This window comes from the organism of the source record quoted next, unplaced genomic scaffold (assembly GCF_019419815.1).
Source record: "Pyrus x bretschneideri cultivar Hongxiangsu unplaced genomic scaffold, Pyrus_bretschneideri_v1 Contig23, whole genome shotgun sequence".
In the NCBI taxonomy this organism is placed as follows: domain Eukaryota; kingdom Viridiplantae; phylum Streptophyta; class Magnoliopsida; order Rosales; family Rosaceae; genus Pyrus; species Pyrus x bretschneideri.
Genome location: NW_025999535.1, coordinates 4,027,394 through 4,098,959, shown reverse-complemented (window position 1 = coordinate 4,098,959; position 71,566 = coordinate 4,027,394). Strand labels below are relative to the sequence as shown.

The following is a 71,566-nucleotide window of genomic DNA, read 5'->3' as shown; positions in this document are numbered from 1 at the left end:
TTTAATTGAAGCAATAGGTGGAAGAAGGGAGGAATTAATGATAATGTTTAGAATCTTTACATGCAACTGCAACTTTTCAATGAGAGAAATAATGAATAGAGATTTCGTGCTATGTCACCAATTGTAATTTCAGTAGTCGTCAGCGTGCATTGGATTTATGTGGTTGATTTGTGAAGTAAACCCTGCATCTTTCTCAATGGTATCTGGTCTATATATACGACTGTTTTGTACTGTGGCATATCAGCAGCATCTTGATTAATATAAATGAGTTCAGGGATTCCGTCTTATGAAGTTTTCATTTGGAAATTCGCTCATTGTTTACTCAAGGAACTGCCTGTGGTTGTAATTCTCAAATTTTGTGTCTGTTGCTATTTTAATCTGCACTCATACATAACATCCTATTTATTAGACAGGTACAATCTGGTGCCAAAAAAATCAAATGCACTTCTTGGTGTCCCTGAAAACCAATTGAAGATATAGCTGTCGCTCGGATTTAAGCTGCATTTTCGGCATCTAAGCTAAATCATTCTAATGTGTAAATAGTTTTGCGCTTCGGTTGTATTCGGTTGTATATGATAATTTTTGCATGAGTATGCGCTTAGGGTACAAGCAACAACTGCACTGAGCTATTTGCACTTAGGGGACTAGAATAAGATCAAATTTGATCTAGCGATAGTGTATGGTCAAGGGATCCACACACATTAAGCTTAAGAAACTTGAGGTAACGTTGCAGAATGTAAGAATCTCAAATCAGAAAATCGACAAATAAAATACTACAATATATAATGAAGAGCTCTACAACTATTTCACCGAGTTCCTTTTGTTTGTTGTTTTTCTGTATTAGTGTTTAGACCCGATTTTACACCATTGGTCCAAGCGATCGAGGTTGTTGAGTAAGCATGGTTCTTAATTGTCGGATAAAAAGTTAGGATAATTTGCTATTGTTAAGAGATAATATTATGGTTCTTAATCATAATAATTATCTTTTAATAAATTATCTTAATTTTCTTATGCAAAATCAATTGTACAGATTCTTAGACACTTCACGTGGCTTAACATGGATCTGCAAGTCGAAGATAATGGTGAATAGGAAACCTAATAAGGTTAGGTGATGGATGCAGCTTGATATCTAGTCAGTTGCACAGTTCCATATTTGAATGAATTTGCATTCAGAACCACGTGGAATAATAGGATAAGGGAAAATCATGGTCTTAGATAATGATGACGCAAGGAACCTAAGTAGGCTAGCCCTTTTTCTATGATGTTTTGATGATCAGATAAAGCATGGCTACTGATGGGTTTTTATGAGAAGTCTAGGTGGGCTACAAATGTGATGTGATAAGCTTAGATGGATTTTTATTAGGTTTGAAAAGTCTTGGAATAAATCCCACGACTCAGTTTGAAGGATATGCCCTGGTTTCTGATACGGATCAACTTCAGGAATAAGAGTTGCAATTAAACTCTGCAATATTATTTGACCTTGCAAAGCAAGTACTTCAGTCCTATAAATACAGATGCAATGGCAACGGAAAAAGAGAGCTTCAATTCAACACATAACTGTCCTGCGCAAAACCTCTTAAACATCTTGAGATTTTTTATTTTCTTTTTCCGCCGACACATCTTTAGTTTGGGTAAACAGCACTGTGAAGGCAATCGGCAAATACCTTCAGTTTGGATAAACAGCATTGCGCCGAGGCCGACTGGTTATCTATCCAAGTCTCGGTCGAGAAGCATTTTCGAATCCTTATTGGCAGAGGTCATCTCATTGGCATTCTCGACGAAGTGAGGTGTTACCAGGTTATTACATTCGGCACATTGAAAGCCAATATGATATTGAACTTCGTAGAACTAGTAGCTTTGTCTTTATGCTTGAGAACCCAAAGGCCGAGACTTGTTCCTTTCTCGGCCGCAATCGCAAGATCAAGAAGTCAGCATCAACGTAACATCAACAAATTTTACTCCTCGGCCGAGCTCGGCCGACGAGTTGGCACGCCCCGCATTCAACCGAATGACGTAGTTAGTTTATTAATTACTCAGCCTGCGCGCCGCGTAGGGTTTGTAATTTTTAAGGTCAACAATTAGCAATTTCATAGCATCCCCAGCACGTATGTCTAGCTTCTCCTGGTTCCCCATGGTCTTTAACTTTTCATCAACTTGTCACTTGCATCTTCTCTTTGCCTTCCTTTGCAGGTATGTTTTGCTTGTTTGCTTGTAGCATCATTTGCCTTTTTGCTTGTAGCAGTACGTGTTCCAGTAAAATCCAATGGTTGCCAATCCATATAGTTGGGGTGGTCAAGAGGCTTAGGAGCACTCAAGAAACAATGCATCAACCATGATCATTTGGCTCAGCGGCACTCAAGACTTTCATACAGCAGCCTCCCAACTCACCTTAAGCTTGCGTACCTAAGGCCACGGTGCTTATATCTCCATATACGTAGCTGTTTTTTTTCTTTTCTTGGCATTGGCAGCCAAGACCGCCTCCATGATCAGACCGGAATCACTAGAGTGCTAGTTTTGTTCCTCCTATCAGCCTTGCTTTGTTTAACCGTGCGATTTCTTTGTATTACAAGTCCCGGTGCCTCTCGATTTTAATTGGTGAGACTGGACCTGCTACATATCCTTCGCTTTTTGCAGGCAAGGACTTAGCTGGCTGTGACCGTGATTAACCTGATGCTCTTTCTTAAGGTCTATAGCCAGAGAGAGGGGTGTGGACTTCAATGAAGTATTCTCTCCTGTTGTGAAAGACAGCTCTATTTGTGTCTTGCTTGCCATGGACCATGGTTGCACTCTTTTGATGGGCAATTGCGAAAAAGAGATTGATTTTTATATTGATAAGAGATATCGTTCCTATAATTCTTCCTATGGCTATTTCCGATCCCAAGAATACGATGTTGTTTCAATACTATTATCTTCCCTTCCTCCTAGCTGCCACCTTAGTTGTTTTAGTTGCACCTTTGATTTAGCATAGGGAAGGTGGAAGCTCTATAGGACAAGTGCTTGGGGCTATTTTGAAGCTATGCTATATAGGAAGAGATAGCGGCGGCTGGCTAGTAGCTTTGCTTTTGTTATTAGCTCCTGCTAGCGCTAGTAGTTAGCTTTAGGAGCCATTTTCAAGAGGTAGAATAGCAAAATAGCGCTGCTTTAGTAGTTGTGTACAACCAAGCCGGCAACGCAAGTAAGTTGCCCTTTTTTTTTTTTTTTTTTTTTTTTTTTCCTCCTTTGGCTTATATCTCAAGCTATACATCTGCCAAAAAGGTAAGGAAAAAATACATTGTCTGGGGTTTACGGTTTAGGGAAAAATAAATGCATTGTCTGGTCCTTTGATAATTCAATGATCACTGCACGTCCTGCGGTCCATTTCCAAAGAGTAATGATAACAAAAAGCCGACAGATTCATGTATTTTCAGACATTTTTTGTTCTGGGAAATGGATCTAATCCAATTTTTGTAAGCTGATCTATAAGATTATCTGGCATTGAATGCATGGCAGCATACCTGTTGAGTTCCAGGTGAAGGACTCACAGAAAACTGTTGGAAGTTATGGTTTCACGATTAGTCTTGTGAGTTTATCCTTATTCCAAACTTTGTATTAAGCAATTTCAATTTGGAAGCGAAGAGTTCTTTTTCTTGTTTTTTAATCACCAGTGGTCATGCACGAGATTTTAACCTAATATCTCCTCTAACAAAGTTAGAAAGTGAAAATTGCGTGCCACTAAACTAAACGAATATGGATAATTGAAGAGTTAATCAGATGATAACCACACCATTTTTCTCTCATGCACACCTGTGTTTAATCATTTCATTGTTTCCGTTTAATTTATATTCAATCTAATAGCCATAAATCAAAAGAAGTGTGTATAACAAGAAAAATAGTGTGAGAAGAGAATTGATTTATGCACTCCCTTTGAACCATCTACACTTCCTTCTTGTTGCTAGCCACTAAATTGAATAATAAAAGGAAAACTAAAGGACATTATTGTTAACTCATTATGAGACTTATCTCACTCCTACACTAAATTAAATAATATCGTTTGTTAAAAAAAAAAATTGAAAACTGAAGGACGAAATTTTAAAAAAGTGCAGCAGGTGTTCTTCTCCGTAATTATTGCATAGGAATGTAATTTCTCATTGTAGTTAGTGTGGGATTCCTACCAACTCTGTATATATTGTACTAATACCACTAGACTATAGTCCTAAGGGACACTATTTTCATATGTTAATACAACGAGACATAATTTTACATGGTGTCCCTCATCTTGGTTTTCTCTTAGGTCTAGGTTTTTCTTTTCTTATGGCATCGTCTTCTTCCTCCCTACCGGCCAAAACACTGCAACCTTCCTTCAACTTTCTTTAAACTTTCTACCATCAAATACATTGTGAGGGTTCGTCAACTCAAAGCCTTTGGTCACGATCTCTTGAAATATGTAGAATGTTCTTCTCCTCTCCCCACCCATCATTGCCAATCGTAAATACCTCGACGTCTGTCCTCTCTCTCTCCCCATAAAACAACTCTTGTAGAAAAGGAAATTTTTTTTCAGTGTGTCATAAGTGGTTGGATACTTAAAATTTTTTTTTAACAATTTGAATTCTGATACTTGGTGTAGTGGGACGTGATACCGGCACATTGAAAAGTTTCTCGTAGAATAGGGTTCATTTTTCGTTGTGTGCTGCTTTTGTACATTTGTGGTTGGTGCGAGCTCATGAGCTTTGTATCTTGGATTCTTGTGGTTCTTATTTTATTGCATAAATATATTACTTGTTATTTTTAATGCCCACCCGTGCAATTAACTCTAGATCATGTGTGTGTCCTTAACCTAGGATCGCAACTGCTCAACCCAATGATTTGAATTTTTTAATCTCTAATTATTTCTTTTGTGTTTTTAATGCTGTATTAACTAATGAATTAGAAATTGTATGGATGTTGGGTGGATTATGGCCTAAAAGCTGTAGAGCAGAAAACCAGCATGCAGGGACCGACCTTACATGCGTGAACAGATAAATATATTAGATTACAGCTAATTAACATATTAGATTCACATTATCCATTCATTACCCACATGCTTTCTTTGGTTTGTTTGTCCGTCTACATCGAGACATGATACAAGGAGGACGAGTTCATTACTATCGTAGCGTTCCGAGCCGCTAAAACAATGCGACATGAAGAGAGACATCATCTTGTATTAGTGGTCGAAAACGATAAGATACAGTAAATCCGTTCCACCTATGTTTTTCTAAAAAAGACTCTTAAGCCTTCACCCTTTTATCATTTGTTAAATCTTTCCGCAGAAATCATCCTTAAAACTTCATTAAAAAAAAATAAAAAATAAAAATTTATCCTTAAACCCCGACAATTCATTCCTCGACTTAATTCCTTTTTAATCTTCTTCCGCCGGAGCTTAATTCGGAATGCTGAAGCTCCACTTCCGGGGTGGGAAAATGGGGATTTAAACAATATTTGCTCCAACGGGGAAGCTACATAGGGCTCCCCCTCTTTTAAGAAGTGAAAAAAATGTGTAAATCTACATTATATTTAGTCACTCCCTTGTTGAACACGAATATTGACAAAGTGCTAAAAGTGATGGTAACGCGAGAGGAATTCTTTTTGAATATTTTAGTGGGATTCCTTGTGAGTACATACCGTCCTATGAATAGGAACAAAGAGCGCTAAAAGCGATAGTAACATGAGGAATTCCCTTCGAGAATCGAAGTGGGATTGCATGTGAGCACAATTCCAATGCGACTCAGATCTCAACCGTCCTACGAATAGCAACAAAGAGCGCTAAAAGAGATAGTAACTCAAGAGGAATCCCTCCTGTGAGTTGAAGTGAGATTGCAAGCGAGCACAATTCCAATGCAACTCAAATTCCAACCATCCTATGAATAGTAACAAAGAGAGCTAAAAACGATGGTAACTCGGGAGGAATTCTTTTAAAAAATCGAAGTGGGATTGCATGCGATCACAACTCCAATGCAACTCAAATTCTAACCATCCATCTTTTAGGTTTCTTTTCAAATATTATCCTGCAAAAAAATAATCGAAAACTATTGATTCTTATATGGGATCAAAAAACAATAAGGGGGGCTCTCCATACTTGCATTCACTTTCTATTGCAGTGTCACCATCTCAGTAGAAGCTAGCTAGTAGGTGTTTTATCTTGAAGGAAAAAAAAATAAAAAAATAAAAAAAAAGGGAAATTTCCAGCTAGGGAGTCTCAAAAGGTTTTTGTTAGGCACTGAGATTTACAGTGGGTAGAGAGGAAAGGGGACCATTATAGACAGATGGGCAAGTACCAGAATTTTGGTGGTATCCATCTGTGTACTCTCTTTTCATAATTGAGAGTTTTTGTGATCATCCCAATACCCTCCCTTTCATGGCTCCCTCCTGCAGATGTACTCCACTTAACCCACTTGGTCTTTACCCTGCTCATTCTATATCACATAGACCATGACCCTTAGATTCCTTCAAAGCATGGACACACCCTTGTGTCAAAACTCAAATGTAATTTTGAAGGGAGACTTACCTACACCGGTTAAGTCTCCAGGGGCGTACGGCTTTGACAATGTCTCAAACTAATGATTCAGTGTTATGTGAGAAAGTTGAAATGCATAACTTTGTGTTACTGGTTTGGGATATTAACATAGGTCGTGTGCAGTGTAGGTAAGCCGTTCCAGTGATTTTAAAGGAACAACCTTTACTAAGGTGGCTATCACATCGGATGTGTCCAGTGTGAAATCCAGTGATATCAGAATACAAGGGGTCACCTGTTTTTATGAATGGTGCCCCTACAGATGATGCAGTCAGACACCCTACCCAAGTCAGTTGAACCAAACTAAGCTAGTTGAACTAAAATTCTACCAGTTGAGGTAAATAAAAAAAAAAAGGGATTCAATGTAGGTAAAAAGGTTGACAGTTATTCTTGTTGGAGTCAAAGTGCAGACAGGACCACGTTCAGCTCACACTCAATTGGGTAAATGTGGTTTCAAGATTCATCAAATTATGCTATCACTTTCACACAAACAAGAGCTGTTTTAGCCATTTCAAAATCCTAGCCTCCACATTCAAATTTTACTCCTTATATGCTGCAATGCCAAAGGAGAGCAATATGGAGCTAAAAGGGAAAACCCTGCTTAAGTTGGGAATTTACCAAATATTGCATCTTTGGGAAGAAAATGGACTTAAACAACAAGCTATTAGTCTACTCCATCCCCAACAATTTCTACTGTTTATGGAAAATGACTTCTGTTCCGTCTTCGGAAACCAGGACAGAGACTTGCATGAAGCGAAAGGAAGGGAAAGGAAAGGATAGAGATGGAAAAGCCAATACTTTCTGCTTCAATTTGTTTTTGAAGGTTTGAGGCAAGCTGCTGAGGACTATGTACCCCTTCACGCAAAAGTAGTAAAGAGCAAAAGAATGACAAAGGGAACTACAGACTCTTTCTCCCAGTGAAGTTTACTATTTCCAAATGAGATGAAGAAAAAAGACCCCAATTCCCTCTTCTGTGCTTCTCTTTCATTTCTGAAATAAAAGAGGCTAAAATCTGCCAACTTCCTATATTGGGTGATCTGGGGTTCTCTCAAACTTTCGGAAGAATTCAGAATTTGGGGGCTCGCGTTTGTGCTAATGTATCAAAACACAGAACTTCCATTTAACTCTAGGAATGAAACAAGTCAAATTTAGCAACATACTGCTAGTCTAGCAACAGAAACACAAATCCAACATAGAGCAAGCAAAAAGTTTGAGCTTTGAGAGCTCATCTCAAACATGAAAACAGAGCTTTTAAAACAAGAAGCAACAAACTGATGAAATAAAAGCTAAAACGAACCGAGGGATCAATAAAAACCCGAAATGCACTCAGATTTCTTCATCCCAAGGCGCACGCCATTGAACAAAGCGACCGAAAAATCGTCTCCTGGCCATATATGAATTGGGAACCAACAGGTAGCTCTTGTAATATCTCTGTGGAAGGCAGAGATGAGATGAGAGCTTGAGCCCTGCAATAACACAAACCAACACAACAAGCTAAAAATGTGAAAATTCATCCAAAACAAGCAAAACGGGCTCGAAAAACAGAACCAAAATTTGCAAAGGTAGCACCTTTTGAAGAGAAGCTCAGTCTATTTCTTTTGGTTCAATGGCGAGAATTGGAGGAAGCAGAGGACGGCTTGTCGGAAGTACCGTCGTGCTCCTCCTCGCCGTGAATTCGTGCAGGGATGTGGAACCCGGAGAATCCGCCTCCGGAGGCGAATCCCATGCCGGAAATGGACTGTTGATGATGAATGGATTGCGAGATTTGATGATGATGGTCGTGAGAAATGGATTGTTGGTTTTGCTGGTCCATCATCCAAGCACGAACTGACGGCGAGTTACTGGACTGAAGGGGTCCCCTCTGAGAAAAGAACTGACTTTGGCCGAACAACGACTGCTGCTGCTGTTGCAAAGGACTAGTACTACCCTGCTGTGTTGGTAGCAGCGAATTGAATATAAACCCGCCTGCCGACGATGGTCCGCCGTTACCACCGCTATCTCCGCCACCGCTGTTCCAAGCCACCATTCTCTGGTATCTGTTCATCTCTTGCTGCTGCTGGTTGTGGTGATGCTCTGCCCACGAGCCGGAGGTCCCATCAAACCCGAGCTGGTTTTGGGATCCGGAGAAAAGGGTTTGCTCGTTTTGGTGGGTCTGAGCGTGGTGGTGCTGATTTTGGGAGTCGTGGTGGTGGAGGAGAATTGGGTCTTGGAAGGACTGCAGGGAGAGGCGCAGATCTTGGCTTTGGCTGCTGGCTTTAGAGAGCAAATCAGGTGGGTAGTTCTGATGGAACTGTATCGTCGACGACGGAGCCTCGGCGGCAGCTGTGGCCTCGGAAGCACCCATTGGGAAAAAGGACTTGATGGTGTCTGCAATGGCGTCCGAGTCGAGCGACGGTGGGAGGAAAGTCGAGTTGCTATTTGGGTTCTGAGCAAATTGCTGCTCCGAAACTCCACTCCCCACCATTGTTCTTCGATTAGCAGACCCAATTGCGTCCACTGCCGCGAAGCAGTGGATGCCGGTGGCGGACGGGTTCTGGGTCTCCATGGCTGGAACCGCCGCGGTGGTCGAAATCGAATGTGGGTTCCATGAGGGAAGCTCCTCGAGCTCGTCTATGGCGGCCTTGGCCTTCTTGATTAGCCAATCGACGGCCTTGCTGGGTCGGTCGTAGCCGAGCCGGTCCTGGACGTCGTAGAATTGAATGGCGGTGTGAGCGGCGAGCCGGACGCGGCGGTCCCTCGGGCCTTTTGCCGTGCAAACCTTGCTGTGCCTGTCCTTCCGGCCCGTCGCCCGGACAATGTGGCTGCCTCGTACCACCTCCACGATGTCGGTGCCGACTCCTCCGCCGGATGACGGCGGCCTTATCCCCAGGCGAGACGACGTGGTTGCTTGGTGGTTGTTGAGGTGGTGGTGGTGGGAATCTTCCATTTTTGATCTTGCATATTCGATGCTCTGTTCCACCAAAGTTGAAGAAGAAGAAGAAGTACAGCTGCGTTTCTTTGGAGCTCTCTGCTGGGTTTGCTGCTGGGTTTCTCCAAAGAAATGCTGGTGCTCCTGCTGGGTATGTGGGTCTTGGTGGAGATACGGAAAGTTGAAAGCTTGGTGGTGATTCTGCTGGGTTTGTTGCTGGGTTTCTTCTTCTTCTTCTTGGACAAGATGGGTAAAATTGAGAATTGGGTTTTGGTGGAGATAATGGTGGTGGTGATTCCTTTGAGGATCCAGAGTCAGACCCTTGTGATTTTCCTCTTCCAGTTTTTAATGGAACAGTACAACTGCTTCTGCTTCTACAAACAAGTACTTTTGCTAATAGACTTTTTTTTTTGCTAGTGGTCTGTCTTTGCTTGTGTGATCTCCTGATGCTTGTGCTGCCACCTCCCCTCTGAGCCCTGAAACTGCTTCTGCTTTTCCTGGTTCGGCTTCTTCTGCTTCTGGCTCTCCGAAAAGGCTCTGCCATTCAATGTTTTCAGTTCCATATCACAAACTACCCCACCACCACCACCAATTTTTTCCAAAAGGGTCCTCCCGTAATTAAAACCCAAACCAGACTAAAAGAGAGAGGCTAAACCGGCTACCTTGCCAGCCTAACCCATCTCTCTCTCTCTCTCTCTCTCTCTCTCTCTCTCTCTCTACTTTTGGTATTTGTGCCTCTTAATTATGCACTTGCTTCTTCAGCTCTATTATGTGGACTGACTGACTTGACCTAATTACCAAAACTGGTTATGGGGGTTAATAATACCCAGCAGAGCAGGCAAACCCAACAACAAGAAGACCAAATCCCAAATTCTAGAGAGAGAAAGTGGAAAATTGGGGGGAATTAAAGGGAGAAGAGGAGTGAAATATACAGTTTAATTGGTATCCTCCTACAGGTATAGGGGGAGTTTATGATGGCAGTGGTAAGGGTGGCAGTGTTGGTCAGAAAGAGGATTAAAGATCTATGTGAACCCATCATTGCGTCTTCTCTCTCTACTGTAGATCTACACCTCCTCCACCACACTACTACTAGTTTCACTCTCTACATACAACTACACAAAATACAGGAAAGAAAAAGACCAAACTTTATTGTTTTGGGTTTTCTCCATTTATTTCAATCAGTCAGCTCCAAAATTTGACTCCTTCCCTTATTTACCCTTTTCTTTAACTCTCCTATGGTATATTAATATTTTTCATTCATGTGGAAGTACAATTGTCCAAATTTGACTCACATAAATAGCGTATTCGAAACCTAAGCGTTATGGTTGATGTATTATGTAGGTTAGGCAAATACCCCCATTTAGAATAGAATGTCATTGTATAAACAAAAAACACTTCTCTACGAAGGAAAACACTTTAGTTGGGGCGAATAACATAGTTTTTACAGTAATTAATTGGAATGTTCAGTTTTTAAGAGTTGGTTGAAACAATGATCAGTTTTTACACATTGTCATTATGTCATCGTTGTGTGATTGTTATGTCGTCGATATGTAGGCATAACTAAAAAATGATCATTTCTACAACCAAATGTCAAAAATTGATCATGCCAGCTAATTACCCTAATTTTTAAGACACCTCTCACAAAGATATGAGCCTTACTATGTTTTGCTTTCATCTTGATCGATAGACTTATACACACCTTGTAACACCAATAGTATAATCATGTGAGAAAATTAAAATATATAGCATTGCGTCGTGTAAGTACTTAATACACATGTCTAGTTCAAGAATTGACCTGATCAGACAAACATATCGAAGTTTCTATCCCATAACCTCTCTAGCGGTTGTTTTAATTTTCAGGTTTTACTTGGTGGACACAAGTTTTTTTTTTTATCATTTTTTTTGAACAAATGATATTATCTACATTAAGGGAGAGAGGGTGAGCTTAGCCTTATAATAAGCTAGTAATAATGTGGCTCAAACTCGTCTTTATTGAGTATCGAATCTAAGATCTCACACTTACAAATAAAGAGAAATATTACTAGACTGTAGTACTAAATGACATGGTGGACAAGTTAGAACCGTTGGTTTGAGGTCGAGGGCACTCAGTGTCTGCACGATGCTTTGGTAGATTAGATCCTTTACATGCCACCATCCACGCCTTCTGAAAGTGACCCCCTTTCCACCTTTTTATGTTCTCTCTCTCTCTTCTTTTGAAAGAAGGTTAAGCAAAAGCAACAACGTCATATTTTTCTGTTTTTTCTTTCGTTTGCTAAGTTTCCATGTCCTTTACTGATTACTTTACAATTTAGGTGGTGTTTTTGGAAACTGTCTTTTCTTTTTTTCTCATAGTACTCTTTTGACAATTTAATGTAATCTTGTATGGATCAAAAGATTTTAGTTTATAAAAATAGCATCTTTAGTGAAAAATAAAGATAGTATAAAAGTAACATAAGCAAAAAATCATGTTTATATTTCTTTCAACCTTGCAATGCTAGCAAAAATTGGATGGAGGCTTATACTTGATCCGGAGTCGTCACTCCTTGCCCAACTCTTAAAATCAAAATCTTTCCAAATTCATCTCTCTTAGAGGTTTCTCGCGGGTGATATACGTCGTGGGGTGGAAAGAGATATTTCAAGGACGGAAAATTATAACTGCTGGAGTTAGATGGAGAGTGGGTGATGAAAGACACATCAGGGTAAAACATGACCCATATGACTGCCTATGCCCCGAACTGTTAAGCCTATTTCGCGTTATGATGAGATGCCAGAAAGAGTGGTGGAGTTACTTGATAGAAGAATCGGAGGATGGAGAACAAATGTTGTTGATAGATGCTTTGAAGTGGATGAACACGCATAATCTTGAGCATGCCACTAATTAAGTTTGGTGTGTAGGTAAATTAATTTGGCACTATACGAACAATGAAACTTACTCCATCAGGTCTGGCTATAAAGTAGCACATGAACTAAGTTGCAATGGGAAATTAGGGAGGAAAGGTAGGGCGAATCGAGTGCGGGGCGGGCAGGACATAAGGTGTGGTCAGCTATGTGGCTATGTGGAAGTTTGATGTTCCCCAGAAGTTGCGCCATTTTGTTTGGCAAAGTTACATGAATGTGTAGGCAGTTAGGGTCAACCTTCGGAATTCGACTTGAGACATCTTGTCCCAACTGTGGTGTGGAGGAGGAGTCGCAGTGTCATTTGTTTTTTCAGTGCCCATATGCGAAGGTATTTTGGTTTGGGAGTCAAATTCAGCTTGATTCTAATATGGTGCAGGGAGTGGATTTTCGTGAGTGTTGAAAATGGCTCCTTAAACGCTATGAGCGGGAGAGGGAACCTGGTGAGTTTTTTTGAGAAGAAAAGTGTCGAACTCATGGTTGCAGTGATGACGTTGCAACAGCAATGGGGAGAGTAGGAAGATATGAAACAAAGGCAAGAGGTGCGGGTGGATGAAGTGAGGCTTCCAGTTCGGTAGCAGCCTCTATTCTCACCTGCTGGGAGCGACCGCCTTTTCGTGTTATTAAGGTGAACTGTGAGGAGCGTGGCGTAAGAGGAGAAGTGGTTTTGGATGGGTGGCAAGGGATTTTATAGATGAGACCGTTTTGAGTCGGAGTAGTTTTATACTTTGACCTCTAATGTAAACATTTATATTTGAATTCAATTAAATTTTCTATCCTTCGATTTTTTTTATTTTTTATATTATGCTATTGAACCCTGCAATGATTGCCATTGTAAAAAAAAGTTGAACGTGACAAGAGATTTTAGACTAAATTTTTTATAAATGATAATTTTGATGGATTGAAAAATATGGATATCTCGAAAATTTACATTGTTTCTCTCAAAAAAAAAAAAAAAGTGCAGTCCTAAGTTATAAAAGACTTGCGCATGCTTATTGCATTGTTACGTGCATACGAGTGTATAAATAAGCTCGATGAGAGTTTTCTTCTAAATTTTTTGGATGTCCACAAATAATTCATGCTTTCGTAAGGATTATTATTAATATTTTGCTTCTGTTTTCTTTTTTCACAAGAAAAATATGATATAAAATAAATGATATATATGTTTAATTTCTAGAAAGAAAATTGTTCTCTTTAAGAGAATGGTTTTCTTACTTTATTTCTTAATTTTAACACACAATTTTCCTTTAGTTATGTGAGAGGATGATATAGACAATTAGACATCAACATTTTTCTGTTTACCATTTTACCAGCAGTAGGAAACCTAATCAAGAAGTGGTGCTGATTAGGGACATAACATCATGCCAGTTCGACCACTGATCACCAACCCTAATCAAGGTTGTTACTTAGGGTACATTAAATTTATTTATTTCTGAGTCCTCATCATGCTTCATTCTTCAAACTTGTCTTAAAACTGGCTTTTCCAAGTTTGATTGGCTGCAACAATTCAAGGCAAAATGATCATGACATTTCTTTACTAAAAGTGCTTAGATTGAACCATAACATGGAGTGACCTCAGTAAACTTTTACAATGTTTTTTAATGTTATGTCAGCACGATAGAAAACGATAGTTTTGCTCGTGAGGATCAATTTTAAATGTCCAATTGATTTATTTTGTTTGGAATCTTGGCCCGCTTTCAATAAAAAATAAATTTTTGTGTTTCGAATCTTTTTCTTCATGTCCTTTAATAATTGTACTACTCTGTCCCAATCATCTAAACTATCTATATTAACAAAATGGGTAAAGTACAAAAAACTACCTCAACTATTGGGGTTACGACAGTTTCATACCTCATCTTTTTACACACTGACATTGTAATACCGCATTCTTACGATTTGTGAAAATGTCATACATCCGTCAATTTTCTCATGGTTGTTTTTCTGTTAAGTACTGACGTGACAAGAGAAAGGGACCACTCACTAATCAGCTGGATATTTAAAACACTAATTTAAACTATATTTTTAATAATTAAATATTAACAACAAATTAAGAATAAAAAACAAAACAAAAAAAATTTACTAAGGATGACGCATACCTTCCCCGCTCCTTATTTTCTCCGTATCTTCCATTCTTCTGGTTTTTTTTTTTTTTTTTGGGGGGTTTTTGCAGTTTCCATTTTTTATTATTTTTCTTTCCTACTCCTCTTACTTCCTCCTTCTTCTTCTTCGGTTCTTCCTCATTCTCCTGGGAGGGGTGTGGGCCGGGCGGGTGGGCGTTGGTTTACAAATTTCTTTTTTTTTCTTCCTCCTCCCTCTTTCCTCCTTCTCTCTTCAGTTCTTCTCCTTCTCCTGGGGGGGGGTGGGGTTGGTTTTCAATTTTTTTTTTTCCTCCTCCTCTTCTTCCTCCTTCTTCTTCTTCGGTTCTTCCTCCTTCTCCCTGGGGGGGGGTGTGGGTGGGGTTGGGTTTTCAAATTTGTTTTTTTTCGTGTTAGAGATAGCAGAAGAAGATGAAGATAGGAAGAGAGAGAGGGGAGGGAAGGGACGACTAAGGTTTTTTTTTTTTTTTTTTTTTTTTTTTTAAATTTTACTTTTATTTATTATTTTAATATTAAAAAATATTAATATTTTTTTAGTTTTTATAATATTTTATTACATTTTTAATAGAAAGTGGTCCCAGTCTCTTGCCACGTCAGCACTTAATAGAAAAATTGACGGAGGTATGACATTGTCACAAATTCGTAAGATACGGTATGACATTGTCAATTTTAAAAGATGAGGTATGAAACTGTCGTGACCCCAATAATTGAGGTAGTTTTTTGTACTTTACCCTAACAAAATCATCTTTGTTAACTAAAAGAGGGTGAAAATATCAAAGTAACCATGTAAACAAATAAAGAGAAATAACAAAAATAAAAGTTATGGGCAATATAGTGAACTAAACACAAAATAATTTTACTTTTTTTTTTTCAAAGCATCAAAGCCAATTGCCCCCATTTTCTCTTTCATGGTTTTCTCTCAATTTAAAATAAACTTTTAGTGACGAAATAGTAATTTAAAAATAATCTCTAAAGACATAAATAGCTTGTTCACGACGAAAAACCATTCGAAGATTGTTACCAAAAAAAACTTTACCAATTATTTTATATTTTCTCTTTGTTTTTTCTTTTTCAAAATTTTAATAAACACAAGCGTGTACAATCGCTAGTAAAAGATAATTACAACACTAGTAGGCAAAAAAGACTCACTCTCAACTCAAAGCCTGTTGGTCAATTCCAAATTTGGCACTATACGAACAATGAAACTTACTGTCTGGCTATAAAGTAGCACATGAACTAAGTTGCAATGGGAAATTAGCGAGGAAAGGTAGGGCGAATCGAGTGCGGGGCAGGCAGGACATAAGGTGTGGTCAGCTATGTGGCTATGTGGAAGTTTGATGTTCCCCAGAAGTTGCGCCATTTTGTTTGGCAAAGTTGCATGAATGTGTAGGCAGTTAGGGTCAACCTTCGGAATTCGACTTGAAACATCTTGTCCCAACTGTGGTGTGGAGGAGGAGTCGCAGTGTCATTTGTTTTTTCAGTGCCCATATGCGAAGGTATTTTGGTTTGGGAGTCAAATTCAGCTTGATTCTAATATGGTGCAGGGAGTGGATTTTCGTGAGTGTTGAAAATGGCTCCTTAAACGCTATGAGCGGGAGAGGGAACCTGGTGAGTTTTTTTGAGAAGAAAAGTGTCGAACTCATGGTTGCAGTGATGACGTTGCAACAGCAATGGGGAGAGTAGGAAGATATGAAACAAAGGCAAGAGGTGCGGGTGGATGAAGTGAGGCTTCCAGTTCGGTAGCAGCCTCTATTCTCACCTGCTGGGAGCGACCGCCTTTTCGTGTTATTAAGGTGAACTGTGAGGAGCGCGGCGTAAGAGGAGAAGTGGTTTTGGATGGGTGGCAAGGGATTTTATAGATGAGACCGTTTTGAGTCGGAGTAGTTTTATACTTTGACCTCTAATGTAAACATTTATATTTGAATTCAATTAAATTTTCTATCCTTCGAATTTTTTTATTTTTTATATTATGCTATTGAACCCTGCAATGATTGCCATTGTAAAAAAAAGTTGAACGTGACAAGAGATTTTAGACTAAATTTTTTATAAATGATAATTTTGATGGACTGAAAAATATGGATATCTCGAAAATTTACATTGTTTCTCTCAAAAAAAAAAAAAAAAAAGTGTAGTCCTAAGTTATAAAAGACTTGCGCATGCTTATTGCATTGTTACGTGCATACGAGTGTATAAATAAGCTCGATGAGGGTTTTCTTCTAAATTTTTTGGATGTCCACAAATAATTCATGCTTTCGTAAGGATTATTATTAATATTTTGCTTCTGTTTTCTTTTTTCACAAGAAAAATATGATATAAAATAAATGATATATATGTTTAATTTCTAGAAAGAAAATTGTTCTCTTTAAGAGAATGGTTTTCTTACTTTATTTCTTAATTTTAACACACAATTTTCCTTTAGTTATGTGAGAGGATGATATAGACAATTAGACATCAACATTTTTCTGTTTACCATTTTACCAGCAGTAGGAAACCTAATCAAGAAGTGGTGCTGATTAGGGACATAACATCATGCCAGTTCGACCACTGATCACCAACCCTAATCAAGGTTGTTACTTAGGGTACATTAAATTTATTTATTTCTGAGTCCTCATCATGCTTCATTCTTCAAACTTGTCTTAAAACTGGCTTTTCCAAGTTTGATCGGCTGCAACAATTCAAGGCAAAATGATCATGACATTTCTTTACTAAAAGTGGTTAGATTGAACCATAACATGGAGTGACCTCAGTAAACTTTTACAATGTTTTTTAATGTTATGTCAGCACGATAGAAAACGATAGTTTTGCTCGTGAGGATCAATTTTAAATGTCCAATTGATTTATTTTGTTTGGAATCTTGGCCCGCTTTCAATAAAAAATAAATTTTTGTGTTTCGAATCTTTTTCTTCATGTCCTTTAATAATTGTACTACTCTGTCCCAATCATCTAAACTATCTATATTAACAAAATGGGTAAAGTACAAAAAACTACCTCAACTATTGGGGTCACGACAGTTTCATACCTCATCTTTTAAAACTGACATTGTCATACCACATCTTACGAATTTGTGACAATGTCATACCTCCGTCAATTTTTCTTAGTTTTTCTGTTAAGTACTGACGTGACAAGAGACTAGGGACCACTCACTAATCTAGCTGGATTCAAAAATAATTAAATATTAAAAAAATTAAGAATAAAAAAACAAAACAAAAAAATTTCCTGAGGATGCGGCATCCCCTTTCCCTCTCCTTCTTCTTCTCCTTCTTCTTCCTTCTTCTGGGTTTTTTTTTTTTTTTTTTTTTTTTGGGGGGGGTTGCAGTTTCCATTTTTTTTTTTCCCTCCTCCTCTTCTTCCTCCTTCTTCTTCTGCTTCGGTTCTTCCTCTTCTCCTGGGAGGGGGCGGGTGGGGTTGGGTTTCAAATTTTTTTTTTTTTTTTCCTCCTCCTCTTCTTCCTCCTTCTTCTTCTTCTGTTCTTCCTCCTTCTCCTGGGGGGCAGGTGGGGTTGGTTTTCAATTTTTTTTTTTCCTCCTCCTCTCTTCCTCCTTCTTCTTCTTCGGTTCTTCCTCCTTCTCCTGGGGGGGGGGTGGGTGGGTTTGGGTTTTCAATTTTTTTTTTTTTTTTTTTTCGTGTTAGAGATTAAGCAGAAGAAGATGAAGATAGGGAAGAGAGAGAGGGAGGGAGGGAAGGAACGACTAAGGTTTTTTTTTTATTTTTAATTTTACTTTTATTTATTATTTTAATATTTAAAAAATATTAAATATTTTTTTTAGTTTTTAATAATATTTTATTGAATTTTTAATAGAAAGTGGTCTCAATCTCTTGCCACGTCAGCACTTAACAGAAAAACTAACAGAAAAATTGACGGAGGTATGACATTGTCAAAAATTCGTAAGATATGGTATGACATTATCAATTTTAAAAGATGAGGTATGAAACTGTCGTGACCCCAATAATTGAGGTAGTTTTTTGTACTTACCCTAACAAAATCATCTTTGTTAACTAAAAGAGGGTGAAAATATCAAAGTAACCATGTAAACAAATAAAGAGAAATAACAAAAATAAAAGTTATGGGCAATATAGTGAACTAAACACAAAATAATTTTACTTTTTTTTTTCAAAGCATCAAAGCCAATTGCCCCCATTTTCTCTTTCATGGTTTTCTCTCAATTTAAAATAAACTTTTAGTGACGAAATAGTTATTTAAAAATAATCTCTAAAGACATAAATAGCCTGTTCACGACGAAAAACCGTTCGAGGATTGTTACCAAAAAAAACTTTACCAATTATTTTATATTTTCTCTTTGTTTTTTCTTTTTCAAAATTTTAATAAACACAAGCGTGTACAATCGCTAGTAAAAGATAATTACGACACTAGTAGGCAAAAAAGACTCACTCTCAACTCAAAGCATGTTGGTCAATTCCAAATTTGGCACTATACGAACAATGAAACTTACTGTCTGGCTATAAAGTAGCACATGAACTAAGTTGCAATGGGAAATTAGCGAGGAAAGGTAGGGCGAATCGAGTGCGGGGCGGGCAGGACATAAGGTGTGGTCAGCTATGTGGCTATGTGGAAGTTTGATGTTCCCCAGAAGTTGCGCCATTTTGTTTGGCAAAGTTGCATGAATGTGTAGGCAGTTAGGGTCAACATTTATATTTGAATTCAATTAAATTTTCTATCCTTCGAATTTTTTTATTTTTTATATTATGCTATTGAACCCTGCAATGATTGCCATTGTAAAAAAAAGTTGAACGTGACAAGAGATTTTAGACTAAATTTTTATAAATGATAATTTTGATGGACTGAAAAATATGGATATCTCAAAAATTTACATTGTTTCTCCCAGAAAAAAAAAGAAAAAGTGTAGTCCTAAGTTATAAAAGACTTGCACATGCTTATTGCATTGTTACGTGCATACGAGTGTATGAATAAGCTTGATGAGGGTTTTCTTCTAATTTTTTGGGATGTCCACAAATAATTCATGCTTTCGTAAGGATTATTATTAATATTTTGCTTCTGTTTTTTTTTTTTTTTTTTTCACAAGAACAATATCATATAAAATAAATGATATATATGTTTAATTTCTAGAAAGAAAATTGTTCTCTTTGAGAGAATGGTTTTCTTACTTTCTTCTTAATTTTAACACACAATTTTCCTTTAGTTATGTGAGAGGATGGTATAGACAATTAGACATCAACATTTTTCTGTTTACCATTTTACCAACAGTAGGAAACCTAATCAAGAAGTGGTGCTGATTAGGGAGATAACATCATGCTAGTTCGACCAATGATCACCAACCCTAATCAAGGTTGTTACTTAAGGTACATTAAATTTATTTATTTCTGAGTCCTCATCATGCTCCATTCTTCAAACTTGTCTTAAAACTGGCTTTTCCAAGTTTGATTGGCTGCAACAATTCAAGGCAAAATGATCATGACATTTCTTTACTAAAAGTGGTTAGATTGAACCATAACATGGAGTGACCTCAGTAAACTTTTACAATGTTTTTTAATGTTATGTCAGCACGATAAAAAACGATAGTTTTGCTCGTAAGGATCAATTTTAAATGTCCAATTGATTTATTTTGTTTGGAATCTTGGCCTGCTTTCAACAAAAAATAAATTTTTGTGTTTCGAATCTTTTTCTTCATGTCCTTTATTAATTGTACTACTCTGTCCCAATCATTTAAACTATCTATTAACAAAATCATTTTTGTCAACTAAAAGAGAGTGAAAATATCAAATTAACCCAGTAAACAAATTAAGAGAAATAACAAAAATAAAAGTTATGGGCAATATAGTGAACTAAACACAAAATAATTTTACTTTTTTTTCAAAGCATCAAAGCCACTTGCCCCCATTTTCTCTTTCATGGTTTTCTCTCAATTTAAAATAAACTTTTAATGACGAAATAGTTATTTAAAAATAATCACTAAAGAAAACTTTAACAATTATTTTATATTTTCTATTTTTTTTTCTTTTTCAAAATTTTAATAAACACAAGCGTGTACAATCGCTAGTAAAAGATAATTACAACACAAGTAGGCAAAAAAACTCACTCTCAACTCAAAGCATGTTGGTCAATTCCAAATTGGTTGTGTGTGATGGATCTACTTGTTTTAGTATTGTCGAGACCCTGTGGTGGCTTAGAGGCTTGGGATACTCTTTACGGTGTCGAGAGGTCGTTCAACGACAATTCCCTTCCTCGTATTCTCATTTCCATTTCAGGTTACCTCTTTGTTTATTTATTGGGGCAATTTGATCCAGGTCCAATGAATTCATCAGTTTTCAGATTGGGTCCAATTTTATTTGATTTTTTATTACACCTATTTTGCCCCTCGAAATTAAAAATATTTAAATTCTTTATTTTTGAATTTAAAATTTTAAAAATTTGCAGCTTCAAATACCTTTATCTACCCGTTTTCTAATTAAAAACAGTTTAAAAACACATTACAACCAATCTTATAAGTTTATGAAAAATTAAAAGAAATGTTGTCGAGGTACATAAAAAATTTGTGATGTAGGTAGATAATATTAATTAATCTATGATATAGGTAGACTATGGATTAAAAACCTATCGTATAGATAGATAACACAAAATAATATGTGATATATAGATAGACTAATGAGCAAAAACATAAGAGCTTGAAAGAAGAAGAATGAACAAGAAGGAAGGGGATCGGAAAACACAGCACAAATTGTATAGGGAGTTATGGAAGAAGAGATATACTTTAAAACTAATTCTACAAGTAGAGGATTATTTAAAGATAAATAATCAATTATACTACTTTATACCTATAAAGCAGATATATTCTACTTACTCTATATAAAGACAAAATTATTTTCTACGTCTACCTATGTATCAGGTATATAAACAAAATAAATAAAGTGCATTTGCTATAACGTTTTTACTTATAAAAAGAGAAGTTCATATAAACAAACAAAAAACTAAGAAAGAAATTAATAGTGAGAGCCTACAATTATATATACACATCAACACCCACGGTTATGGTTTAGAAGGCTTTCTTCCTAGCCCTGTAGTTGAATGTTTCAGCATGAACACACATGGTTATGGGTTCCAAGGAGGAAGAAGATCACCACGCATAAAAAATAATACTGTTTGTAGGGGAGTTATGAGGAAGAAGAGATAATACTATTTCAAACTAATCCTACAATTATGGGATTACTTTAATGATAAATAATCAATTATAATTAATTTTATAATACAAGTAAATCTAAAATTAAAAGATAATGTTAATAGAGGGCTAATTTTGACAAAAAATGATAATAAAATGATGTGGACAATGAGTCACTGGACTTAAACCAATAATTAAATAAAATTGGACTATATCTAGTAATTGCTTACAAATTTGGACTTATTTCAAGTTTTCCCTTATTTAAATAAGAATGTTCTACATGACATTCTTAATTTATAAAAAAATTGGGATTCACCAAGGGGAGTTGGAATGTAAAGGTATGAATAAGAAACAACTTTTCGTGCCAAAACTATACTCAATATATATATATATATATATATTTTTTTTTTTTTTTTATGACGAAATGTAAACTTATTTTGTACATGCGTATCTTTAGTATCAAACTAATTTTTAAGGTAAATTACATTTTACCCCCCTTAAGTTTGAGATCGATTTCAATTCCTTACAACATCTTTAAAACATTTAAATTTCATACATTTACTTATCATTTTATTTCAATTTCATACATTAGTTAGAAAATCTGTTAAGTAGACCGTTAAGTGATAACGTGACAAATATAGGGTCCCCATTTGTGCTGACTTGACTGCTACATTTATGCCATGTGGCTAAAAACTTAATAAAAATTTTAAAATAATTATTTAAAGAAAAGTTAATATAAAAATTAAAAAAATAAAATAAAATAAAAAATAAAAAACCAAACCTAGATCCCCTTCGTCTTCCCCAGAATCCCCACCCTCCTACCCCCATCACCCACAGCCATTTCCCTCCCCACTGTGCCTCCATCTCCGACGAGAACCTCCCCGCCGAGCTCTTCCCCCAGTATACCGGCAAAACTCGCCGGCAAAGTAGCTCTATGTCGAAGCTGGTCGAATTGACGTTTAGGGTTCGTTTTTCACCAAACCTAGCAGAGCAGCGGCAAAACACTTGGTATTGACAGAGCCACGTGTCACTTTGCTCCCTTCCTCTTCTTTTCAAAAACTCATCCAAACGGCACAACAATAGTAGTTGCTCAGTCCCTCATTCTTCCTCAGAAACCTAGCAGAGCAGAAGAGTAAGTTTTTAGCTTACAGTGAAGCCCTCGTTGCGGTACAGCTCGTACGATGTGCATTCCTCGACCTCCTCGCACTTCTCCGACTCGTTGTCTTCCACAGAGCTCAAGCTCCTCATTTCCTCACTCGCAGTCGTCAAATCCAAGCCCCCAGATCCCAATATCTCCACGATGGTGAAAAAGTTCATGGAAAAGCGGTCGACTTCCAAGGACAAGCCAATTAACCCAATGGGGTTGGTGATTCCGTCGGATCTGATCGTGGGCGGATTGAAAAAGCAGGCTAAAAACGGGTTGGGTTCGAATTTAGCCGCGTTGGGTAGGAAACTGTTTAGGAAAGGAGCGGGAACGACCTCGTCGGATAAGAAATATGAGGTGAATACGTTGGCTGAGGGAGGGAAAGTGGTGCGAGAAAAAGTGTGTTGAGGGGTGGAAGAAAGGGTGGGTGATGAAGGATGGGAAGGTAGGCACGGGTGGGGATTATGGGGAAGAAGGGGATTTGGTTATTTATTATTTATTTATTTTTTTAACTTTTCTTTAAATAATTATTTTAATATTTTAAAATTTTTATTAAGTTTTTAGCCACGAGGCAGCCACGTCAACACAAATGGAGACCTTATATTTGCCACGTCATTATTTAACGGTTTATTTAACAAATTTTCTAATGGATGTATGAAATTGAAATAAATGATAAGTAAATGTATGAAATTGAAATGTTTTAAAGATGTTGTAAGGAATTGAAATCGACCTCAAACCTGAGCGGGTAAAATGTAATTTACCCTAATTTTTATTCCAATTTTTTGTAGTTATTAGCAAACAAGTTATGTGAAATCAACTTTATTTTTATTTTATTTTTTATTTGAAAGAAATTTACTATTATTAGGGGAGGAGAAGTGACATACCCCGACCTGAGTCAAGGCATGTTGGTCGTCACATGAGGGTGACGTAGCCTAGTGCGCAACAAAAGTGATAGTAACAAGAATATGTTATATATATATATATATGTGTGTGTGTGTGTGTGTGTGTGTGTGTGTGTGTGTGTGTGTGTGGGAGCAACTAAAAATGAAATACAAGTATTCAGAGTATAGGCAATCCAACATTGCAGTCAAACTAAACAAGTACTAATTATACAAATAGGGAGAAGATCCCTACATTTATTTATGGAAATGTCAAAACCACCAGATAGTCCTAGTGAGCCACAGATACGAACAGCTACCTAGGACCTGGAGAGGCTCAAAATAGAAAGGTGAGTGGGCAAAAACAAAGCTTCTGAAAACATAGTTATCTTTCTAAACATAATAACTCCTCACTGTAAAACCTGTATAATTCCCAGAAAATAATACTACGTATATATGTAAAAACAATGTACAAGGGCAGTGAAAACCAAAATAGGCCATGTCATAACGTTTCAACACTAAAACATGTAAGCCAGGTGTAGAATCAATATAAAATAACATGCCAGTTGGAGTTACCTAACGTAACTTGTACGACTGGACTTATAGCTCATCAACCTAGGCTAGCACACGAGTCGGAGTCACCTAAAGTGATCTATATGACAAGGCTGGGTGTAAATATGTACACTCAAGTGCTACGATCACATGAAGGATGTGCGATAAATTGCGGGTCACCTACGAGTCAGAACCACCTATTGTGGTCTATACGACAGGCTGGCACGAGACTTGGATCTAAGGTGAACGTGCGGTGCGAGAGGTGAACAATCAAGTGAAGGACTATACCCTGGCCCGGGACAGGAACACTAACACCAGGGTGCAGCAATGATGAGCTCTAAAGGCATTTATGCATACCAATGTAAGGCAACCAACTCAACCATATACTAACTCACTTTGAGTTTACCTGGGCCTCCACAGTGTCATTTAATGTAATTGAATTCATAACAATGTAATGTGTATAAATATCATGCATAATCGACATGGCATTTAAGGCATAATTCATTTTAAAACGTTAATAGGAAATTGTAAAGCATATACATGCGTGTGTGTGTGTGTGTATAGAAAACAAATGCCTACTTACTAATAAGTAGCAGGATCGTAGCCCCCCAATCTGGCTTGTCCACGCTCGTCCTCGGGGTACGTCTCACCTATATGCGATACAACTATTTTTACGTTAATTAATTAGCACATATACAAAATCTAGGATTAACTTCTCATAGCTTGCTCAAATGAAAGGTTTGAATTTACGAACGTGATCTACTCGACGATACGAACCCACATAAAATTTTAGAAAGATTTTTGGACACCAGACGTGCCCTCACGCGCAGGCACATGCACGGTACACTGACGGAAACGCTAACAGCGTTAGGAATATTCCGTCAAAATAGGCAAAATATTTCGTTAAATGGTAACGGCGTTACCTAATGCTGATTAGAATATTCCGTTAAAGTTAACAGAATATAACTTCTTTTTCTCTAGTCTCCACCACCGGCTGCCGTCTGCACTCGTCGGTTTCTGGAAAATTTTCAAAAGCTTATATTTACTTCAATTCTTAACAAAATTCCATGAAATTTATATGGATTTGAAGCTCTTGAAGAGTAGAACACCTTCGTACCTATTAGAAGTCCAAAATCCAATGAAAAATGATCAGGAAAATTCCTTGGAAAATCCAGCCAACTCTGCACCCTCTCGAACTTGCCTATTCCGACGTCCACTCCACTCCAAAACTACTCCAATGTGTTAGGGAAGCTGAGTGGATACCTTTCTAAGTCCTAAAACTCCTTAACCTTGCCAGGATCGCAAGGGAGTAAACTTGGCTCCTTTCTAGAGCTTCTGGTTTTCGAGTTCCCGACGTCGTTCGGTGATCAAATGGTATCAATAAGATCGTGAGGCCATGGGGAACACGATGATGTAAAGCTCACGTTCAATTTGTGAGGTTTTGATGGGTTTGGGTGTGGGTGTGTCACGGTGCAAAGGGAAGAAGAAGGGAGAAGAGTCGAGAAGGAGAGAGAATGAGAGTGCTATGTGTGTGCGCATACGTGATTGGGCAGAAGAGAAAGAGAAGGCCAGTTTTAATTGGTCCAAAAATAATAGGGCCACATATCTGATTAGGCTCAAGAACATGGGAACTAAAATAATTGGGTAAGTAATGCACATAAGGGTCAACATCCAAGGAAAAATACAATGCTATTTACCCATTTACGTATTCAAATAATCATAACTTTTTCAGTTACGACTCCGATTCGGGCTTAACTCGTGTCAACGCATTTGTGACTTCGAGTACGATTTAATTACGACGACAAAAATAATAATTCAAAACTGCTTATGTACATCCACGTCACTAAGCCAACGAGCGTATATTTGTCACTTTACAAACTTGGGGAGAAAATTATATAATAATTTGGGACGGGTCATGACAAGGAGAGTTTAAAACTGTTACACTAATTTAGAGGATGAGGAAGTTTCCAACCTATGACATATGCGTAGAAACTCAACACTTTATTCACTAAGATATTAAACCATATTTTTTTATTTTAATTTTACTAGTATTAGAGGAAGGGAGAGAGTTCAAACTTTATTTTATTTCAATTCGTAGAATTTAGTAAACATTATTACAACTTTTTGTCGAAAACGAAAAAAGTAAACCTTATAACTGAATTTTCTTTTTTCCTTTTCATGCCCACTATGATATGTTTATAACCCGATTCATGTTCATTTTAGTTCCTTCTTATTCTGATTTCAAGTATGTAAACATGCATAAATGTCACAAGGCAGTGATGTCATTGAGTCTCATGCAGCTCTGGGTTTTCAACTTTTCGGATGCTCACTACATCGGTTGGCTCAAGTCTCTGTTGAATTTGTGCAATTATTTTTCTCTCTTCCCTCTCTTCTCTATTATGTTTTTCTTATCTTATAACTATACACATCTCTTAGTTTGTGTCGCTCTTTTGCATTGTTGATGAGAGTCTTCGTGTATCTGGCCACTTTTTAGCGCTGTCGAGTAGAACATTTTATGTTTCTTATAGTTTTTACACTTGATAAATGACTATGAAAAAGAAGCTCGATCTTAATTAAAGGTGACTCATAACATAATTTCTTTGCCGATTGTAAAATCATTAGATGTTGGTGTAGTATTACTCATGATGCATTTTCTCCTTTCAAATAAAACAAAAAATAGGAAGGTGGCGGCAAAGTGGCAAAGTGCTCAATCTCCCCATGCTGCTTATGTAAATATTCTTCTTCATCAACTCTAATTATCAAAATCAGATAGAAGGACATTAAAACAAGGAGAACAAATTAAGAAGGACATAACGGCATGTTCGTTAATGTTTTGTAAAACAATTTTTCGTTTTCTCTAACATAAAAATTGGTGGAAAATTGCATTTGGCAAACTGTTTTATGAAAATAAATTTTAAAAATAAAAGGTTTAATCAGATTAATGGTTCCTCGTGATGATAGGGTAGTTAAAAAATAGCCATTGTGATAAAAAAAAAAATTAGGATTTAGCTCCCTGTGATGAAATCTGTTAGGATTTAGGCTCAAAATTGTAAATTTCGTCTACGCTCCATTAATTGTTAGCACATAAGACTCACATATGAGACTAAAAAGATAAAGTTAGTCTCATATGTAAACCACACGTGCTAACAATTAACGGAGAGTTTTGTTTTAGCCTAAAATGTTTGGCTTACATGCTAATAATTAACGGAGAATTGATGATATTTTCTATTTTGGGCATAAATCCAAACCGACTTCACCATAAGGGCTTAAATCTTAGTTTTTTTTTTCTTTTTTTTCTTTAACACAGGAGCTATATCTTCGAACTACCATATCACCACGTGGACTAATAGAACATCAAATTGATATTTTGTATGTTTCCAAAAACAAATTTTGCCACTTAGTACTACTATCTAGTGGTATTCATCTTCACTTGTAAGTGAGAAGTTTTAGGTTCAATTCTCGCCAAAAGTGAATTTGAACCATATTATTGCTAGCCTATTGTGAGGCTTAATTAATCCACTTCCCCACCTTTTGAATGTAGATAATATTGCTTGTTCAAAAACAAAAACAAATTTCAGGGTAATAAAAAAAATACATTAAAAAACAAAGTTGGAGTTTTAAGAACAATATAAAAGAAACATCACCATCAGTACCACCACCCTTCACCGTCTCGCCACTGCCATCACCCTCCACCATCTCACCCATATCTGAATCATTTTCTGACAGTGCGCTTGTCGCTCTTCATTCCTGACTTGAATTAAGAAGAAACCTTTGATCAACCAGATCAGGATAACTGGGGGGCGGAAAGCACTCCTACCACCGCCACCTCCCACCATCATGACCTTCATCATGGCCATCACCACCAACACAATCTCCGTGACCATCATCCCTACCATCTCTTAACCAACCTTTTTACAACTATCCCTCACAACTATTAACAAAACCAATCTCTGCCATCACCATTGCTCCTTACCCCGCTATTCACTATCTTCATCCCACCACTATTGACACCTCTATTGTCACCATTACTACCAACCCACTCTCCTCTCTACCAAACCACCCCATCGCCCCACCCCCCCCCCCCCCCTCTCCCCCAACCATCACCATTGCTAGCAACACCACTCCCTTGCTGCAAACATCATCCCTATCATCATCGTTACCATCTTAATAATATGACGAAAACACTACTACTAAACTCGAATTTTTTTTTTAAATTTATATATTGGTACTATACACGTTTTCAATGTTTTCATTCTTAAAAATTATTTTGGAGTTAAACTACCGAACACATTCTCAAATCATAAAAATGTATAATCCTATTTATCGTTTTCGTTTAACAATTATTTAAAAACCATTTTACAAGACGTTACTGGACGGACCATAAGTTTAACATTATAGATAAAACTGGAAACACCTTCCAAACTTTGAAAGGAGTATAAAAGTACTGATTTGGCTTAATATTTAAAGACAAACTTTAATTCATTTCTAAAATTATGTTTCCATGCAAGGCATTTCCCCTTCTTGTTTTGGACAACTTCTTACCCAGAACTTGTTTCTCTCCATTTTAGTGAATGTATGGTACCAACGAGCTTTACGTACCTACACTATGTGGTGGTTTAATCATCAATGCTCTAACCCTTTTAAAATTTACTTTTTTAGCGAGATTACATTTAATTACTTAGTATTACATTTTAATAATATTTCTCTTCATTTATAAGTTAAAGGTTTTAGGTTTGAATATCGTAGATGACGAGTTCAATCCCCTAAGTATTCTCCCACCCCTTTAGTGTAAAAATGTCAAAGAGAAAATAACATGTGCAATGAGTAAAATTTTTTGGACAAAAACGACACGCAAAATTTTAGTGTGACATTCCATTGAACAAATTTTGGTCAACAATAGTCATTTGCCAAGCCGTTTTGCGCGTCTATCGACAGATGCCGATCAACAACTTTGTCAACATATGTTAGCATATGCAAATATATCAACAGATGTTGACAACAACGCCACAAAGGCGATGTCGAGTCTCACTTAGGGTTTTTTGTCGAACACCTACGAAATGACTACCACCCGGACGACCAAAGGATCATCGGAGGCACTTCCCTACAATTTGTCCGACCACCACGGGATCACGCCAATGTGAATCCGCCAGTACCCAATTGGAAGTCATCGTTTATGGCAAAAAAAGCATGCCAATTGATCTTCATGAAATCAAGCAGCTGACTAGCTGCTTGCATATTTTGACGCTTAATATAAGAAAGCGGTTAAATATGTCATTACCATATACATATATAGTTTGTTTTCTCAAAGGAACGTCCAATGCTTTTTTTTTTATTTTATTCGAGCGATAGCGTTAGTAAGTTATATGTTAGATTAGTCACCGACGGGATTTGAATCTACGCTGTCACGCAAGGGTATAACACCTTTTCACCATTCTGTGACGTCTAATGCTTTACATATTATTCTACCATGTAAAAATAATATTTTCTCCCTTTTAATGAGATTGCCAATCTAGCTAAACTATTAAATTGATTTCGTTTGGACATACAATCTAGTTTAGTAACAATCATAAGCCTCTTGGCTCTTTTGGTTTCCTAGCATGAGTACAAATGTGTTCTATAATGTGACGAAACTAATTGGATTTAATGCACTTTGAATGAAAAGAAAGGTGTGCATTTATAGGAGATTTTAGAAATAGCCGTTGCTAATGCAAGATATAGGTTTTATGGCCGTTAAATACATGTTGAGTGCAACTCTTCGGAAGAGAAAATGGCAGCAACTCAGTAAACTAAAATAGTCATCAAGCAAATATTTTGGTATACCATTGAAAGATGGCAGTAAATACGTGAAGTTGATAACAGTCTTTAAAATAATAATAATTTTTTGTGTAATTCAATGAGGATTTTACCTTAAGAGTTAAATTTTAATCAAATATGACTTACCACTTGACTCCAAAATCATAAATAATTAACTTCAATTTTTCCAGTGCAATGAAGAGCGATTGTCTCGAATTTGGAGTCCAATATGACTTTTGATTCCAAAATTTGTAGGCCATTGAGATAATCCATCAGAACAATTTTTTTTAAAGCCGACCTGTTTATATTATATAAAAAAAATGTTGCTTTGTGCCTGATATGGCAAGCAAATATGTTTCAAGACGTGAGGGCAAAAATCACAACTAGTAACCATGTTAACATGCAACGTACAAATTTGACATTGATGGGTTATTAGCCAAGTTCCATCCCCTTAACAAAGGAATATTTATATAATTAACGAAAGTTCCGTCCCTTTAACAAAGGAATATTTATATAATGCCACACTAAAATCATGTAATGGCATTGCAAATATTTAGCTAACTGCCGAAAATTATTTGGTCTGGCAATATCCTCATCATCCGGGGACATTACATGATTTTAGTATAGCCAACAAAGGAAAGCTAAATTATAAAAGAAGAGCCCACTTATGTTATTCTGCATTTTAAATTAGTAATGTATTTAAGAAAACCGACTATTATCTCAACTTTTTCCATTTTAACTTATACGGCATATAACCTAACAATGGCTTATAAATATAAATAATCGAGGTTCAAAATGACGTGAATTCAAACAAATAAAATAATCCCACACTAATTGGGACTTAAAATTTAAGGTTGTGACATTAATGTTACATAGTACTGAGTTGTACATGTGCTTTAGTTGTTAGATTTGATTTCCACAACTATTAGAATTTTCATTTTTTAATTTCAGTCATTTGTTTTATCTACCATGCACATACTATTAAAAAAAATTGCCAATTAAAATAGTATTTTAACAATAAAGAATAATTAAGAATGGGATAGCATATTGTTCTTTTGCGTTGACACCTTATACATGACATGGTGTCTTGTCAAGAGATTATACATATTCAGAAGTGATCCAATGCCGGGGTGTTTATTTTTTACTTTTTGGTTGATATAATCTAATGGGGACTTGAGTTAAGGAATTTTAGGTATCAACTAGTCTCACCCTATATGAATATTTTTGTACAGTATAGATGTTTAATCACAATTAGCATCACTTCTACATGTTGTCTAATATTCTAGTTGATACGGTGTTAGGTTCCCACCCATGAGTTCTAGGTTCAAAACTCCTCCTTCTCCTTAAAATAATAGTTTTGAACATTTCCTCTCTCCTTAATAATAATACAATTAGTGTCACCCACTTTGTATCTCAGTTCTTAATTTACATCCTCTTTGTCTAGTTTTGAAAATTTTCATGTCTTTCTCTATGAAAAATAAATAAATAATTTTTTTTAACAAACAAGTGAGGGAGTGGGCTAAACCTCACAATGAGCTCACAATAATATGGTTCGAATTTGCTTTTAACAAGAATCAAACATAAAACCTCTTACTGACAAATGAAGATGAATATCATTAAACCGTAGTACTAAGTGACATAAATAAATAAAATTAAAACTGAATAATTCCACATTCTTTTGATGAATGCTATGTTCAAACGAGATAATATAGCCAATCCTCCACGACAAACTAATCCCTGAAGTCATTATATGAAGGTGAATCTATAAGAATTATTGTGAGGATCAATAAGTTGTCAATTAGGTCACTTGATTTTCCAGTATTATTTAAGTGAGTTGAAATTTGAGTGATCTTGCAATCTCAGTATGGCTAGAATAATAAAGGCTTAACTCTAATTGACCAATCACGTAATTCCTATTTGCTAAGTCTTTATTATGGTCGGATATAAAAAATATAATTGTAATTATGAGTATTTTTCATTTAATAATAATCTTGATTGAGAAATATCCTAACAACTATATAAGAATTGTTACATCTCTCAAATATAGTTTTGAGAGAATAGAAGACGTTCTTATGCATGTGCGGATTCCTCTTTTACAGTCCTAATGTCTTCTTGTTTTTATGATTTCAGAATTTCTCTTACAAGATCTTATAACTGTGCCTAAAAAGTTGGCTACGTTGAGCACGCACTCAGCACAGTACGTAGCATGTGTCTGTATTTAAACTAAAAACAAGGCAATTGTCAAGGGATGCCTTTGTATTTGCAACTTGTCAAGCCTTGAAGATTGCGCCTGTTCATTGTTGTTAGGTCGATCGATCGATTCAAGCCAAGTGCTGCTACGGCACGAAATTTGTTAGCATTCAGCAGTCACAAATGGTACGTTGGACAAAGCGTTTTGAACAACTTTTTGGCCACCTTTCGATGCAAAACTTCAAAAGAAGGGATCAAATTTGAACTGTTCTCAAATTTTAGGGAGCATTTTTGCTCACTACCATTTAGTATGATGTATGCTCACTATCCTATTTATCACCGTTAGATGAGTTTGAATTTCGAGATTCCTGTAGTTGATAGGCACAAATCTTAAAATTCAAACTTATCTAACGGTAATAAATAAGTTGGTAAGCATACATCACACTAAATGGTGGTGAGCAAAAATGCACTCCAAATTTTAAGGTTTGCAAATCTTCCCACCATGATTTTTTGTTTTGTTTAATATTTGCTAGCATTTGGTAAGGAAGCAACTACAGTAGGGGATGACTTTGATCATTTTTATCCTCAATTTGTAGTTTGGTTTAATAAGTTTTTTAATTTAATTAGTCTTACATTAAATTTTGGCAAGTATATATAGTTCTGAAATTTATGAAAATTATAAGTTGTAATTTATTTCGGCTTTTCAAAAGAAAATATACAGCATATAAAATCTTTTGGATATGTAGGCAGTTTGAGAGCTCTAAATCCATGAGCTTTGGAGAGATGATATCCCTCTTTCATGCTCAAAAACACAAGAAGCTATACAATCCCATCGAGACCTCAACATGAGACAACCGCTTACACGTGAGTAAGTAATTGTTAACCGTTAATGCAATATGTGGACAATTGTTATTTACAGTTTTCATCCTACTACATAGGTTACAAATATTTGAAATTAATCGATTTGTATGTAAGTTACTAGTGACATTATGCTTCCCGTGGTTGAAAAAAAAAAAATTCCCGAAAATTATACTGAAAAAATTCCGATCCCAAACTGAAAATCTCGAAAATTTTGGTACGTCATCCCGAATCGATCCCAAACTATTCCGTACGGAATTCGGTCTGACCTATTGGTCTCGGCTGTCCGTTGTTATAGGGTTTCTGTGAGAAGGCACAATTCCTCAGACTCTCATTCGAAGCATCTTCCTCCCACAGACAGCCACCTTCTCTTTCGCTCGAAGCAACTGCTGCAAGCCTCGCTCTTTCTCGACCTTACCTCACTCTTTCTCGACCTCACCTCACTCTGCTATCTCATCCTCTGCCAATCTATTTTGACCTCACCTTCGTTTGCGAGGCGATCTCATGGGTTCCCTCACCAACTCCTACAAGTCCCTCTGCTCCTCCATCGATAAAGCCGCGAAGAAGCTCGAGACCACGAAGATCGACTCCTCCTCTGCCACCAAAATTACCAAAAAGTCCAAGACCAAGAAGATCGGCCGCGTCAAGACCAGTCTCAAGGAATCCAGCAGCGATTTGTCGCTTTCAAGTTCAAGTCTAGCGCCGTCATTGCCCTCGTCCTCTTCGTCGTCTTCGGGCTACTTAGCTCGATGTTCGAGGGGAAGGCGGTGGCGAAATTACCTTTCAAGCCCTTTGGGTTGGTGATGAAGATGACCCACAGATGGCTGCAAGGGGAGGATGCGACATACTGTTCAATGGTTGGTGAAATCCCGAGCCCTACCGGAATCCCAAAATTTTGGTTCGGTTTAGTTTCGATTTCGAAATCTCTTCTGGAAAGGACTCGGTTCGGGATTTGGGTTACTCCTTTCGAATCGAGATTCTGATCCGAACTACCTCTAGTGTTTTTTTGTACTAGTGTAATTGGTTGTATTAATAAATCTCATTGTTTTAGTTAATCGCGATCACTGTTTGAAATATCCTGGATATGCTCGACTGTGGAGCAAAAAATAATTAAGAAATTATGGAGGCGACTCGTGTACTTTTGTGTGAAAATGACAAAATTACTCTCGAGGCACACCGAGATTCTCACGTGCATGCAACGGACAACAACGGCTTAATCAAGGAAGAGTAAAAGGTGATAAAAATGGTAGTTTATTCAAAACATTCTCATCACTCCTCCTGAAATCCTCACTCAAAAGGTAACTTCCAATTTTTCTATTTCATTTGGGATTAATTGCCAAGTTAATTGCAAGATATTATTTCACATAATATTTTGCAATTACACTCACAATTTGACCATATGTGGCCGGCCCCTATTCTCCAAATAGGCTGGTCACTCCCCTATAAATAGTCATGCTTTCCCACTAAAATGCTAGGTCATTGTCTCCCCAAAAATTCCTAAACATTTTCTCTCTCAAATTCTAACGGCATCAAAGATTCTTCGGCCAAAGCCCCTCATTCATCGTGGGCGCGTGAGGCTTTTGACCTTAATCTTAGATGTTATTATTTTGCAGGTGCATTTTCATCAAGGGAGAAAATGGCGAAAATATGCATCCACAAATTGGTGCTTTCATTGAGAGTTTGATTCACACGGTCGAAGAAGACTCTTGCATTCACCAGAGCCCATTTGGGCTGGTGCGATGCAGCGTTGGGCCGAAAAATGAGGGGGTCGAACTGGGCTTGCAGTGGTGAGCCCAAAAGAAAAAAGCTTTATTTTTTTTTTTCAGCCTAAGTCAAGGCGAGGCCCAAAAATTTAGGGTAAGGCTTGATCCAAGAAATCGTAGCGAGGCTAGGTGATTCCGCTGGAGAAGGTGATCGGCGCTACCATTGTAGATGGCCAAATCTTGGACAGGAAGACTCAGGGTTACCCTTATGGGGTGTTTTCGACTATGATTACAACATGGAGATATTAAAATCTCAATCGTTTCAATCAAACCCTAGAAAAATTGAATCGAATTTCAAAAAAAATTCCGACGAGATTTCGGCGAATCTCAGTCCAATTTTTATTTTTTACGTGGGACAACTTCTGGTCGTCGGCGACATGAACCAAAGGTTCAAGGCAATGGCCGCAGGCCATGCCGTGGTCGATGACACCATGAAAGGTGTCGGGTTTTGTTGGTTTTGAGATTGGAGCTTCTGGCTCTATGGGTTTTCTGGGGAGAAAGAGAGCTATAGGCTCTTGGCTGGGCTTGGGGAAACCCATTTGCATTATGGTGGTCACGAGTTTGAAAGAACCCTAGGTTCCCATAAAAAAAAATTTTAATTCAATTTTTGATATATAGTTCAATTAAAAAACATATTCAATTTGATGCATATGCAAAACAATAATATGGTAATTTAATTTAATGTGATGCATATACAAATATGTTTGATTCAATTCATGGCAAATATCAAATTCACATAATTTTAACAATTATGATTATGAGGCATACACAATTTATGTAGAATCTAAAATACGTAAAACATAAAGTTGGGTCATGTATCATGGTGAATCTTCATGCTTTCAGGGCTACAAAAATATCGAGTTAAAAACCGTTGTTTTGAAAGAACTTGATTGCGTGATGATATGGATGAACTGGTTTGATGCAGAAAAATTCTTCAACGTCAGATTCCTAAGCGCAGCGGTAGAAGCGTGTTGATAACGTGTCGTGGTCTATTTTATCTGACAAGTTTAGGGTGGCCAGTGTCAAGGAGAAAAAGAGAGAGATGTGTTTGTAGAATTGTAGGGGAATGTGTGTTATTATCCCTCCTACATTGTGCCCTTATTTATAGTAGTAAAGAAGAAAAGATATTCCTTCTTCCCCAAGGAATACAAGATACAATAAGAAATGATAAGTAGAATCAAATCTAATTTAAGATTTACACAATCATACTTAAACTAGGAATGTTTACAACAAATATAAGAAATTTTTTGTATAGAATGTTAAAATGAAATTTTTTTAAGTGGCAATAACAACACCCTCATTTATGGCTTGATCATTAAGAATTTAAATAAATTACGTTTGCATCTATTTAGTTAATAACAATGAAAAGACTAAATAATTTTGCGTTGATAGAATACCTACCTAGTTAGGATTTCTTGTTGCCAAAAGGAATTGTACACTTGTTGTAATTGTATTTCTTTCTCCGAGGAAGTTATACACAACATGTATACATACAAGGTTTGAACCCAATAAATACAATCTCCAATCATAAAATTCTACGAATTTTGATCAACTTTTTGAGATGATCTTAAAAGGATCGTCTAAAGAAAGCTAGTTGGGATTCATCACTCATTAGGAGACGTGAGATACCTCCACAATCAATGGTGTAGTCAGTATTTTCAAATAATTGAGTCATAATATCAACAAAAAATGCTGACCATTTCGTCAAGCACATAGTAGGCATATGCCAATTCCTGTCCGCATATGCCGAAAGTTTATGCTAACATAGGTTGACAATTACTATTATTTGTAGAGGCTTGTCGAGGGTGAATGTAAGATACTGTAGAGTAATGTTGAAGGGGGCTAAGACTTTTCAACTAAAGTATTTCATACAAGAAGAAAAAATGAAGACAAATATGATAGAAGAAATTAGAAGAATAAAATGAGAAAGTTGTAATTTAGTTTGCCTTAGATGTTTATAAGGGTTAAATACAATATACAATACAAATATACACGAGGCTTTTAAAGTTGTTAGAGTCAAGAATAATCAACGACTCCATGTTGGCTCCGCAAGTATCCACAATGATGTTGATAAGGCTTTTTTCCATCCATTTGTGTGCTATCTTATATGTATATGCAGGATTGCTTAGAGTTTATATAGAATTAGCAGCGTGATTTTGGTGAAATTTTTCTCAATATCACGTATCCAAGTAGCACTTCACATATCATAATACATGTAAAAAAATTTTATATTTCCCAACTTATTTTATAAAACGTCGAGTACCCATTTAAATACCGAACACTTTAAACAAATTCTTAATATGCTAAATTGCTTTGTTCCTTTTTATTATTACGGCCCTATCGCTATCAGGCACAGTGACACATGAGACTAAACAAGAGAAAGGAGCGCGAAAGAGCCACAATAAACAGAGGCAGATTCTCTGCCCTCCCACTTCTCGTACCCTCCTGTTTGTGTGTTCATGGTTAAGTTACGTCAACATTTTATATTACTATTCATTTTATCTTATTATCTCTATTAAAAAAAAAATATAAAATATTAACGTGACTTAACCATGACCACATAAGACAGGAGGGCATGGGAGGGCATGGGAAGTGGAAGGGCAGAGAATCTGCCTCCACAATAAACTAATGTATTGTTCTAGTTACTGTTATCACTACTGTTGCATAGTTTTCCAACCACTTTACAGTTTGCCTAGTTTCTTTGTTGTACTTATTTCCTTTACATATGGGTAAGAGTAAAATAAGAGCATTTATCAAATATAGTCAAAAATTAACCCTTCATTTCAAAAATGTCAATTTTTATAAAATCTTTCAATATATCCAAAATTCCACTTAAATAGACAAAAATATCCTCAAATTTAACAATCAAATAAATTAAAGACTTTTTAGCCAAAATGATTCGTGACATTGATATAACTCCTTAATCTAGCCTTTAACCATTAATGATAATCAATAGTAGTGTTCTTGAATTTGTCTGTCATGAATCATTTTAGTCTTTATGTGAATTTGTCCATCGTGATCATTTTAGTTTTTTTTTCGTGATAAATATGTCAATTGCTCTGTTAGTGTGATGATGCGGCGCCACGTGGTTCTCACAAATACAATCATATAACGACATGTGGATTAACTTTAAAAACTATTTTTATATTTAAAACTAAAAATGATATTAGGAAGAAAAAAGGCGTTGAAGGCATGATAGAAATTCTGTTACTCCCATTTGTGGTAACCACGACGGTGCTCAATGTCGGTAATGAGGGGGTCAAAGGGGATAGGTTGTGGTGGTGGAGTGTTGAAGCGAAGGTGAAGTTGGACCGGAGCTTGAGATGACAATAGTTAAAAAGGCTTTAATTTATTTAATTGCTAAATTTGAGGGTATTTGTGTCTATTTAAGTGAAATTTTGGATATATTTGGAAGTTTTTATAAAAAGTGACATTTTTGAAATTAAGAGTTAATTTTTGGCTATATTTGATAAATACTTGTAAAATAATGAGTTTTAATCAAAGATAATCATTTGTATTAATTTATATGACATGTGGCACTTTTCTTCGCGTGGGAGTTGATTGTGTGGGGTCGAGGAAATAGGTTTACGATGCTCAATTGGTCTCGAGATTCAGGGTTTTGTGTCCAAGATAAAGGGGTTTTTGGCATGTGAGGCAAGGCCCACTGGAAATGATTCATACATGAGTAATACTGGAGAAAATTTGTAGATTAAATTTTGTAAATTAAATGATATGAAAATTGATGATTTGATTATTGCTTAAACATTGATAAGCGTGTTCATTTCTTATTAGTGACACATCATTTAGTTTATAAATTTAGTCTTTCTAGCATTACTATTCATATATACGTAAAGGTAATGTTAAGAGAGTTTTACATATACAGACAAAAACTTTCACTATATCAAGAAAATCCACTAATTTTTAAATATGTCAATAAGAGACAAAAATATAAAAAAAATTAAAGCCCAACCCAAAAACATAAAAACAACGTTTTAAAATACTAGTTATACCTCGAAGGCTTTAAAGCTATTAATGGAACTCAACCTTCACAACAACAAAATTAATATGCGCCATAAACTTAACTCATCATCGACTATTTATGCAGAATCAGTTTTAAAACCATATGTAGAATCAGTTTGTATCCTTATTACTAGAATCAGTTCAACCCATCCTCAACCATTTTGCAGAATCAGTTCAACCCGTCATCGACCTTTTTTTGCAGAATTAGTTTAATTCATCCTCGACCATTTTTGCAGAATCATTTCAACCTATCTTTGACCATTTTTGCAGAATCAGTTCAATCGGTCATCGACTATTTTTTGCAGAATCAGGTTAACTCGTCTTTCACCATTTTTGCAGGATCAGTGAATCAGTTTAACCCATCATTGACTATTTTTGCAAAATCAGTTCAACCTGTCACATCTCGACCTGGGCCCCCACCACATCCCGGGCTCGACTCCACCGTAGCATGATATTGTCCGCTTTGGGCCCTGACCACACCCTCACGGTTTTGTTTCTGGGAACTCACACGAGAACTTCCTAATGGATCACCCATCACGGTTTTGTTTCTCTCGCGAACTCGTTTAACTTCGGAGTTCCTATAGAACCCGAAGCCAATGAGCTCCCAAAAAGCCTTGTGCTAGGTAAAGATGAGAAGATACATATAAGGCTTAGAGGATCCACTCTCCTAGGCGATGTGGGATCTTACAATCCACACCCCTTAGGGACCCAACGTCCTCGTTGACACACTTCCAAACAGGGATTGGCTCTGATACCAAATTGTCACATCCCGGCCCGACCCCCACCATATCATGGGCTCGACTCCACCGTAGCACGATATTGTCCGCTTTGGGCCCCGACCATGCCTTCACAATTTTGTTTCTGGAAACTCACATGAGAACTTCCCAATCTATCACCCATCATAGGATTGCTCACGCACGAACTCGCTTAACTTCGGAGTTCTTACGAAACTCGAAGCTAATGAGCTCTCAAAAGGCCTCGTGCTAGATAGAGGTGGGAATATACATATAAGGCTTAGAGGATCCACTCCCCTGGGCGATGTGGGATCTTACACAACCCATATTCGACCATTTTTGTAGAATCAGTTCAACTCATCCTCGACCATTTTTGCATAATCAGTTCAACACGTCTTTGACCATTTTTGTGCAACCCGTCATCGACCATTTTTGCAGAATTAGTTCAACCTATTCTTGACCATGTTTGCAGAAGCAGTTCAACCCATTCTCGACCATTTTTGCAGAATCAGTGCAACACGTTTTCAACCATTTTGCATAATCAGTTCAATCAATACTCGATCATTTTTGCAGAATTAGTTTAACTCGTCCTTGACTAGTTTTGCAGAATCAATTCAACCCGTCTTCGACCATTATTTTTCTAAATTTTCCTAACCTAACTTGGTGGACTTGGCTTTTCCATCTTGCTGCTATACTTGCTAGAGTTTTTTAGCATATTCCATGCACCGACTAAGTTGGTGTTGGTTTTTTAACAAAAAATTAGTCATCTATTTGTAAACAAAACGCAAAGTAAAAAAAAAAAACAAAAACAAATTTAAGCAGCTCACGGATACACGGTGCACTATTGACCGCTAAGCTTGGTATGGATTTGTTAGATTTGATTAGAAAGTGAATGAGAACCATAACTTTGATAACAGAGTATAGTTGATTACTGGTCTAACTTCGGCAGAGCCTCCAAATTTTAATTTAGTGAGTATGAATTAACATGCCAATTATACTTTACGGATAAACTGCAATTTTTTTTTTTTTTTTCCCGTTAAGCACAGAATGCATGCATTGACCAAGAATCTTTTCATAGGAAGTATGTATGTTTGTTTCTCCATATCCAGCCATGAGGGCTCATGAATTAAGATCACCAGTATAAGATGATAACTTTTACTAGGAAAAGCTAAGATCATCAGTATAGGATGATAAGTTTTATTAGGAAAAGCCTATTAGAGTAAGTTTGATCTAAGTCCAGTTTAAACCAATTTAATAGTAATCCAATAATATTGTTTCATTTCTCCATCAACTGATATAGAAATAAGGCCAAAATTCAAGTTTCCAAAGAAAGCATCAACATGTACATATGCAGATTGCAAAGCGGAATAGCCCAAGCAGCAATTTCGTAATCACAACAACCAAAACAATAACAAGACGAGCCGGATCTCACCTTACAGCTTCGACTTTTGCTCTCATTTGTTCCTAATTTCAATTAACCTCAAAGTATCAAATTTGCTGGTGCAAAAACGTTGAAGTAGCCGAGCAAATGAGTTAAGAGAAGGATAAAAGCAAAAATGGGGCCAAAATTTTTGCGAGAGAGAGAGAAGGGAGCAAAAGATGAAGGAGACAGAGGTGTGAAAATATTTTACAACTAAAAAGGGTATTTCGTAACTTACAAAAAAAACCAATGATGTCATCTTTCACATATATTACCTTTTGTCTTTCTATGAAATGTTTGAAAATTGTTGTCTCAATATAAAATTAAATATTAAAAGTATAATCTGTATGTAATTTTTCTTAATGTTAAAGAGAATAAAATTTTAAATAAAATTTTATAAACTAAATGATGTGATTGAAGATGATTAGATTATTTTTTAAGTGTTAATTAACGTGTTTATTTTCTACTGGTGACACATCATTTGATTTACAAATTTGATTTAAAAATTTAGTCCCCCTAACGTTAGTCTATACGTAAACAAGGAACTTACAAATAACATTCAAAGGAAGTTATAAATAAATTCAACTAGGCGCGCATTTGCGAATTTCTCTTGACACATGTAGACACAAATCCTAACTTTATTAGTTTGAGTTTTAATCGTTTTTATGTTTTGTCAACTTATTAGTTTGGTTCTTTATGTAAAGAATAATTTATTTTTCTTTCTTGATGATTTTTATTTTTTATTTTTCTCAACTTGTTTTACAAGTTATTAATTTTCAAATTTTGTTCCAGAGGAGTTAGGTCTCATGTCTCCACCTTTTTTTCTTGTATCTTTCTTGTTTTGTTTCTAAATGATCAAGTTTGTGTCCTCCTCTTTACATGTATATTTTTGTTCATGTATTTTGAGGGGTAAGACGTAAGATTTATGTCATTTTATGACTAAATATAATTTATTTTTCATATCAACTCTAAACTTCTCCTCGTAACGCCAAAGTTTATTAATCCTATGTAACTAATGATGGAATCAGTTCTACATAAACAGTCTCAAACAAGCAAGTACACGAGAACACTAATGGTTTATCTTATATTGCAAACAGTATTTCCCAACCCTAATATATACGTAGGGACTGTAAATATTTTCATCAAACTTGGCGATCTGATTCGATGTACAATAACTCTTTAATGAAAATGGATCGGGTCAAATTCAGGTTTTTAAAACTCAGCGTCAAAGCTACAAGTTCGACCTTCTTCATCACAACCTTTATTAGCATGTCCTTCTACCCAATGAGCTATGGAACGATCATGTATATATCATGTGTGTGAAGTTTAGGATCCAATACTCACTGTATCCATACAACAGCTTTACACTAACTCTTCGCGTTTTGATTACGTGACAAATTGTGAGAAGTACTTTGTATAACTAATATGTTCAAACTCGTTTCTTTGAGTAAGATATTCTTCATGGATATTTTTTTTTTATCGTTAAAGAAAATTGATTGCAGATGATAGCTAATCATGAACAAAAATTTTACCATACTCTCATCGATGTATTGGAATATTGAACGACCAAAAATTCTGATGTATAGTAAGGTGCGGTGCATGTCAGAAATCCCTCCATGCAAAACTGTGAAATGGGATGATCAGTACGTTGCCCTCTATTGTCCAGCATCCGTGCAGTCTCGTGATCCAAGATCACCAAACATAGCATGCAGCATCATGTATTGTCTCATATACGACCGCATTCAAAAGAAGAAAAACACTGACAGTTATAATCAATTAATTAATTGGAATAAGTTACAAACTCGTATAACCTTTGTCTTGCTCATATATTTATGACGTGGCCTAAAAAGAGAGAATTTATTGTTATGAATATAATTTGGTATATGCGTAAATGAAAGATTTGCATTTGCATACATTCTTCGAAATCACTATCACAGGCACTCTTCAAAAATCACACTTATGTCAGGATAGCATGCTTTTTTTTTTTTTTTTTTTTTAATGCGATATTGCGTTAGTGGTCTTTAACGTTTTAGAAGTACATGCCCAATTAAAATCATTAACCAACATACTCGTTCAATCTATCGACACTCAATCAACTCTGTTAAGGGCTTTAAGGCAGCATGAGTAAGTCTGTGCACTCTATAGGTGACATGGCCTATTTTTTTTTTTTTATACAACAATATATTTATATTAAGGGGTAAAGGATTTAGTCTAAGCTATACATAATGAGTCTGCAATAATAATTTGATGTCAAAGTTATCATTCATAAAAGTCTAATTTAAGACCTTTCACTTACAAGTGATTGTAAGAACATCACTAAACCATATTATTAAGTGGTTGAGCTAATGTTAAGTGTTGTAGTAGGAAATATTAATTTCTAATCAATTTGTTTTGGAAAATTAAGTCAATTTCTAATGCTGTGTGCTCAGATTAATTGACATGGTTTTCACATTGGTTCAATTCCCCTTTATCTAACTCAGATAATCTAAGTCACAATGACAAGTCTTAATTAAGGTGATTTTGATTTCATGGTTTAGAAGCCAACTAGGTGTTAGCCAGTTATGGCCGAGCATTTATGCTCCAATTGACAACCACAATCTTCACGCGTTAAAGTGATGTGGATCGATGGTGCAATATCAACAATGCAGTCTTTTTCCACCACTAATGGTATTTGTATAGACTATTTCAAAGATTAAACAAAAAAAAAAAAATGTATGTATGTATACAGTATGATTGATTTCTTGGCAAGTAATAACAATACAAAGTGAGAACAATTCCGTTAAAAGATGTCATATGTTAAGAATTAAAAATGTACATCTCATCAAACTCAGGATGACATCACTTAACGAAACTATTATCTCACTCAATGTCCCAACAATACGACAATTGGCAAATCAATTGTATAGATGTCAATTAGACATGAAAGAAGAAAATCATGTAGAAGATCTTGTAACTTTAGGTCATTGTTAGAGATATTGGGGATGCAAATTTCTTCGTCTTTATTGTTGAACAAAATTGCACCTGTAAAACAAATAACACCTTTAGTCAAGGCTAAGAGCCTCATGTGCCCATGATGAATGGGGGAGGGGGGCTTTGGCCGGAGAACCTCTGATGCCAAAGTTAGAATTTTGAGGGAAAAGTGTTTGGAGAATTTAGAGAATTTAGCAAGAGAATTGGAATTCAGTTTTGGAGAGAATAAGGTAGTATTTATAGGGGTGTGGCCGGCCCCTTTAGGAGGAGGAGGAGGACCGGCCACTTGGTTGGTATTTTGGGTGAGGTTCATGATTTGTAGCTAATTAGGAATAATTGAATAATAAATCAATTAATTAGCTAATTAATATAATAAAAAGGAATGATTTGGGGGCTACCTTGTGGAGAGGATTTGATGAGGATGGATGACATAGGTTTAAAAATAAATACCTATTTGGGCATTTAGTTGGGAATCAAAATGAATTGTGAGCTTTTTCACTGCCACCATTCGGAGGCCTGCTAGTAAGGCCTTGTACTCTGCTTCATTGTTGGATGCTTTGAAACCTAAAGTGATCACATGCTCAGGCATCAAATTGTCTGGGGTAACAAGGACTACGTTTGCTCTCGAATCTTGGTAGTTGGATGTGCCATCAACATGCAAATGCCAGAAGTCTCCAGCCGATGAAGCAAGCATTGCTAGGGCGTGCTCGGTTACCTCCGAGACATCTTTAGGCTGTTTTATTGCGTCATGAATGTGTGGTAGGGAGCCGTGGAGCTGGGGCCAGTATTAGGCCACTCTAGAGTTGAATTATGGAGCAAGGGTCGGCTGGGGCCGTGTGACATGTAACAGGAGGTGATGTTCGACTATCGGTACATGTTGCTCCTATGTAGAATCTTTTGGGGTGACGAGGACAAAAACTTTCTTCCGAGTGTGTCTTTCTAGTGTTCTTCTGCCCTTGGCACGCATTTGGGTCGAGTTGTTGCGTTCGTCAGAAAATTATGCATCCTCCAGTGTCTACACCTTTATCGTCGCGCATTTGAATTTGGCGGAATAGTGTGTTATAAAGATGACTGTGTGCGTCTGAAGATAAAACTTGAGATTCAGGGTTGCAACAACTATGGCCAAAGTTAGTTTTTGAATTTCTGGTAACATTAAGGAGAGTTTTTGAACTGTGGAATACAGGTAGTCGGGCCCCCAGCTCTTTTCGTATGATGGTAGAGCTTAATACTGCTTCAGATACCGTCAAACATGCGAATAGGTCCTCTACTGCTTCTAGTTTGGATAGTAGGGAAGTGATGTCAGGTTCTTTTTCAAGTACTTGCATTTTGATCAACGAGCCCTGTCCCAAAGTGCATACTTATCTGTCAGAGCGAAAGAGTTTACCAGAGTTAGATGATCAATTTTTCGAACAGCGGGTGGTCTGCCGGAAGTCTTTTTTGGAAGACTGCTCTGCCTGCTCGAACTCGTCCGTGAAAGGTGACTTACTTATGTTGGTCATGTCTCGTCGTAATGCCTTATCGATGACCTTGTTGTGTTGGAAATCGCACAATCACTTGGTCAAAAGTATTTCTACTTCTTCCTGAATTTGCCTTTGTTAGGGTAGCGGAGCTCTCGGCTGCCCACGGTCGTGACATGCTGGTCTAGGCTGCTCTTCCATGTATTCGGCTCGTCTACACCGCAGCTGCGATGCATGTGGTACGTTCTTAGCAGACGAACGAATTTCTCGTAGGCTGCCGATTAAACTTGAGCCTGATTGAGTGACTGCTTTTCTCCGTCCATCGTGCTGCCTACTCCGATGTGACGTGGATGATGCTCCTTGAGGGCTTAGCAGCGAATAAACACTTCACTTGGAAGGTTGCTCATGTTGACTATCGAAGTGTGGCCTCAACCGTGAATGTATGCTCATATGTGGGCCTAGTTGAGAGTGCACATTCATCCGCGCACTAAGATGGGAATATACGCTATCTTGAGAACCCAGTCGGGATTGTACACTGGTCGAACTCTCGGTTCATGGCTGGTTACCGGGAAGTTGCTGGAGAGGTTCTTCATCTGCCATTGTCCTATTTCGGGACACCTCGTCTGGGGCATGTTGCATCTCAGTGAGCTGCAAGAGCTGGTTCATCAAAGTTGTCTACTATACGAAGGCGCTCGTCAACTCTATGACTTGTCGAGATAAGTGTTCTCCATTTGGGTTGGAAGAGCCTGGAAGGAATTTATCTCCTTGAGCAGTGGAAGTGTGGTAAACTCCGGGTGTGAGATTTGAGTTGGGAAATGTTAAATCCATAGAAAAATGTGGTGAAAATACTCCCGGTTCGATTGTCGGTCTGGAAATTTGGAGCCTGGAAGGTTGAACTAATCTTGGACCAATTTGGGCTGTTAGAAGGCCACGAGAGTGGCCTGCTTGGTGGGAGCAAGCTGGGCCATCGGAGTAGGCTGGCCACGAGAGTGGGCTGCTCGGCGTGTGCCGCACATGGGTGCGAGGCTAGGGCTTGGCTTGGCAACGCATTAGGCTTTAGGAGGCACGGGCTGGCTTGGCTAGGGCTTGGGCCCTTAAAGGTTGAAGTGGCATGGCTCGAACCGTGGTTGTGGCGCCATGTACCTTGTTGTGGTTGGTTACCGTGGTGGCCACCGTGGTGGTGCCTCGTGGGGGTGCCACTCCACTCACCGTCATGTTGAGCCTTGAAGATCACCAGAGTCCTAATCTTTGGACGTTGGAATTTCCGTTCGTCGAGGTTTCCGAATCTCTTGCCATTTGTACTTTTCTTTTACATTTTATTAAAGAATTTTTAGAAATAAAAATTCCAAGAATAAGAACGTAAGAAAAATCTACAAAAAACCTTAGATGCGAGAGTCTTCTACGAGCATGTGACTCAACCCTCAATGAAAGCACTAATTTGTGGATGCAAATTTCTTCCACCTTGTTTTTGGACAAAATTGCACTACAAAACAAATAACACCTGGGGGGGGGACTTTGGCCGAAGAACCTCCGATGCCAAAGTTAGAATTTTGAAGGAAAAGTGTTTGGAGAATTTACAGAATTTAGCAAGAGAATTGGAATTCGGTTTTGAAGAGAATAAGGTAGTATTTATAGGAGTGTGGCCAGCCCCTTTAGGAGGAGGAGGATGACTGGCCACTTGGTTGATATTTTGGGTGAGGTTCATGATTTGTAGCTAATTAAGAATAATTGAATAATAAATCAATTAATTAGATAATTAATATAATTAAAAATGAATGATTTGGGGGTTACCTTGTGGAGAGAATTTGATGAGAATGGATGAAATAGGTTTAAAAATAAATACCTATTTGGGCATTTTTGACTTGATTGAGGGATGATTGTCCACCGCTCGAGCGTAGGAATTCCGATGTGCCTCAAGGGTAATTTTATATTTTTAACCCAAAAATCCACGTGCCGCCTTTTAATTATTTTTGGCTCCACTAACATTTGTACTAAGAAGAAATAGGGTCCGTATAAACTTGTTGATTGCGGAGTGAGAGAGACATGCATATGCAAGTCGATGTGTGGTGTGGGTGAGTATTAAGCAGGCATGCCAAGAGTGCATCATGTTTGTCAAAAAGTGCAAACGACGAGGGTAATAGTCACAACAATTGGTGGCTGTCATGTGCTGCGGGGACGGTGACACCAAAATACTTGGTCCTTTTGGACTCATGAACGATCCACGCTTACTAGAGAGAGAGAGTACATTGATGGTTATTCATGTTGTTTAATTAGTTTTTTTTTTTTTTAAATGAGAAATTTCTTTAAATTCAATTGGAAACGAACAACATGAATATTTAAGGACATAAAAGTTTGTTATGTAATATGAAAATTAGTATTGTTTTGTGTCTTCTTACAATACAGTTTCATAATTCAAACCTTTTATTTTTCAAGTCTCGTTCAATGATAATCTTTGAGAGCAATCGATTATATAGGAAAATATTATTTAACCATCACCAAAGAAATAGATATTAATTACGAAGATAATGATATCAACAAACATTGAAATATGAAGATAATAATCAAATAGTTATAACTTATACGATTTATGATTGAGTTATTTTGTCGGTAAAGATTATCTGACCCAAATAATACATGGATTGCATCACAGGTTCATATTTCTAAAATGAATCTAAAAGAACATAAATACGTATTAAATTACAAGTGCAACACGTACTCTATCCAAACACAAAGATGGGGGGTGGTCAATCAGTAGTATGATTTTTATTTATTTTTTTTTCTACCAAATCCCTTCTCCTTCAATCCCCTCCTCTCTCACTTTTCTCTTCTTCTTTTTTTTCTCTCTTTATAAAGAAATCAACACCAGATGTTCACGAGATTTAATCATGACTGTTTAAATATAAAGTTGGAGAGGAGGAGAATTTGGAGGGGAGAGAATTTTTGTAACATTCCACATCGACAGATTGAGAGGGGGTGATGTGCCTTATATGTACATGCCCATCTCCATATAGCACGAGGCCTTTTGGGAACTCATTGGCTTCGATTCCATCGGAACTCCGAAGTTAAGCAAGTTCGGGTGAGAGCATTCCTAGGATGGGTGACCCACTGTGAGAGCGTGATCAAAGCTCAAAGCGGACAATATTGTGCTACGGCGGAGTCGAAATTAGGATGTGACAATTTTACTCTGGTCAAACATGACAACCTCATCAAATTTTTGTTATATAATTCTCATTATCCTTACATTTCTTTTATTTTAATATGCCAAAATCATTGTCTTCCTCCCCATAAGAAAATCACAATATGATATTGTAGATTTACAAGGTAGCGGTAAGAGGAAAAAGAGTGATAGAAATTGTGATCGGTTTGGGAAGAGCCAATATATGTTTTTTTCCATGTGAATTGTAGCATCTTATCTATAAATAATTTTCTTTCCTTCTTTTTCAAACAAAGCCGATAACTCGATTCCTTTTACACCAGAAAGCTAAAGTTACTTTAAATTTGATAGTGAAAAATTGAAATCCCTCCCTTTCTAAATGCGCATGGCTAAGGAATTTGACAATTGATAAAGAAGGATCCATGCTTCTTTGGCAAGAAACTTTAGCTTAGGGATGAAAAAGAGAATTCCATATTTGGTTTGAAATGTACAACCAGTCATAGGTTTTTTGTCCTTTGTTTTTGTCAAAAGGTCCTTTATTAAATACAAATATGAATGTTTACCTCTTCAATCAAGATATTGAAAAGAAATTTAGGACCAATTTATAGACTTTAATTTCCTAAATAAAAGATTCTGATTTAATTAAGAGCTAAATTGATTAATTAGCTCAAATTAAATCAAATTAGAAAATTAATCTCACAAATTACGAGATTCAAATTTGGGATTCTAAACTAATACACAATCCCTTGCATAGAAATAATAGGCTCATCTTGAAGAAACAAACTTGAGGGAAAGGAAGCAAGCTCAAGCCTTTGGAGAAAACCAGAAAATTCTCTGGCCAAAGCAAATACCAAACACTCAAACACGCTTGTGTTCTTCATCAAGCTGGTGGAGAATAAACAAGCACAACAAACACATATGTCGATTCATCCACTATCAAAGCCAAGGATCACCCACCACATGGCACAATTGGTGGTCCCGATTTGTTCAAAATCAAGCATCGACGACCGTTGAAGAAATTAAAGCCCGATTCAAGTCCAAGTGTTCACCATTCTTGCGTCAAATTCTACTTTGGAGATCGAATCAAAGAATATTGTTGTAAACAAATAAACCACAAAGATTATAACCGTAAACATCATTAATACATAAATTTATTTTGTACACGTGTTCTTGTTTTAATCATAGCAGGAAATTTCGTGTTTATAGTCTCACAAGTGAATTCCACCATGCTTAACTGTGTATAGGCCACACTATTGTTATCACGAAAGGAAAACAAAAACACAACGGATCTTAATAATTTTGTAAACATGCATCCTGTAGAGACACATTGAGAGGCGGATTCTTAACCATTGATTGATGAAGGTCAATTATAAAACAAATCAATGAAAAACAAATATGCATCACGTTTAAATTAACGAAGGATTAACATTTGCATTATAATTAATAAATCAAAGCTAGTTGCTAAATTATTATGTTTTAGGTAGCTTACTTTTTGAACAAAGGCTACTATTCAACAATTTACTTGTCTCTATCAAGAAAAATTTGCAGTCTCTTATTCATCCGAACAGAGCCTCACACTTGATTGAAAAATGGAAAAGTTCAAGTGAACTTTCACAATCATGCTTTTTTGTAAACCAAATAACACGACTGGGGTGATGTTAAGGCTTATGGCGCAAGGCATGATATGATTTCTTAAGATATTGACTTGGAGGATTAAAGATTTATAGGAATGAATAGCCTTTGTCAAGCCTTTGGACCCACTCTCTTAAAACTCTCTCAACTTACCCATCAATCAATATGGCATTTCTTAAGAGATTATAATTGTTGGTTGAGGCCACATAGTCTTGGTATTATACATCTTGAGTAGAAGAGTTTTAGGACTCATTTGGAATTGTTTTATAAATGATTAAAAACGTTCTAAGAGAAAATGTTTTTGAATTCTAAAAATGGATAAAAAAAACACTTAAAGTGTTTGTTGGAAGAAGAACATGTTTTTGTAGGATTCATTTGCGTTTTTATTAAGAATTAGTTTCAAAATCATTTTTAATAAAAACGATTTCAGTTATTTAAAAGAACTTTTAAACGAGCTCTTATATTTAGTAAAATGTATTATTTGCATTATCTTTAAGGAGACGATTTTCTATTTATCCATCAATCATCATGGCATTTCTTAAGAGATTATAATTGTTGGTTGAGGCCACAAAGTCTTGGTATTATACATCTTGAGTAGAAGAGTTTTAGAACTCGTTGGAATTGTTTTTTAAATGACTAAAAGCGTTCTAAGAGAAAATGTTTTTGAACTCCAAAAATGAATCCAAAAACACTTGAAGTACTTCCTGAAAGAAGAACATGCTTTTGTAGGATTCATTTGTGTTTTTACTAAAGATTGGTTCCAAAATCATTTCACTAAAAACGCTTTTAGTTATTGAAAAGAACTTTCAAACGAGCTCTTATATTTAGTAAAATGTATTATTTGAATTATCTTTAAGTAGACGATTTTTTATTTATCCAATTAAAAGGTCAAAAAACGAATAGGAGTGTGCATGGAGAGGAAATGTATGTGTTAAAATCACTTCCAGGTCTTTAAAGTAGGATCAAATTACAATATCAGAATTTAACTAGACATGAGATAAGCTAGCACCTTTGCAATACTCATGATACATTGATACTCTCAGCTAAACTACGGTGATGCCTCATGAAATATCAAGAAATTCTCCGCTGAAGTACGGTGACACCAAACATTTAAGATTTTATTTTGGAAGTAACTTATATTGCTTATAGAAGAAAACATAAACAGTAAATGGGAAGAAAATTCTGTACTTGGGGATTATGAATGAATGAGAATCCCGTTCTGACAGAAACATCCATCTTCCATTGCAAGGGCTGCAGTGCATGTTGGATTTGTGCTAAGTGGGCTGTTGGATCAACTGGCTGGGCCTTCACTATTAAAGGTTTCTGATCCAATAAGGCTCAACCTAGGAGAGGTCGCTCTGTTTGAATAAAGTGTTACTGTAACTTATATCTATGACAAGGAAACAATCTAATTACAACCCACAAGAATGTTAAGTGGTTAACTTATGGAGAAGGGTTTTAACGTCATTCGAGCTAGGAGTGGTACTTGGGACAGAAAATCGAAATCGAAACACTGACCAAACTGGACCTCACTGAATGGTTCAATTTTGTGGTATCGACACAGGTTTATGTTTGAAACTGAACTAAAAGCAATTTGGTTTCGATTCATAATATTTGAAATTGAACCCAAACCAAACCGAACCATATAATATAAAAATATTTTTTTTGGTCGAATTTTGGTGTAGTGTTTGTTGGTTGCTGGGATTTATTTTTCCGTTTTGATTTTGAAACAAAGGGATGTCATTGAATTTTAGTATGGTGGTTATCAATTTTGGTTTTACTTACTTAAAACTGTTCTTCTCCTATGCTTTGGGGCCAAAACAAACTAAAAAAAGAATTACAAAAATAAAATTTAAAATAAAAAGTTTGGAACCCCAAACAGAAATAGATGTAAGCTAAGCCGAATTTTTAACAGGCCTAAACCAAAACCAAAACCGTTTGAAACCAAATCGAACCAAAACCATCTGAAACCTAATTCAACCAAAACCAAATGGTTTGGTTTCACTTTGTTTCTCATTATCAAACCAAATCGAACCAAACCACAATAAATTTTCAATTTTAGTTTCGATTTTACCTAAAAACCGCCCGCACGAAATCGTAGTCCAGCCCTTCAGCGAGGATATATCTCCATCTAGTAACACTCATAATGTAATCAAGTTTAAGAAAATACAACCGTGACGTGTAAGACTCTTAATTATGATGACTGAGATGCTCCATAGTCCACACAGGAAAAAGTAAGCTTAGAGTTTACACCTTAAATTCTAGGGTGGTGTTATCCCCACTTATTTTTACTCTTCACATATTGTTTGTTAAATTCTATTATTTGACCTTCTTTAATTAATTCAATTTAATGTCCAAAAATCGAGACAGATGAATAGAATGTAAAAAGGAGTGTGGATAACACTACCCAAATTCTACGTCTCTTTTTAACAAGAATCTGCATATTCCCCCATGAGGTAAAAAAGAATGTGGACACCCAAATTCTAATGCCTGCTTGTTGTCGAAAATGCTCTTCCTCTTGTTGCATTGTGAAAGGAGGAGTCTGGTTTAAAGTAATTGGCTTTCTTTTTCTTTTTCAATGAATTTTTGCTGTAAAGGTTTCATGACCCATTGTTACGGGGATTTTGAGTTAAGAGGTTTACAGGCAGGGTTAAAGAAGACTAAATTGTAGTGGTGCATTTTGTGCAAGAATGATTTGGACACTTTCGATCACATTTTTATTATGTTGTCCTGTGGTCTCGGGTCTTTGGTTGAATACCATGCTTGCAAACTCAAGGTTTCCGGCAGCCACTTTGTTCTAAATTTTTATTTTATTTTTTAATTGATTATCAAAGAGAATATCATGCTTGCCACTTACTCAGCTGCATGTTGTAGGTTGGTGATCTTGCCATTGACAATCGAGCAGGCATTAGCAGGACATTACACCGCATTACTGGCATTAGGAATCGAAAAGGTGTCATTATTGGTCTAACTTGTCGTGTTGGTAGGGCAATATCTGGCAGTGCTGTCTTGCTGCGAGATTTGGTTCAAGATGGCGGTTCTTTGTTACTCATTGGACCTCCGGGGGTAGGAAAAACAACAATGATCCGGTTAGTCTTTCTTGTTCTCTTTATATTTGAGTTAACGCACCCTATTGCCATATCTGAATTAGTAATTTACACGAGATATCGCAGATATTATGCTTCTTAAGGAATTAGAGTTTCCAAAGTTATGCAATTTGAAATTCCCGGATGAACACATTAGAGCAAGCCCAGCGTTGCTGGTTGCTTGGGGGACGGGGGAGAGAAAAGGGGCCTGAAGCCCTGTGGACCGGCTCTAGCGTTGGAGAGCCCGAGTGGAGGTGGAGGTCCGAACTCTGGGCCCGTGGAGAATTGCCAAATGAATTATATTACTGATAGTTTATCTTAACACTTGCAGAATGAATTATATTACAATGCAGCTAGCTATTGATCTAGTGGTACTTCCCTTCACTTTGCCGGACCCAATTCAAATGATGCACCCCTCCCTTCTCAATAAAATAAACTCATCACAAGGAGTGTAATTGGTACCTCAGTGTCTCATCTAAGTTTGTGTGGATACCTTACATTGTCTCATCCAAATCAATGTTCTTATGTTCTGTTTTCATCATGAAATCGCATGCTTATTATCTACTTTTATTCAGGTCTTGATAGAGGCTGTTGAAAACCATATGCCACAAGTGATTGTAATTGATGAAACTGGCACTAAACTTGAAGCTCTGGCTGCAAGCAAAATTGCGCAACACGGAATTCAGCTAGTTGCCACGGCTCATGGTGTAACCATTGAGAATTTAATAATGAGCCCTTCATTAGAGATGCTCGTTGGACGAATACAGGTGAGGTAGCCATGGTTATTTTCAAATAATAGTCAGTTCTTTCTTTTATTATTCTTTATTTTCTCCCTTATATTTAATTTTTCATTCTTTTCACTTGATTCTTAAGCTTGATATTCAAGTATTGATCTCTGTCTTGTGTTAAAATAGTGGTGGTAGTGTATCGATCCCTTTATGCTAGTTCGTAAATGTTTCTCTTTGATTTCTATTTAATTTACTTATATTGAATGCATAAAAGTTTAAGTTCTTTATTGTTCAGTTACGTTATTTCCATCAATTTTTAGAGCGTGACACTAGGAGATGAAGAGGCCAACCGCCGGGGGGTTCTGAAGACAGTGCAAGAAAGGAAAGCCCCTGCAACATAGTTGTGGGGTGGAGATAATTTCAGAGAATGAATTGAGAGTTCATAGTAGCCTAGAAACAACAGGGGATGCTATCCTCTCAGGTATGCTTCTTTGGAAAAGTCAATTCTTTGTCCTTTTGTCTTCCTTCAGTAAATTAATTCTAAAATCATGGTATCTTGGTGAAGGGCGTTTCCCAAAATTTGAGGTTCTTAAAATGCACTCTTGGGGACCAGAAACTACGACAACAACAACAACAAAGCTTTTTTCCATTAAGTGATGTCAACTGTATAAATCCTAAAACATCATTGTGCTTGGTTATGTGCCACGTCTTCGTTAGATCCAAGTACTCTAAGTCTTTTCTTAGAGTTTCTTCCAAAGTCTTCATAGGTCTTCTTCTATCCCTTCAGCCCTAGACCTTTGTCCCATAATTGCATCTTCTAATCGGAAAGTCAGTAAACCTTTGTTTCACATGTCCAAACCACCGTAACCGATTTTCTCTCATCTTTCCTTCAATTTCGGCTACTCCTACTTTACCTTGGACATATCCAAACCACCACAACGAAGCATTCTCATATCCGCTCTACTACGCCCATGTTATGTATGTGTTGATACTTCACCGCCTAACATTCCGTCCCATAAAGCATTGTCGTCCTATAAAATTTTCCCTTCAGTTTCAGTGGCATACGGCGGTCACACAACATGCCGAATGCACTCTTCCACTTCATCCATCCATCTTGTATTCTATGGTTAAGGTCTCCAACCAACTCTCTGTTCTTTTGCAAGATAGATCCTAGGTAGTGAAAGTGGCTCTTTGGTACTTCCTGATCTCCAATCATCATCCCTAACTCATTTGAGCCTCCGTTTGCACTGAATTTGCACTCCATATACTCTGTCTTTGACCGACTTCGGCGAAGACCTTTAAATTCCAACACTTCTCTCCAAGGGTTAAGCTTCGCATTTACTCCTTCCTAAGTTTCATTTGTCAACACTATATTGTCTACAAAAAGCATACATCAAGAAATATCATCTTGAATATGTCTTCTTAACTCATCCATTATCAATGCAAAAAGGTAAGGAAATAAAGATGAGCCTTGATGTAACCCTACAGCTATGGGGAAGCTTTTGATTTGTCCTTCATGAGTTCTTACGGCAGTCATTGCTTCATCATACATATCCTTTATAACTTGGATATATGCTACTCGTACTCCTTTCTTCTCTAAAATCCTCCAAAGAATGTATGTTGGGACCCTATCATACACTTTTTCCAAATCTATAAAGACCATGTTTAAATCCTTTTTCATATCTCTCTATCTTTCCATTGATCTTTGTAAGAGATAGATTGCCTCCATGGTTAAGCACCATGGCATAACCCAAATTAGTTGTCCAATACCCCGTGTCTCTTGCCTCAGTCTATGCTCAACCCGTCTTCATGGTTGAGCACCCTGGCATGAACCCAACTGGAAACTACTGAAATGGAAAATTTTGTTTACAGTTCCTTGGATGAAGAGGATGAAGATACTGTAGTTATGGCCAATAAAGGATCTGGCAATACTGATTTCAATCCTGAGGTCTCTCCAAATATGCGAGAGGATTATTGGGGTGTTTGTTTATGGGGTAAGACATCTCTACCTTGAAACAACCACGTAGAACAAGAAACTGGTATAGGACAAGGACAAATACTTGAAAAGTGAACCCATTGCAAACAGTTTGCCATCATACTTGTGCTTCTGAGTGCTTAATGCAGGCAAAATGAGAGAAGACAATAAACTCCATTGGATAGTAACACAAGAATTCATATTCCAATCAACATGTGTCGAATTCTTCAATTGGTTCACCCTTGTTTCTTTTAGAAGAAATGACAAATTAAATAGCCGGGTAGCACTTGCTTCTCTCTTCTTTTGGATATACGGTGGAACTTTTTTCATTCTTAACACTTAGGTTTATGACTCACAAATCACAGCAGCAGAGGAGAAAATTTTGAAATTATCTTTGAACTACTGCAAAGGTTAAGTGATCTGTAAATCATTGAGTAGTCTCTTATTTAATATGTTCCCTATAAACTATTCTTGCTATCTCATAGCTTTTCGATCACTATAAAATTATGTAAACTCTTGTGCTGATAATCGGGTTTGCAAGAATTCTACATGAACTTAACAAGTTGTGATAAAGGAGAGGTTATGTGTTGATAATATAGTTCTTAAGAGTTTTAATACGCGGAAAAGTTAATGTCCTATTATTGTGCAAACACATTCTAAATACTGGGAAATAACTTCTTTGTTCAACTGATATTCCATCACTTCACGTCTACCGAGATTTGGGGCAACGGGTTAATAACCACACTTCCACGATAGATGGAAGTTGGCTGCCTTGCCTCTATAAATGCAGAAATTTCTTGCTCACAAAGACACGTTCTGGGATTAGGGTTCTATCACCATAAGAACATAAAGGCTTTCAGTGAGTAAAAGAGTATTTTGAAGCAACCATTAACGATGTCTTCCTTAGGTAAACATGCGTTGATCTTTTTTCTCTTATGTGACTAGTGTTATCAGTTAAGTGTGTGAATTTTCCAACATTTGGTATCAGAGTAAGCTTAACTGGTCCTAGTCCATAGTTACGTATTTTTTCATTTTTTATTTGGAATTAATGAATGGTGATTCAAAACTCTTAAAGTGTCAAGTTTCTTTTTTAAAGAGAAGTATGTATGAATTGTCAAGAGTTTTAATCAGTGTACTGGGCCATATTGATCTATCTATGTGTTAGTCCAAAGACTAGATTAAAAATTGCATAAATGATCCTGTGAATAGTGGCTGTACAATAAGAAAATAATGGCAGTTCATATGTCTAGCCTAAAGGCGTGATATAAACATGCATCTGAATAATTTTATTTGTTTGTTTTGATGTCTTCCTCAACTTTGAACCTGTCTTCCATTGAAACCTTGAGTGAAGGAAATTACAAAAAGTGGAGAGAAGATGTTGAGATCGTGCTAGGGCTAATGGACCTTGATTTAGCCTTGAGAGAAGATGAACCAGCACCATTAACTGATGATTCAACTCCTGATTAGAGGATGAAATTTGAAAAATGGGAGAAGGCTAATAGAATGGCTTTGATGGTGATGAAGAGGACTATGAGTGATACAATGAGGGGTGGCTTTGCATGTGACAAAGCAAAAGATTTCTTGGAAGCTATGGGAGCGAAGTTCAGAAAGTCAGAAAAGGCAGAGATGGGAGATTTGATGACAACCCTGACAACCCTGAAACTTGATGAGAATAAGAGTGTGAGAGAGCACATTCTTAAACTTGTTGAGACTGCTGCCAAACTCAGAGAATTGGATGTTCCCATTGACGATGCATTCATAGTCCACATGGTCCTAAATTCGTAGCCTCCAAAGTTTAACCAACTGAAGATCTCCTATAATACTCAAAAGGAGAAATGGGCATTGGATGACTTGATCTCGATCTGTGCACAGGAAGAAGCTGTTGATCATGAGTCAATATTAGGAAAAAAGGAATGTAAATAATAGGAGTTCTTTTTTAAGTAGGTTTGTGTTAAAGCTTTTGTTTCCTTGTGGAACGTAGATTGTACATGTATATATTTCAGAATAAGTAATACAAAAAACATTCCGTAAAAGTTCTATTTGGTATCAAGAGCAGGCCGAAACCGTAGTGTGTTCCGCTGTGCGTGGGTGCCTGCGTTTTTCTGCAAATTTTCTGCAGAAAACAGTGTGAGCCGACTTCTCTGCACAGTTTTTGTCTGTGTGGTGTGGTTGCGTGTCCTGCACAGTTTTTGGTGATTCGGTGTTTGCGTGTCCTGCACAGTTTTGGTGATCAACACCGAATGGACTCAGGAGGCAGTGGCGTGATGCGGTTAGAGGGCAGTAACTCAACCAATAATCAAGTCGTGAATCCTATCGTTATTCAGAGTGATGCGTCTGCTGTACCCAATACCGTGAAGTTAAATGGATCAAATTATCCTCTTTGGTCCAAGGTTTTGGAGATGCACATCGCTGGACGCGGTAGGAAGGGCTTTGTGACTGGGAGTATCAAGGAGCCGGCTGAGGCTAGTGCTGAGTATGAGACGTGGGAGACAGGGAATGCAATAGTAAAAGGGTGGTTGATCAACTCCATGGAACCTACTATTATGGGTTTTTTCATTCACCTACGTACTGCTAAAGAAGTGTGGGAAGAGGTAGCTCGGACCTACTATGATGGATCAGATATTTCTCAGATTTATGAATTAAAGGTTAAATCATTCAGACTCCGTCAAGAGGGTCGGCCAGTTGGTGTGTATTATGCTGATCTCAAGTTCGTTTGGCAGGAGTTAGATCAGCGAAGACTAATCCGGATGGTATGTGCTGTGGATCTCAAGACGCTTCGAGAAGAAGTTCAGATTGATCGTGTGTACGCGTTTTTGGCGGGATTGGATGATGTGTTTGATAAAGTGCGTAGTGATATTTTACGTACTCAACCTTTACCTTCTGTTGAGGAGGTGTTTTCTGTTGTTCAACGTGAAGCTCAACGACATGCTACCATGATGGGTGGAAGTAACAATCAAGGAGGGTTGCTGTCCATGGTAATGATCTCTCGGCCGGCTGGTACAAATCGTTCTAGTAATTCTTCTAATCAATCTTTAAATTCTCGTCCCTTCAACCGAGAAAATAAAGATGATTTGAAGTGTAATTTCTGTGGACAAACCCGTCATACTGAGGATACATGCTTTACTAAGCATGGAGTGCCTGATTGGTTCCCAGAGTTAAAGAAAAAATTACGTGCCAAGGAGCGTGGAGCAGCCGGGTCCAGTGGAGGCCGTGCCTCCCTTGCTGCAGCTACACCCACTGTTCAGGAAGCCGTGCCTAGCCCCAGTGACTCTGGTCAGAATTTGTTGACTCGTACTCAGGGTGCCTCGTCGTCCGACACAGGTACCATGGGACATGTTCTCTTAGCCTCCGAGAAACAGCACCATACAGGTTGGATTCTGGACTCTGGGGCAACGGATCATATGACATATGATAAAAATATGTTTCAATACATGACTATATCTCACAGGAAAAATATATCCACTGCCAATGGTACTTTGGCACCCGTGTGTGGTGCCGGCACTGTGCTTCTCACCCCGTCACTTCCCTTACGTCATTGCTTGCTTGTTCCGTCTTTATCCCATCACCTATTATCCATACCACAGGTTACTGAACAATTGGATTGTGTTGTTCTAATGTATCCGTCTTTTTGTCTACTCCAGGATATTCAGACCAAGGAGATAATTGGGCGTGGCACTAAGAGAGAGGGGTTGTACTACGTGGACGACGTCGTTTCTGGAAGAGCAAATGCAGTTCGCGCGTCCCGGTTTAGTAATTTACAAGCAGTGTGGTTGTTGCATCGTCGGTTAGGCCATGCATCTTTTGGGTATTTAAGGCAAATGTTACCTAGTTTATTTAGTGGAATAAATGAATCAGACTTACATTGTGAAGTATGTATTCTTGCTAAAAGCCATCGTGCTTCTTTTCCGCCTAGTATGAATAAAAGAGCTTTACCGTTTGAACTTGTGCACTCTGATGTTTGGGGACCATCTCCGGTTGTTACTTCTTCTGGGATTAAGTGGTTTGTTACGTTTGTTGATGATTGCACTCGTATGACGTGGCTATATGTGTTACAAAATAAGAGTGATGTTGGTATGGTATTTCGGAATTTTTCTCAAATGCTTCGGACCCAATACTTCTCTGTGATTAAAGTTCTTCGTTCTGATAATGGTGGTGAATATATTAATCGTGAGTTGTCAGAGTTTCTTGGTGATCAAGGCATTCTCCATGAAACAACTTGCCCCTATACTCCACAGCAAAATGGGGTGGCTGAACGGAAAAATCGCCATATCTTAGAAACGGCACGTGCACTACTTCTGGGTGCTTCTATTCCTAAGGTTTTTTGGCCTGAAGCTGTTACTTATGCCGTCTACGTGATTAATCGTATGCCCTCTCGGGTGGTTCATTTTCAAACTCCGTTTCAAGTCCTCACTCAACATGTTCCTGTGGTGTCTTCTCATACTCTCCAACCCCGGGTCTTTGGGTGTGTGGCGTACGTGCATATTCAGAAAATTCATCGCACTAAGTTGGATCCGTGTGCACTTCGCTGTGTGTTTGTTGGTTTCTCCTCTCACCAAAAAGGATATAAATGTTATCACCCTGCGACTCGTCATATGTATGTTACCATGGATGTGACCTTCTCTGAATCAGAGTATTTTTATGCTCCCGTATCTTCATCTTCAGATCCCCAGGGGGAGAGCTCTAGTGATGATCTGAAATGGTTGGACTTGGAAGGAATCCCTGTGGTTGATGCCGTGCATAATGGGGCAGTGATTATACATGCCGAGAATGATAAATCTGCAATTGTTGCCGAGAGCAGCATGCAGTCAGGACCGGTTCCAGATGAGAGTGATCCCGAGAGTGATAAATCTCCAACAGTCACCGAGAGCAGCATGCAGTCAGGACAGGTTGTTGACGAGCCTACTAATGTACCCCCATCTCTCTCTAGCTCCACAATGCTGCCCAATGAATCTTCTCTGGATATACCTGAGGTAAGTATTGTGGATGATTATGTAACTAATACAAGTAATGATGTAAATACATATAAGCTGCCACCGAGACAAAATCGGGGTGTGCCTCCTAACAGGTTTTCTCCGGAAGGCAAAGTGAAGTATCCAATAGCCAACTATGTCTCATGCAATGGTCTTGCACCAGAGCGCAAGACTTTGGTGGACAATATGGAGGCTACTCAAGTACCAACCCGTGTGGAGGAGGCTCTAAAGGATCAAAAATGGGCAAACGCAATGGATGAAGAAATGTTAGCGCTACAGAAGAATAATACCTGGGAGGTGACGTCTTTACCAGAGGGAAAAAAAACAGTTGGCTGTCGTTGGGTGTTCACTGTCAAATACAAAGCCAATGGATCAATCGACAGGTACAAAGCAAGGTTGGTAGCTAAAGGATACACCCAAACATATGGTGTAGATTATCAAGAAACGTTCTCTCCGGTTGCCAAGATGAATACGGTACGAGTTCTGATATCTTTAGCTGCTAATAGGAACTGGCCATTAAAACAGTTTGATGTGAAAAATGCCTTTCTTCATGGGAACTTGGAGGAAGAAGTATATATGGATTTTCCTCCTGGGTACAGTGCTGGTAGAAGTACCGGAGTATGTCGGTTGCGTAAGTCTCTTTATGGGCTTAAGCAATCGCCTCGTGCATGGTTTGATAGGTTTACTCAAGTTATGAAAAAGATTGGGTATTACCAAAGTCATTCTGATCATACATTGTTTGTCAAACGGAGACAGAAAAAAGTGACGGCCTTAATCATCTATGTAGATGACATGATTATTACTGGGGATGATTGTGATGAGATTTCAAGGCTGCAGAGAAATCTTGCGGCTGAGTTTGAAATGAAGAACCTAGGGGATTTGAAGTATTTTCTTGGAGTCGAAGTTGCTCGATCGTCGAAAGGTATTTTCTTGTCACAACGTAAGTATGTTTTGGATTTGTTAAAAGAAACTGGTATGCTGGGATGTAAGCCAGTTGATACTCCTATTGTTGAAAAACATCATCTATGTTTGGATCCGAATCAGAAATCGGTTGATAAGGGGAGATATCAAAGACTTGTAGGGAGACTAATTTATTTGGCTCATACACGACCAGATATTGCCTATGCAGTAAGTGTAGTAAGTCAATTTATGCATTCACCGAGTGAAGATCATATGGCTGCTGTTATGCGTATCTTAGCTTATTTAAAGTCTGCACCTGGAAAAGGAGTTCTCTATCGGAAGCATGGACATTTAAGGATTGAGGGGTTCACGGATGCTGATTGGGCAGGAAGTGTAGGTGACAGACGGTCTACTTCGGGATATTTTACTTTTGTAGGAGGCAATTTAGTCACATGGAGAAGTAAAAAACAGAAGGTAGTATCAAGATCCTCAGCTGAAGCCGAGTTTCGAGGGATGGCTCACGGCATTTGTGAGCTTCTCTGGCTTCGAAAACTTCTTGAGGGGCTTGGGTTCAAGCCAAAGGAGACCATGAGACTATACTGTGATAATAAGTCAGCGAGAGATATAGCTGATAATCCGGTACAGCATGATAGAACAAAACATGTGGAAGTTGATCGACATTTTATTAAAGAGAAACTTGAAAGGAAGATTGTATCGATCCCGTTTGTGAGTTCAGATGAGCAACTTGCAGATGTTCTAACTCATGCAGTATGTAGTCGAGAGTTTGATGACTCACTTATCAAGTTGGGCATGTGTGATATCTATGCACCAACTTGAGGGGGAGTGTTGATCATGAGTCAATATTAGGAAAAAAGGAATGTAAATAATAGGAGTTCTTTTTTAAGTAGGTTTGTATTAAAGCTTTTGTTTCCTTATGGAACGTAGATTGTACATGTATATATTTCAGAATAAGTAATACAAAAAACATTCCGTAAAAGTTCTATTGAAGCAAGAATCAAAAGGGATGAAGTCTTTCACACCGTTAATATGGTGCATGCTGACAAGGGTAAGAGAGTGGCTTATAATCATGGCAAGGTTCCTAACCCATACCTTAGTTTCAATTCTGTCATTCCATCCTCCTCTAGGGGCCCCATGACACACATGGATTACATGGACAATGTTAAGTGCTATTTTTGCAAAAAGTATGGGCACAAGAAAAAAGATTGTGAAAAACGGAAGATTTGGAAAAATAAGAAAGGTACAAATTTTGTTGAAATTTGTGTTTGTTTTGAAACTAATCTTGTTGAAGTCACTCCAAATTCTTGGTGGTTTGACACTGGTTGTTCGATTCATATCACCAATTCGTTGCAGGGGTTCACAAGAGGAACTACAACCAAAAGAAGTGAAGATATGTTGGCAATGGAAACAAAGTAGCAGTGGAAGCAATAGGCAACCTCAAGCTAAAGCTTTCAAGTGGTTTTATTTTAGAATTAAGTGATGTTCTCTATGTACCTTCTTTAAGAAGGAATTTAATTTCTGCTTCTCAACTTGTAAAATCCGGATTTGCTTTTAGTGGCGACATTGAAAGTATAAGGATTTTTATGAAAAATAATCCAAGTGAAATACTTGGAATTTGTTTCTTAATGCATGATTTATGGCATCTGCTTTAGTTTCAAATGATAAGGATTGCCTAAATGTGATTTCAACATTCCAACTAAAAGATTAATTTTGAACGAGAATTCTTCCATGCTTTGGCACTGTAGGCTAGGTCACATTTCTAGGGCAAGAATGGAATGGTTAATAAAAGAAGGGATTTTACCAAACTTGGATTTCGGTGACCTAGTCAATTGTGTTAATTGTTTTAAGGAAAAATTAACCAATACAAAGAAGAAGAATTCGACGAGGAGTCTGAAACCTTTGGAAATCATCCATTCGGATGTCTGTGGACCTTTTTCCACAAGGACTCTTTGTGATAATGTTTATTTTGTAACCTTTATTGATGATTTTTCACGGTATACTTATCTTTATTTAATCTCCGAAAAATCTTCCGTTCTAAATTGTTTTAAAATCTTTAAAACTGAAGTTGAGAATCAATTGGATTTGTCCATTAAAGTGTTAAGGTCTGATAGAGAAGGAGAATATTATGGTAGGTATACTCAGGTCAGGCTAAGGGACCCTTGGCGTTATGTTCCAAAATGGAATACAGGCACAGTACACGAATCCTGGAACACCACTCCAAAATGGTGTCATAGAATTAAGGAACATGACTCTTATGGAAATGGTTAGGAGCATGATGAGTCACTTAAACCTTCCATATTCCTATGGGGGTGAAGCTTTAAAAATGGGGAAACATGTTTTGAATAGAGTTCCATCAAAGGTAGTAACTAAGACTCCGTGTAAGCTTTGGACGGGACCTAAATAAAGTCTTAATTATCTGCATGTATAAGGATGTCCTGCAGAGGCTAGGATGTTCAATCCAAGTGAGAAGAAGCTGGATCCTAGATCAGTCTCGTGTAACTTTGTGGGTTTTCCTGACAAATCCAAAGGGTATAGATTCTATTCGCCAACCTGTTGAATATAATTTTTGAAGTAGGATGCGCCAAGTTCATTGAAGATGGAGAAGAAGCAGTAGACCTTGTTGATAAAAACGAGGGATCATGGTTTGAAGAAACTGGTATTGTGCAGCCAGAGAAAGAAAATGATATATTACTTGACAATGAAGGCAACAGAACAAATACCATGCATGATAGCCATGAAACCTTATTTAATGCCCTACCACTCATCGAGTTGCGAGCTTACAATTTTGATCATGATCCTGAAAGGATTGAGCCAAATGTAGTGATGGAATCTTCAACTAACGTAGCAAGCTCTTCAACCAATGTTGTGGGGTCATCATCGATGAATGCAACCCAACAAACTGACCCAATCACCACTATCATGAGGAGATTGCAACCACCAAGAACCAGAAAATCTGCAATTCCTGATGATTATTTAGGGTATCTCCAAGAGTTTGATGTTACTGAGGAAGTAATAGAGGAACCAATGACTTTCAAGCAAGCTATGAACTTTGAGCAAGCAATATTGTGGAAAGATGCAATGGTATATGAAATGAAGTCCATGGAAGCAAATAAGGTATGTAGTGTTGTTTAAGCACCAGAAAATGTTAAACTAGATAGGTATAAATGGATTTTTAAAATGAAGAAAGACTCAACTGGTAAAATCGCTTGGCCACAAGGCCAAACTTGTGGCCAAGGGCTACACTTAAATGGAAGGGGTTGACTACTCTGAAACTTTTTCCCTAGTGTCAACTAAAAACAATCTTCGAATCATGCTGGCATTGGTTGCACACTACAATCTTAAACTTCACCAAATGGACGTGAAGACGACTTTTCTCAATGGTGATTTGAATGAAGAAATTTTCATGGAACAACCACTTAGTTTCATAAAAGAAGGAGAAGAAAGAATGGTTTGTAGATTGAACAAATCAATCTATGGACTTAAACAGGCATCGAGGCAATGGTTCTTAAAGTTCGATGAAAAAGTGACAACTCTCAGATTCAATGAGAACAAAATCGATGACTGTATATACTTGAAGGTATGTGGCTCGAAATTCATAGTTTTGATTCTATATGTGGATGACATCCTTCTAGCTAGCAATTGTTTGAATTTGCTGGTTGAAACTAAGGCTTTACTGTCTAAGAATTTTGAAATGAAGGACAAAGGAGATGCCTCTTTTGTTTTGCTTAACACTTTTCAAAGAATTTGCTGGTTAAAACTAAGGCTCTACTGTCCAAGAAACGAACTGGAAAAACAAAGCATGACGAACAAGACCTATGCATTTTTACTTGGAAGCTTGATGTATATGCTCAAGTTTGCACAAGACCTGATATTGCTTATGCCATAAGTGTTTTAGGCAGATATCAATCGAATTCGGGAGAACAACATTAGGTAGCTGCTAAAAAGGCATTAAGGTATTTGCAAAGGATGATCGTATATGCTGGTTTACAAAAGGTTGCAAAACTTGGAGCTTGTGGGATATGCAGATTCTGACTTTGCTGGCAGCATTGACAATAGAAAATCAACGAGTGGAAATGTATTTCTTCTTACAGGAGTTGCAGTGTTGTGGAAAAGTGTTAACCAAAAGGCACTCGCAACCTCGACAATGGAGGCTGAATTCATAGCCTTGTTTGAAGCCACGAAGAAATGGATGTGGTTGAAAAATCTCATCACATTCATGAGATTGGTTGACACCATTTCGAGGCCATTAAACATAATCTGTGACAACAAAGCAAATGTGTTCTTTTCGAAGAACAACAAGAAATTAGAAGCAACTCGTTCAATGGACGTCAAGTATCTATCAGTGAAAGACCATGTGAAGAAATGAGAAATTTGTGTTGAGCACATAGACACAAAGTTGATGATAGTCAACCCATTAACAAAGCCACTAGCTATGGGGGTGTTTAAAGATCATGTTGCAAACATGGGGTTGCACGAAAACATTGAATCTACAGAAGTGTGGGAGTTAATAAGGCTTTCATGTACAAGTTAATTTTCATTTGTTCATTTCAAGTTTATGGCTGACAATGTGTTTTCATTTTGAAGAATGATTAACATCAGATAAATGCATAATCATTATTCCAAAGAATGTGTTATCCGAGTGTTTATCATGCAGGAACTGGAAAAGTCTAGTGATTGAAGACAGTGGCTCAGAAGTCAATCAATGAGGTAAACTGCACAAAATGTGGGAGAAATAAAGAAATGCCAGTTATTTATTGTCATTAGAAATGTGTATAAATGGATGAATACCCTTGCATTATACGACATGAGTTTAAGGACTGTGATCTCAGGGTGAATACAGTACTAGCACATGTATTATTTTCTGAGGTTCAATCCCCAAATGATTGCTGGTAAATGTGAATACGACATTAATTGCGTAAAACTCAACACGTGATCACATAAGGATGAGTTTATATTAGGACATGGAACCTTAAAACCACAACTAGTTAGCATCCATGTGGGAGAATGTAAGAATCCTACATGGACTTAACAAGTTGTGATAAGGGAGAGGTTATGTGTTGATAATATAATTCTTGTCCATGTGGGAGAATGTAAGAATCCTACGTGGACTTAACAAGTTGTGATAAAGGAGAGGTTATGTGTTGATAATATAATTCTTAAGAGTTTTAATATGTGGAAAAGTTAATGTCCTATTATTGTGGAAACACATTCTAAATATTGGGAAATAACTTCTTTGTTCAACTGATATTCCATCACTCCACGTCTATTGGGAATTGGGGCAACGGGTTAATAACCACACTTCCATGATAGATGGAAGTTGGCTGCCATGCCTCTATAAATGCAGAAATTCCATACTCACAAAAACACGTTCTGAGATTAGGGTTCTATCACCATAAGAACATAAAGGCTTTCAGTGAGTAGAAGAGTTTTCTGAAGCAACCATTAACAATGTCTTCCTCAGGTAAACATGCGTTGATCTTTTCTCTCTTATGTGACTAGTGTTATCAGTTAACTGTGTGAATTTTCCAACAGGGCTATCATCGTTGACTGAAATTGCAGTATTGTTCAGGCCAGTAGATGACAGTGAACATAAATTAAAAGTAGAGGACAAGTGCGATTACTCGAGCAATTTTCAAGTACAATACTTACAATATGAGCAGTTAATGTAGATACTAGAAGCCAGCGTGATACAAGTGATTAAACAGTTGAAGATGGATGAAGCTGCTGCCCAGTTAACAGATGATATCAGGCGGGCAGATGCACTACTTGCCTTGCAATCGAAGCTCAAGAAGAATCCGCCGCTTCAAGCTGTTGCTAAATCTTATGAAGCGCCCGTTTTTGTGACTAAGGTAATCAAAATTATACTTTCTTTGTTTTACCAAAAACTTTTCATTGATATGGTTCTACCATTGATTTCTCCTCCTTCTTCCAGTCAAACTCGTTGATGGAAATTAGAAAGGCAGTTCGGGCATTAATAAGTGATCATAAAGATGGGCTAAGGGATTATGGATCTGTAGAGAATTTGAAGTCATCTGAGAAGATTGATGCTTTAGAGGTGATTTTGATTAATCAGTAGTAATCTCTGTGGAACATTAAGTCTAATCAAAGTCTAGTTCAATAATTTTGCATGCAATACTGTTCGATAAAATTGTTATCCATCTTACAGGAGGCAAGAATAGCCATTGAGCAGGTTGTAATTCCAAAAGGGGAACCAGTGGAACTTTTCCGAGGCCATCCCACATTATGTCTTCTCAGATGGACCTTATTCGCAAGTACCAACTAGAAGCAAAAAGAATTAGTAAAGAACCGGATGTGTCTCCGTATCCTTCCATTTCATACTACAGTGAGTCAGTGGCAGAAGAGAATCATGCTAGGCTTGCTAGCGAAGGAATCGATGCCAATGATGTACTTGATGACTTTCTTGGTACCAACGGAAGCACGAATGGTTCACTCCCCATTGTGGACAGATTACCACTGCTTCCTGAATAGGATGTTGTCAGAGTATAGCTAATCTTTTGTTGCTAAACCTCACGACGCTACCTGCGAGGGGCGAGGGTCTGCAAATCTGTAACATTACATTGTGTTACCTTGTTCATAAGAGAGAAACGTGAAGATAAGTTTGATAACAATTGATCTGGTATGTATGATTCCATTAAGCACTCTTAAACACAGAACAGCAGCTTAATTTCTTCTTATTAATCCCGAACCATAAAAAATCCCGATCCTAAACCAAAAAAATCCCGAACCGAAAATCCCAAAAATCTTGGTACCAATTCCAAACTAATCCCGAACCGTTTGATACGGGAATCAGTCTCATATTTTTCTTTGTTCGAGAATCCCAAACTGATATATATATATATATATAGATATATATATATATATACATATATATTATTTAATTAACCATTCCTCTGCCCAATAACCTTTGGAAATCCAAACCGATATATACATATATACATATATATATATATTATTTAATCAACCATTCCTCTGCCCGATAACTTTGATCAACCATTCCTTTGCCCAATAACCTTTCTTCAATGCCTTTTCCTTTTTTTATTCTTTCTTTATCTCATGACTCATTGCCGTCTTCACTAACCTTTGTTCTTTATTTTATTTCTTGATAACTCGCACTCTCATCCCACAGATAGCCACACTCTCTCTCTCTCTCCCTCCACCGAGTCCCTCAAATGCAGAAGCAAGCTCAAGGCCTCCAAATGCTTTCTCAATCTTTAAAAGCAGCCACACCCGTAGCTTGCTCTTCCCAAAACACCATTCCCATTGCAGCATTCGTCTGAGGAACCCAATCGTTCTTCCAAGACATCAGATCCATCGCTCAAGCCTGCAAAGTAGAGTAGCCCTCTAATGGCGATTTTGTTTGGCAAGACATGAAAAAGCTCACACATCGATAATGGTCGATACCTGATTTTGTTCGATGCACTTCGCAAGGCCCTCCGTCTTCCGAAGACAGCAAAGATAAGCCTAGGAATGAGAGGGATGGAGATGGGGGTGGGAAGGTTGACGAATCTAAGATGAGGTGTGGTCGTGTGGGCTGGCAGGGAAGGTGGGAGGTCGATGAATCCCGAACCATAACGAAAGATTTCGAGAATACGTTCATTTCAGTTCGGTTTTGATTTTGAAAACTCTGTCTCGAAAAAAAATAGGTTTGGGATTTGGGATTCCATTTTCGATTTGGAATCCTATACCAAACCAGCCTTATTTTAGATTGTATAAAATGATTGTTACTGATACTTTAAAATAGTCATTTTCAGTCCACTTGTGGGCGGTTTTGAAAAAGCAGCCGTCCAGTCCACTTCTATTCAGCTCACCAACCATGTCATGTTCAACAACCCATTTATTTACAAATATCAAGCCAAAAATAATGAAAAGGGTTTCTACTTTCTATCTTATTATTTGACCTCCAAACATCTTTTTTAAAAGACTCTGCCAATAAATATAAAGACGTTCTAGTATGCATTGGTCCATACATTCTTTTATCACACAAAATATTAATATTTTAAGCTAGATTAAGGCAAAGCTGTGTTGAAACTCAGCATGCAGTAAGTTAAAGTGGAAGGTCCTATCTACAGGAGAAATCCATCACTTACAGCAGTGGTGCATACGTTCAAATTAGATAAAATCTAACGGATGTAATGGTAGCATATAATATAATTGAAGAGGTTCAGTTAGTGATAAGTGATAAGATATATAAATAAATAAAAACATAACTAATTAAATACTTTAATAATTTATTACCAATATATTTTGAAATGACTTAGTCTCACAGTTTTGCCTCACAGTTTTGTTCACCACTAAGTGATGATAATACTTACCACTCTATTTATCATCATTGAATGAGTTTAAATTTTGAGATTTATATTTATCCACTATACAGATTCCGAAATTTAAATTCATCTAATGGTAATAAATAAGATAGTGAACATCAATATCACCATCACTTGAGAGTGATCAGTAAAAATATTTCTAATTAATTAGGTAACATTGCGTCTATTTGTACAAAATTTATTGGTTCACCGATCTTCTGCAAAAGCCTAAACCCCACATATGTGAGTGATACACACATTAATTAAAAGGTTGTCATCAATATAATAAATAGATATATAAGAAAGAGGATGCTCTCTGGATCCACTTTGTGGGGATCTTAGGGATCCTCACATCCTAACCGTTTATTGTAAATCGTGCGGTCAGTTTTCATCAGATACTATTTGTGTTTAATTTTAGATAAAAAAAAGTCAAATAATTTATGACTGCACGATACATGATGAATGACGAAGATATGGGATCCCTAGGATCCCCAAAAAGTGGATCCGGATGGAATCCAATTCCGATATACAAGGCTTTTTCAAGCACTTTTACACTGTTTTTCATTTAGCTTGCTTATAATCTTTCACACATAATAACCATCCTCAAATACGAGATTGAACAAATAGTTAACAATGCGATACCTTATTATATGAGAAGTGATTTTCATAGACTTTTTTTTTTTTTTCTCTTGCCGGGCACACTTTTATTTATTTTTATACTTAAGACTGAATAAATCAATTGACATAAGTAAATAGAGACGTGCAAAAAGAGAAAGCATCATTTAAATTTGCAATTGACATCCTTTTCCTAATCCTTAAAAACCAACTTTCAAGTGTCAAACAGTCCCTATCATGATTAATGAAGCATATCCATAACTATGTTCCTTGGATTAGCAATTTTGTCAAATACTTATATTATCAAATTAATGTTTAGGGTAAATTACAAAAAAACTACCTTAACTATCAGTCGGATAACAATCTCATACCTCATGTTTTGAACATTGTAATGTCATACCTCATTGTATGAATTTGTTGCAATGTCAAACCTCTGGCAACATTTCGGTTAATTTTTCTGTTAAATGCTGAAGTGGCATAAGAACAACCTACTTTTTTTCTAATTAGAATAAAAAATTAGTTGTTATTTATTTAACAATTAATATTTAATTATAAAAAAAAAAAAAATTTGTGGGCCTCATCACAATCTCTCTCTTTCTCCCTCAAACTCTCCCTTCTCTCCCAACACTCACCATCTTTTCTTCTCTGTGTTCACAGAGAAGCCGAGCCCCAAAGAACGGCCATCACTAGACCACTATCACAACCGTGTCACTCTCTCTTATTTTCTCTCTCAACGCTCAACTCCCCAGTATCTCTAACCTCTCATCTTCTCTGTACAACAACATAGATGGACTGCACCACCACCTCGCGGTTTTCCGATAAAAATC

General features: G+C 37.1%; 3 protein-coding genes, 1 long non-coding RNA gene and 1 pseudogene across 4 annotated transcripts; 3 read left to right on the top strand and 2 right to left on the bottom strand.

Annotated features, from left to right (window-relative positions):
* Positions 1 to 7,619: 7,619 nt before the first annotated feature.
* Positions 7,620 to 10,562, bottom strand: LOC103927944 (transcription factor TCP4-like). The gene is made up of 2 exons (XM_009336930.3): positions 8,096 to 10,562; positions 7,620 to 7,992 (listed from the first exon to the last, which is right to left on the bottom strand). The coding sequence occupies exon 1, from the start codon at positions 9,450 to 9,452 to the stop codon at positions 8,130 to 8,132; it is 1,323 nt and encodes a 440-aa protein (XP_009335205.2). The 5' UTR covers positions 9,453 to 10,562; the 3' UTR covers positions 7,620 to 7,992; positions 8,096 to 8,129.
* Positions 10,563 to 22,858: 12,296 nt separating this feature from the next.
* LOC125478137 lies at positions 22,859 to 34,023 on the top strand (annotated as a pseudogene).
* Positions 34,024 to 45,829: 11,806 nt separating this feature from the next.
* On the top strand, positions 45,830 to 54,338 carry LOC125478136 (protein SEEDLING PLASTID DEVELOPMENT 1-like). Its single transcript, XM_048585923.1, has 5 exons — positions 45,830 to 45,997; positions 52,998 to 53,212; positions 53,541 to 53,580; positions 53,785 to 53,976; positions 54,258 to 54,338. The coding sequence occupies exons 1-5, from the start codon at positions 45,830 to 45,832 to the stop codon at positions 54,336 to 54,338; spliced, it is 696 nt and encodes a 231-aa protein (XP_048441880.1).
* Positions 54,339 to 65,776: 11,438 nt separating this feature from the next.
* LOC125478135 (secreted RxLR effector protein 161-like) lies at positions 65,777 to 66,166 on the top strand. The gene has a single exon (XM_048585922.1). The coding sequence runs from the start codon at positions 65,777 to 65,779 to the stop codon at positions 66,164 to 66,166; it is 390 nt and encodes a 129-aa protein (XP_048441879.1).
* Positions 66,167 to 68,429: 2,263 nt separating this feature from the next.
* LOC108865602 lies at positions 68,430 to 69,664 on the bottom strand. The gene is made up of 2 exons (XR_001951381.2): positions 69,223 to 69,664; positions 68,430 to 69,142 (listed from the first exon to the last, which is right to left on the bottom strand). It is a non-coding gene; the product is annotated as an uncharacterized LOC108865602 (long non-coding RNA).
* Between the last annotated feature and the right edge of the window lie 1,902 nt (positions 69,665 to 71,566).

Excerpts from the sequence above, each read along its gene's own strand:
- LOC103927944 (XM_009336930.3), bottom strand. The coding sequence starts at position 9,452 with ATGGAAGATTCCCACCACCACCACCTCAACAACCACCAAGCAACCACG.
- LOC125478135 (XM_048585922.1), top strand. The coding sequence starts at position 65,777 with ATGCTGGTTTACAAAAGGTTGCAAAACTTGGAGCTTGTGGGATATGCA.
- LOC125478136 (XM_048585923.1), top strand. The coding sequence starts at position 45,830 with ATGGGAATATACGCTATCTTGAGAACCCAGTCGGGATTGTACACTGGT. Across the intron at positions 45,998-52,997 it reads TCAGTGAGCTGCAAGAGCTG|GTTGGTGATCTTGCCATTGA; the intron begins GTTCATCAAAGT and ends TGCATGTTGTAG. Across the intron at positions 53,977-54,257 it reads TGCTCGTTGGACGAATACAG|AGCGTGACACTAGGAGATGA; the intron begins GTGAGGTAGCCA and ends ATCAATTTTTAG.